The sequence below is a fragment of the Musca autumnalis genome, unplaced genomic scaffold (genome assembly GCF_047663935.1).
Source record: "Musca autumnalis isolate F117 unplaced genomic scaffold, ASM4766393v1 scaffold_3, whole genome shotgun sequence".
NCBI lineage: Eukaryota > Metazoa > Arthropoda > Insecta > Diptera > Muscidae > Musca > Musca autumnalis.
Window position 1 is genome coordinate 152968253 of NW_027411866.1, and position 72089 is coordinate 153040341.

At 34.6% G+C, this 72089-nt stretch overlaps 1 protein-coding gene across 1 annotated transcript; it reads right to left on the minus strand.

Moving 5' to 3' along the window:
• Positions 1-776: 776 nt before the first annotated feature.
• On the minus strand, positions 777-32642 carry LOC141396453 (probable cytochrome P450 313a4). Its single transcript, XM_073971925.1, has 8 exons — positions 32443-32642; positions 16930-17130; positions 16671-16859; positions 16533-16605; positions 9811-9943; positions 1571-1723; positions 1053-1494; positions 777-970 (listed from the first exon to the last, which is right to left on the minus strand). The coding sequence occupies exons 1-8, from the start codon at positions 32597-32599 to the stop codon at positions 810-812; spliced, it is 1509 nt and encodes a 502-aa protein (XP_073828026.1). The 5' UTR covers positions 32600-32642; the 3' UTR covers positions 777-809.
• Between the last annotated feature and the right edge of the window lie 39447 nt (positions 32643-72089).

A 72089-nucleotide genomic window follows, 5' to 3' on the forward strand; every position in this document is an offset into this window, starting at 1 on the left:
GAGGCACATTTTTGGTCGTATCAAAGTGTAAATACCCTCTTTAGCCTAAAGGCTGAGGGTATAAATATAACTGCGACCTCTAGTGCGATTTTGGTTACACTGTACCTGTAACTATGCTATCTGACCACGTACATCAGCATAATTGGCACCAATCGAAAGTTGAAGATTTCCTAAATATAACATATCTTCCAGGAATAAAGATATAGCCATTATACTAAAATTTTTACCAATTTCCACACAATAGTTTTGGTTCATTTCATCCACTAAATATTATCTGTTCGTCATGTTAAATTGCAAACTTCTTCTTTGTCGTAAACCCAAACCTTACTTAAAATTTCGCGCTGATCAGACCATCATTGCAACCTACAGAGCCGCTCCAAATTTGGATAAAAATGTTGTGTTTGGTCCATCCCCTAAATATTTCACGATCACCACCAAAAACTAATCGTTTCTATTCCGTTGAAACTCGACTTCCAAAAATATTTTGTGGTGATTGGTCCACAATTGTGGGCTGGAAATTGATTACAAATTTTAATGGACGGACGGATGGACACATACACACTCATAATCGCTTTATCTCGTCGAGATATGAATTTTGGTATACCACATGGGGGTCTACGACGAATAATTCGCGGTGTTACATTCATTTTCGGAAAAACAAACTTATAATAATACCCTTTCCATATTGTGGTGTAGGGTATAAAAATGACCCTAAACTTGAATGTGGGACTCGACGTTGGCAAACCATTAACAGTGTTAAATGTTGAACAAAAATGTAGTGTACTTATAAAAAAAATTTATTTCGGACCTTATCTCCGCCTTTCAATGGTAAGTGGAGGATGACTAGCCAATTGCAGTGATATGTGATTTTCAATAACTAGGTCTTCTAATTTGGCTGTTGTTGAAAATTTATAACGCTTGATTAGTTTAGCCATTGCCACCCGAACGGACATCTCAGCGTAACGATTTCCTGCAATATAAGACGACAAATTTAAAATAATAATTATTTAATTCTTTAAAAGCTAAAATTATGAGTCAAGCTATAGGTTTACCTATACAAAATCGTATTCCCTTGGCAAATGGTATGTATGCATATGGATGACGTTTTTCCGCGTTACTGGGTAGAAAATTATCAGGATTAAATTTATCAGCATCTGGTCCCCATACATCCTTGTTACGATGCAGATTATAAATATTCAAAACTAGTTCTAGATTTGGAGGTATAACCACTCCATTACTCAGTTTAAGACCATTCCCATCAACAATACAGCGGGAGAAAAGCGGAACTGTAGGAAACAGCCGCAATGTCTCCTTTACAAACATATCGAAATATGTGAGTTGTGTGATGTGTTCATATGTCATTTCAAACTCGCCGTCATCATTCTTGTCGGGAAACATGTCACATATTTCTTCATAGACTTTTGCCTGATATTCGGGATACATGGCCAACATGAGAATTGTGAAATATATTGTGGCTGAAGTGGTTTCAAAGCCCTAGGTAAAAAAAATATTTCATTATTGTTAAAATATAATGTAAATGTGTATGTATGTTTGACATGTAATTACATACCGCAGCAAATAAATTCATCATACTTGTTACGGCAAGATCCTTGTCAAGTACATTCTTGTTTATGGCTTCATTTACATATTTAGCAACATTGCTATCAAAATTCTCCAAATATTGTGGATCATGTGGAAGTTCATTTGAATAGTACCGATACGTCTGAAAGTAATGGAATTTGGGGATTAACAAGTAAAAAAGTATAAGTCAGCTTTGACGACAGAGATATACCCTTAGGCTGTGGCCGGACAAATACAAATAAAACAATAAAAGGATCGGTGAATCTAATTATGCTATGAATAGATCCGTGGTTTTACAAATAAATATTATTTTCAAATAAATATAAAAAATGGTCTGGAAGCTTTCAGCGCACATTTTTATGCGATTATGGTGTATTTACATTGAACAATGCGTCTAATTACACCACTGAAAAACACAATAAACATAGTATACACAGAATTAAAATATAGGACTAAAAACATTAGTTCCAGAGATATATGAAGGAGTGACCCTAAATATTGATAACAGATATGTAGCAGCGCTCCTCACATGGCAAAGCCCGGAGCAGATGTTGGTCCCTCTTTTATCTTAAGTGGACACTGATTTCCCCCTGGTATCCCCTGGGGAGCTGCCTTTAACACTCGTTAAATGTAGTGAGCTAACATGTGCCGCGCGTTCACCCAGAGGAACGATAAAAACTTGATATGGGGGGTTGGGCTAGTAAAAACAAGTATCAGAGATATGGGCCTTATTGTAGAAAATGGGGTGTATGGGATATAGTAACTCGCGAACAATTGTACTATGCCATAAGTTTTGAAAGCATTTCTGTAAAATCAATTGTTTTAGCAGGATTCACCGATAGAGCGGAAGCTGTTGTCGTTTTAATATAAAAAACTAGGAAAAACAGTTGAAAGAAACGAGTTTTTATATTAATTTCCAATTAGAGGCTTTTCAAGACAATGTAGAGCTTAATGCTCCAAGGAGAAGCTAAAGAATACACTTCAAGGACGAAGTTCTTAATGTATGATTTTTAATATATCCACTACATCAGCCTCAAAGGCATGCTGACGTTTTGAAGACTGAAAAATGATTTTTTTTATAATTTTGTCTCTATTTTGGATTTATCTAAAAGTTTAATATGTAATTGTAGTACTCGCGATTACGGAATTTTGCAGGTATAACTCGAGAGTGTATCCTTCATAGGATCAGATCAATATTCTCCCACAGTAGACATTTTTGTGCGTAAATTAAAAAAACTTATTTTTTGGTTCAAATTGTAAATCAGTCATACGATCCTTGTGGAAACCCGCGTGACTTTATTTTTTTGCATTCTGAATCGAATAAGCAATGGCGCGTGCAAATCCTTCAATTATGTCGGCGGATATGATACCCCTCAATTTCCGAACATCTGCAAAAAATGGTTTCCCAAATATCGCGTATTAAAACGCGTTTTGGATGTTTTATTTACACTTAAATAGATCGATACGCCGGTTTAAATTTGCGAAAACAGATTTTTAAAAACTATCGGAAATCCTGAGATATAATAATTTTTTTAAAAATTTTTTTAAATTTTTTTAAACGGCATAGAATAATGTAAATTTACCCAGCAAAAAAAGTCATTACCAAATAATGACTTTATTCAGTAAATTTTGGCAGTTGTAACTACTTACTAAATGACCGTAAAAGTCATTATTTTTACATGGGGATGTCATAGGAGGGAAGTACTTCCTTAAATGTGTACACAAAGTACATATTTAACCACTTACCGGTAGTCGAAAAGGATGCTAAAAGCATATGTTCTATTTTTAGATCAATTGAGGTGAAAATATATTCAAATTCAACACTGCACACTTTCTGTTTTTTTTTTCTTTTTCTTTTATTTCGGTTCCTTCTAGTTTCGAACACACGAACTTCTGATTTGTAGCCAAACACACTACACACTAGGCCACTCGTACGAATAGTAAGGGTTGTTTAAAAACATCCATGTACATCAACATTTCTTCGTAATTTTGTCAACAAAAAACTCCCATGCTGACGGTGAGCTTTGAACACACAAACCTAGGATTTGTAGTCAGACACACTAGCCCTGTGCCACCATACTTATTCCTTTGTAAGTAAGTAGTAAGTAAGGATGTAACTAGTTATATGTTAACTGTTATATATGTACTGTCTGATAATGCGGAGGGTAATGAGTACTCATTACCTGGTAATGCAGAAAGTAATGACATGTGCCTACCAAATTTTTGCTGGGTACTGTTGATTATTGAAATCGGATGCGCATAAAATGTAAATGTACTTTGTGGAAATTATGGTCATTTTACTGTTTTTCGACCCTAATATGCATCTGATGCTACATAGTGGTCGCCAAATAGAATTTCACAAAGTGCATATCAAATTAAAGGGAAATATCGATTAGACATCAGTGAGAACCGTACCTTAAATCTTCTGAGCAACATTTTTGTACATACATGAATGTTGAAAAATCTTATCTTGTATTACTTTTACTACGGTTGAAGAAATAAAGGAGAGAAAGGATATGAAAGGAATTGAGTTAGGAGAGGAAAAGATTCGGCATTCGATTTCATTGAAGACATGTAATCTTAAAATGAAGCTACAATAACGCTAAACAGAGATATAAAGCTATTTTCTCACAAAGTAAGGTGCCAAAATTAAACTATTAATCACGAGATATCTCAGAAACTTGACCTATGGTGAAAATTTCCTCTTGGGTTTTTAGTACACTCACCGAGGGCTTTCATCTCCAAAATGAATTTTCCACCGACTGATTTTAAGTTCCATTTTGTAGCACAGTGTCATTTATCGATATTTTCCGAACCATTTTCACTTTCTCAAGGCCAAAACTGCCAGAAGGAGCATTCCAATGCTTTTAAAATGTACTAGAGAGTTCTTAATTATTGTCTTGGCTACAATGTTTGTCTTTACGCTGGATCGAAAATCTCAATGGTTTGGCTGTTATATGCCAAAATATGCAAAAAAACCTGGATAAAAAATTTCAAGTCAAAATCCGGGAGCTCGATTTTCACTTTAGACATATGGTCTGGTAAACTTTTTTGCTCAGTACAATCTCAAGAATCAGAAATACCAGCGGCCCGAGAGGGTGTTCAAATTGCCCCACCCTACTAAAACAATGTTCTATATTTAGAACAGTTGATATGGATTTATGTTCAATTTCAATACACTCCACATTAGTTTCGCCCTTTGCTGGATTTTAACAAAAGCTGTAGTCCGACTATAGTTTTTATTGCCGTTTATTTATATCTGGCTCCAAAGCAATTATTTTTAGATAATTCGTGACAGACATCATGTTTTGGTGGCCGACGAAATTATTGTTTTACGACACCACCAACTTTTTGTAATTTTCCTACCTAAAATTTGTCTGCCGACTGTGAACGTTAAACACACAAATCTCGGTCTTGCAATCGGACACACACACTCTGTGCCGCTGTACTCATTACTTAGTAAGGAGTAAAGTAAGTAGGTTTGCTTTGTAAAATTTTTAAGATATAACCCATTCCCAGCAAAAAAATCCTCCCAAAATAATGGGATTTTTGGTAGCCGTAACTAATTACAAATCCCCCTACTAACCCATTATTTTAACAACCCATAATTTTGTAGCCGAACACACTACCCAGCTAACATTTTTTTCTGAATTCTTTGCGAATTCGGTACAAAAGTTGTATGGACGTGTCCACGGAATTCGAAAAGAATTTTCTAAGAAAATTCTAACAAAATATTAGCAGTTCGCAACGAATTCGGTGCGAATTCGGAAAAAAATCTGGAAAATTCGGTGAAAAATATAAAATTTGTGAAGAAAATCGGTCCGACTTCGCAGAGGAATTCTAGAAAAATTCGAGGAAAAGTATAGATTTTCTGAAAAAAAAAAATCGGAAAAGATTCTTGGGCGCTGACGCCGGAGAAAAAACTCCACTACTACTTAGAGACAATTTTCTTTTAATGCGCTATTTATTGAAGATTCTAATTTCAAACGTTCTAATGATTTTTCCTGTTCTTATCATTTTGTGATTAATAGTAGAAGAATGTGCACGAATATGTTGAAGCTATCAACACTAGCTTGAATTATTATATGTTGCATTTATATTAAAACAATTCAAAAATTGTATATGCAAATTTTATAAAAAATCAATTTGTTTTTCGACAACAATCGAACAAAAAAATCCCTTAGAAAATAGATTAGAAATCGGAACGAGATTCTTAAGGTTCTTCAGAGAATGTGCAGATATTCTTAAAAAAAAGTTTTAGAAAATCGGTACAATTTCTAGGAAAATATTAGAGAAATTGACAAATATCTAAAAAATATTCAGAAAATCTTGGAAAAAATCGGAAATCAGAGCCCTCGGAAAAAATTGTTAGCTGGGTACACACTAGGCCATGCACACGAACATTAACCCAGCGAAAAAAGTCCTCCCAAAATCATGGGTTTTGTAAGGGATTTTTGGCAGCCGTAACTACTCGCAAACCCCCTTTCTTCCCCACTATTTTTACAAGGGCATGTCGCACTCAGTTTGTAGTTATTTTATGACCACTAGAATAACTAGATATTCTGTGGCCACGACAAGTTGAAAAGTAAGTTGAAAAAAATTATATTTTTAGAACAGTTAATGTAGAGATTTTTTTTTAATTTCATCATACTTCTTACTTTTATTTTACTTTATTTTATTTCGCTCGCTGTGCGAGTTGAACACACGAACCCTCTGATTTCTAGCCAAAGACACTACATACTATGCCACGCACACGAACATTAAGGGTTGCTTAAGAACTCAAATGTGCAGTACACATGTGCACCACGAACTGTTATTTTTTAATTAAAACAAGTAAAAAAACATTAAGTTCGGCCGGGCCGAACTTTTCATACCCTCCACCATAAAATATTCATTCCCGTCCCCAACTTTAAGTGAGTACGTTAAAATGTCAGATAATGTACATAAAATGCTTCATTCGGGAGGCCCTTTTTTATGGTGCCTATATCTAACTGTTGACAATTTTTGGTGGGCTAGAAATTGGGAGGTACCATTATATAGGTGTTATAATAAAACATGGGCCTATGTTGACAGTTTTTGATGGGAGCCCCTAATAACTCCTAATTCGGTTAAAAAATTTAGCTAGAATCCTCAAAATATCGAAAATCGGTACATAACGTGGGAACTTCAAATGTCATTAACAGCTAGTTCGGAGGTATCTGGGCTATATGAGAATATGAACTTAAATGAACAATTTTTGTTGCAGAATTTTTGTTGACTTTTAAATTTCAAATTACAGAAAGTTCGTCCAAAAAATAGAGCTAAGGCACGGAAAATCGGTAGGTTTGTTTTGGGGCTATACAAAAACATGGACCTACGTTCGGTTAAACATTTTAAGTAAAATCCTCAAAGTACCGAAAATCGGTAAGTATCGTTATAATGGGGCTATGTTGAAAATTGTTGATGCAGATGTGTGGTGACCACTACAACCTTCAAATGTCAAATCACAGTCAGTTCTGTTAAAAATTGTAGCTAAAATTGCCAAATTACTGAAAATTGGGAGGTACCGTTACATGGGAGCTATATCTGAACATGGACCTATGTTGACAATTTTTGATGGAGAGGTGTTGTGGCCACTAAGAATTTCAAATGCCAAATTATTGCTAGTTCGGTTTAATATTGTAGCTAAAATCATCAAATTACTGAAAATCGGGAGTTACCGTTATATGGGGGCTTTCTTGACAATTTTTGGTGGAGAGGTGTGGTGACCACTAAGAATTTCAAATGTCAAATGTTCAAATTACAGATAATTCGGTTAAAACTTGTTGGTAAAATTCTCAAAATACCTGAAATCTTACCGCCCGATTTCATGGGGGCTTTTCTAAAACATGGACCTATGTCCACTAGTTATATAAATTTATTGACATTTAAGAACCCTAAATGTCAATTGATAGCTAAATCGGTCTGAAAATGCAGATAAAAACGTCAAAATGCCGTAAATCGGGTTTACCGTTATATGGGGGCTATACCAAAACGTGGACCTAGTTCCACAACTTTTGTTATATAAGTTTAGTTACACTTAAGGACCCTAAATGTCAAATTATAGCTATATCGGTCTGAAAATGTAGCTAAAAACGTAAAAATACCGTAAATCGGGGGGTACCGTTATATGGGGGCTATACCAAAACGTGGACCTATGTCCACAACTTTTGTTATATACGTTTATTAACACTTAAGAACCCTAAATGTCAAATTATAGCTAAATCGGTCTGAAAATGTAGCTAAAAACGTCAAAATACCGTAAATCGGGGGGTACCGTTATATGGGGGCTATACCAAAACGTGGACCTATGTCCACAACTTTTGTTATGTAAGTTTATTGACACTTAAGAACCCTAAATGTCAAATTATAGCTACATCGCTACAAAATACCGTATATCGGGGGGTACCGTTATATGGGGGCTATACCAAAACGTGGACCTATGTCCACAACTTTTGTTATATAAGTTTATTGACATTTAAGAACCCCAAATGTCAAATTATAGCTACATCGGTCTGAAAATGTAGCTAAAAACGTCAAAATACCGCAAATCGGGGGGTACCGTTATATGGGGGCTATACCAAAACGTGGACCGATATAGCCCATCATCGAACTTGACCTGCCTGCAAACAAAAGACGCATTTTCCCAAAATTTCAGCGTCCTATCTCCATTTTTATGGATGCTAGAGTGATTACCACAGACGGACGGACGGACGTGCTCAGATCGACTTAGAATTTTACCCTGATCAAGAATATATATACTTTATAGGGTCGCAAATGAGTATTTCAATGCGTTACAAACGGAAAAACAAACTTAATATACCCTCCATACTATGGTGGAGGGTATAAAAACTCGCGTGCCGACAGTGAGCGTTGAACACACAACCCTAGGATTTATAGTCGGACACACACTCACTGTGCCACCGTCCTCATTACTTAGTGAGGAGCAAAGTAAGTAGGTTTGCCTTGTATTTTTTTTAAGAAGTATCCCATTACTTTTCAGATTACTTGTAATGCGAAAAGAAGCTTGTTCACAGTACTTTGTAATGGGTTACGTAATGACTAATGGATCCAAATTTTTGCTGGGAAGGGTTGTTTCAATGTGTACATGTACACCACCAAGTGTAGTAGTAAGTAGTAAGGAGTAATATAAGTAGTTATTTTTGTTTACATTACTTTGTAATGGGTTACATAATGACTGAATGATTCAGCTTATTGGTGATGTAGAAGGTAGCTGGTTTACAAAAGTTTGTAATTGGTAATTCGGTTCATGTGGCTTTCTTCTGGGTAATATCCAAAGGTCCATACGACTGGCCTCTTACACACAGTTTTCTCTCCCTTTATTTATTTCCCCCCAGTGGAAAAATTGGGAACATATTACATTGAAAATATATTTATTAACGCATTATAAGCAATACGTTCCAAAACGTATCCGTAAGAATCGAGAAAATAATATAATTGGACAAAAAGTTAAATTATTAAATATATTATAGAAGATACGTTATATAATATACCGTAAAGAATCGAACGAGTAATTCCACTTGACAAAAAATGCATATTAATTACCTCTTACATTCCCACTGGATACGACAATGTTTCTTTTTGTAATCCCGTTATCTGCCGACGCCTTTAAGTCGCAGCATAAATTTTGTTTTGTGTAACAATAAAGACGTAATTTTGTAAAAAAAAATGTAATGAACTATTTTAATTGCTGTTTTTAATAATTGAATATTCTTTTTTTGTATTCTATGAATTCTTTTTTAACTACGTAAAATCCTTATATTTCTAAATATAAATAAAAAATTAATTAAAATTAATAGTTTTCTATTTTAATGCAATAAATTACTTAAGGCATACGGGGGAATAAATTATTTATAAAAAGAGAATACATACATAATACGATGCATTCCAGTATATGAATTCCATTATATATTACTAAAGAAAGAACTATAAAAGAATATACCCATTGATTACACGATGCTTTCTATGGATACTATAAAGGAATATATTATTTTCCTAGGACATGCACCGTGTTACGAATAATGTATTCGGTAATCAATAAAACATAGTGGCTCTGTATTACCCGTTCGATTCCCTTCGATTACATTTTCCCACTGGGCCCCTTCCTAAGCGAGCAGTCAGTTATCCGACAATTAAGGGAGTTTTTAAATATCGTAACGATACACAATCTACAGATTGTCGCATACTTACCGCATCAATTTCCTTTTTCAAAAAATCCAATGTTTTTCGTTCCTTCTTAAATACGGTTAAATCGGCTAATTTGAGGACTTCTTTCGATTGGTATAAAACATTAAAGCTGATTTCCGAAATGTATTCAAGGATGCTATAAAAAGAAGTATACGTTTATAATTTTGGAAGCAGTAAAGCAATTAAAATTGTTTCCATCATATTATCTTGCAATATGCGAGAAAAAAGACGTGCGAGAAAAAAGACGTGACTGATTTTGTTAACAACAGCATATAAAAATAAAATCAATTTCAAATAATTTTTAGGCAATAATTATTAAAATATATTGGAAAGCGACTTAAATAAATTCAAAATCTTACTACAAATACAAATCTTACTTTACAAATAAATACAAAATCGTACTACCATTATTTATTTTCATAACAATAAACTCGCGTTTTATCAGATGACAAACTTTCTTTCGTTTTTGAAGACATATTTTTGAAATAGTAGCGCATGTGCACACAAAATATATATAAAAATTTACAACTTCCTGAGAAATAAAATTAGGCTTACAGTGAGTGTCAAAAATATTCGGTTTTCAATTTCACCAATAATAACACCTCAGTATTTTAGAAGCACATGCCCAATGAAACCATGTCCAAAAAAACCAAATACTTTAAAAATGTTTGTGCTGTGGCAATTAAAAAATGTACAGGTCATTATCGAACTTCTTCTGCAATATTAGTATACATTTTAATAATAATAGAATCTTTGTTCCTGTGTGCAAAAGCATTATATTTAATAGGAAATTATTAAAATTTAGCGCTAAGGAAAAACACTATCCTAGAAAAGAGAAAACTGGTCATATTTCATTATAAAAACAGCAGAAATAAAAGGAAATTTTTGCTTATTTTCTAATATTTAGTCGAATATAGTTGAAATGTTCAAAAGTCTCGAAAATATAGAAGTAATCGATTTCGTGAAACACATAAGCCAGCCAAAGCCAAGAACGTGGAGGGAAGGTAGAGGAATCTCCTGAATACCGAGTTGTTTCATTCACCACCGAAAGGAAAAGAATTTTTGGCAAACATTGCTTAACAACCCTATAACCCAGCTAACATTTTTTCCAAGGGCTTTAATTTCCGATTTTTTCCCGAGATTTTCCAAATATTTTTTTTTCAATATTTGCCGATTTCTCTAATATTTTCCTAGAAATTGTACCAATTTCCTTAAAGTTTAAAGTTTTAAGAATATCTGCACATTTTCTGAAGAATCTTAAGAATGTTCGTTCCGAATTCGTTCCGATTTCTAATCGATTTTCTAAGGGATTTTTTTGTTCGGTTGTTGACAAAAAACAAAGTGATTGGTTATTAAATTCGCATATACAATTTTTGAATTGTTTTAATATAAATACAAGTAAGAAAAGTCTATAGTCGGACGGAGCCGACCATGGGATACCCTATACCACTATCTCTGGACAATCGCTCTCCACGGAACTTTTTTTAATGATTGTGAAAATTTAATTATCAAATATCAGATATGTACTCGTAATGTATAATACTTATGACCAAAACCAAAAAGTTATCTATCATGACAAAGACATTTTTGTAGCAGGAAAGGAAAATTTAGTTCACACAAACTAAAATGTCCGTGCGGAGTTGTTTTTCTTCACTTTTTTCTCCTATCGGACGCCTCCCCAGGTGCTGGATAGGGGAATGCTCGTCAGCGATTGCTCACTGAAGGGTACCGCAAAAATAAAATATGCGGGGCGAACCAAAAAAAAAAAAAAAGGTGAAAAGGCAGTGTCTGTTCCCACATTGGGCGACTGCAAACAGCGTCTGTACTCCAGTGGAGCGGCTGAATACGGAGACGGTAAACTCCAAACCCTTTAGAAGGCAACGGGAAACCACTAAAGTAATATCCCATGAAAATCATACAATGAAAATGGAAACACAAAATAACAATCGGCCCTCAGTCTCCGGCCAAACGAGGGTGCTAAGAATCCCCGGAGGTAAAACAAAACTTAACATCGGAACATGGAATGTTCGAAGTCTTTATGAGCTTGGAAAATTGGATAACACCATAAGCGAGATGAAGCGGCTGCAAATAGATATATTGGGTATAAGTGAGACATGGTGGACCGAAAGCTCAGCGTTCTTCTCTGAAAATACAAAGGTTTATCACTCAGGCAATGTTGACGGAATCCACAGAAAGGGCGTTGCTATCTTAGTTAAAAGTAACATTGCACCCAGTGTGACAGGATGCTTCCCGATTTCGGATAGGGTGATGATGATCAAAATATCCGGAAAACCGATTAACTTGAACGTAATACAAGTGTATGCACCCACATGTGATGGCGACAATCTCGAGGTAGAACAATTTTACAGTGATGTGGAAAAAGTGTTGATAATGACGAAACCCAATGATATCACAATTATACAGGGGGATTTTAATGCGAAAGTTGGAAAGGAAGAAACAACTGATGTTACAGGTAAATTTGGGTTGGGCCAACGTAACGAAAGAGGAGACAGGCTAATTCAATTTTGCCAAGAACACAAGTTTAAAATTAGTAACACTATGTTCAATCTCCATCCGAGACGATTATATACTTGGAAGTCGCCACAAGACAGTAATAATAATATAGTCAGAAACCAAATCGACTACATAATTATCAATAAGCGATATTCTTCCTGCGTGAGTAGATGCTCCACATATCCCGGTGCTGACGTTCCATCAGATCACACCCTCCTACTTTGTAAGATTGGTATAAAATTGGCTATCACCCGCAGGAGAAACCCCCGGAAGAAAATAGATTTCGAAAAGCTTAGCGACCCCTTTATGAAACAAACAATGAAAGATCAAATAAACGCCAAACGATCCTTCGTTGGGGACAACAATGAACAGAAATGGAACAGTTTAAAAGAATCCATCAACAACGTGTCGAAAGATGTATTAGGTATAACTACAACTAGACGGAAGAAGAACAACTGGATAACAGAAGAAATATGTGCACTTCGAGAAGAACGGAGCAAATACAGAAATAATAACTATGAAAAATATTGCGAATTGAATCAAGAAATTAAAACCGCAATTCGTGCCGCGTAAAATGCACAAATAAACAGAGAATGCCAGGAAATTGAAAGATTACAACTTCTCCATGACGATTTCAATCTCCACAAAAAAATGAGAGAGGCATCCGGTATATATGCAAAAAGAACGTCCGCGTTTATTTGCGACGATAATAATTTAGCTCACTACGAACATGAGGATAAGAATAAACTATGGGAGAGTTATATCAGAAATTTATTTACTGACGAGAGTCGAACCCAGTTCCTAACCAATACACACCAAATCGGTATTCCAGGAAGACTAATCAATGAGGAAGAATTGGAATCGGCAATAAAATCTATGAAAGACAAAAAGGCACCGGGGCCAGATGATATACCTACCGAAGTACTCAAATTAATAGAAGGAAACAATAAACAACTATTATTGGGGTTGTTTAACCAAATTTATATTACCGGGGAATATCCGCAAGATTGGCTCCAATCAACATTTATACCTATACCCAAGAAAAATAATGCGAATACGTGTGGTGACTTCAGGTTAATTAGTTTAATGAGCCATGCCCTGAAAATATTTCTAAAAATAATACACAGAAGAATATACCCACTATGTGAGGCACACATGGGGCAGACGCAATTTGGATTTAATGAAGGTATGGGAACGCGAGAAGCACTACTTGGACTTAACGTATTAATACAAAAATGTCGAGAAGTTCAAAAAGACGTATATATTTGCTTCGTGGATTATGAGAAAGCATTTGATACGGTGAAACATGATAAACTGATGAATATCTTGACTTTATTGGGCTAGACGAATGGGATATAAGATGCATTAAAAATTTATACTGGAATCAAGTAGCAAATATTAATGTAGATGATGAATTAACAGACAATGTTCAAATTTCAAAGGGTGTAAGACAAGGATGTGTTTTGTCTCCCCTTCTATTCAACATATATTCAGAACAAATATTCGTAGAATCCATTGCTAGAAAGAACATTGGTATTGCTATAAACAATACGCTAATTAATAACATCCGTTACGCCGACGATACTACGTTACTAGCAAGCAGTTTTGCGGGGCTACAAAGATTATTAGATGTACTTGTGAAAACAAGCGAAACATATGGATTACGTATTAACATAAAAAAGAGCAAATATATGATTGTGAGCAGAAAGTCTGTGGAAACAACTGCACCTATGTTAATAAGTAATACCGAAATAGAAAGAGTTAAAACGTTTAAATACCTGGGAGTCCAGATTAATGTCCAGTGGGATATGTCGAAAGAAATCAAGTGCAGAATTGAAATGGCACGAAATTCATTTTTTAAATATAAAAAAACGCTTACAAGTCATGATATAAGCCTAACAACAAAAATGCGCTTTGTTAAATGTTACATATGGCCAGTACTATTATACTCAGCCGAAACCTGGACGGTAAAAGTAACAGATCAGAAAAGATTAAATTCGTTTGAAATGTGGATATATCGCCGTATTTTAAAAATTCGTTGGACTGAACGTATCTCAAATGAAGAAATGCTTAGACGCATGAATACCGAACTTCAAATTACACGTATGATAAAAACCAGAAAAACTGCCTATTTGGGCCATTTAATGAGGAATGAAAAATATAAGCTGCTCCAAGCCATTATACAGACCAATATCGAAGGAAAAAGACCCAGAGGAAGAAAAGAAACAATATGGATAAGTAACATTAAAGAATGGACGGGTGTGCAAAACGAACGAATTCTTTTAAATGCCGCCAGAAACCGAAGCCTTTCGATAATTGAATAGAACATATTTAATTGTACTATAATATTAACAATTAGTTAAGTTAATTTATGTAACACTGCATTATAATTGTATGATCGCTAACATCCGAACACGGATTGGCAAATAAAGAAGAGGAAACTAAAATGTAATGAAACCCACTTATGTAGTACTACTACTTCCGTTTTTAACCGCTACGTTATTGAAATTTTTACCAATTTCACACAAAAGTTTCAGTCCATTTAACCCGCTAAGTATTATCTGATCTTCACGTTGGTTTGTACGCTTCTTCGTCATCAAAAACTCAAACTTTGTTTAGAATTTTGCGGGTTATTATTTTGACCTTCAGAGCCGCTACAAAATTGGTTTTTGGTCCATTTCATCCCCTGAATATTTCACGATCATCACCAAAAACTAATCATTTATATTCTGGCCCGAAACCAACCTCCTTAAAAAATTCGTTACAATCGGTCAATAATTGCGGCCTTAAGATTGTTTACAATTTTGACTGGACGGACACACATCGCTAAATCGCTTTATCTCGTCGAGATATGAATTTTGGCATACCAAATAAGGGGTCTAGGACGAATATTTCGTGGTGTTACATAAACTTTTGGAGAGACAATATGTAGCATGGGATAAAAATGTGGTTCTCTACACAGAACCCATTATATATTGGGCTGTAGGCCCGTTATATAGCAAACACTTTATTGCAATTTACATCAGAGGAAAGGTCAGTAGTTTTTTTCCATATGTAGGCTACTTTGCGAAATATATATGTCCTCAAGGAATTAAAATATCGACCAAAAATAAAATTTTTACATTTTTCATACAAAAGTAATGGTCCATTTCACCCGCTAAAGAATATCAGATCATCATTCAAAATTGTAGGCATCTTTTTCGACCTATACTCTTACCCGGTGCAAAATTTCGTGACTATTGATGTATAATTGCGACTTCTAGCGAGTTTATTATTACACTACAAACAAATAACGGAATATATTAGGCTGTAACTCTGTTATCTGATCATGCACACCAACATAATTGGCATCAATTGAAAGGTCAAGCGTTCCACTTTCAAGTATATCTCACTTGTCCGGAATGTCACTTCCAGGAATTAAGATATAAGCTGTATATGAAAAATTTTCACAATTTTCACACAAAAGTTTTGGTCCATTTAACCCTCTAAATATTATCCGATCGCCATCTCAAATTGCAAGCTTCTCCTTTGCGATATACTCTTACCTTATTTAAAATTACGCGTTGATCGGACTATTATTGAGACCTACAGACCCGCTACAAAATTGGATAAATATTATGTTTTTGGTCCATTTCACCAGCTAAATATTTCACGATCATCACCAATAAGAGTAGGGATCTATTCTGATCTGAACCCGACCTCCATACAAAATTTCGTGACGATCGGTCCATAATTGCGGCCTGGAGCGTGTTTACAATTTATAATGGACAGACGGACGGACGGACGGACGGAGGGACGGACGGACGGACACACATCTCAAAATCGTTTTATCTCGTCGAGATATGAAGATTGGTATACCACATTGGGGGTCTCCGACGAATATTTCGCGGTGTTACATAAGTTTTTACCAAAACAAACTTATAATACCCTTTTCCACATTGTGATATAGGGTATAACAACATATAATAATTCAAGCTAGTGATGATAGCTTCAACATACTCGTGCACATTCTTCTACTATTAATCCCAAAATGATAACAACATGGAAAATCATTAGAACGTTTGAAATTAGAATCTTCCATAAATAGCGCATTAAAAGAAAATTGTCTCTGAGTAGTAGTTGTCTTATAAAATTATCATTTAAAAAATTAATTGGGGGTGTGCTTAAGTTTTGGCTGATACTGTACATAGGGATTTTCTTGTTGATCTTACCTTCCTATAAGTTCAGCATAATGTTTCGAATCAATTTCTTTGTTGTTATCCAAATCTCGTCCCAGCATTGTCTCTGTTGTTGAGAAAACACATCAGTTTATTTATTTTTTTTTAATTTACATACATAGATACTCATACCAGTTGTAAGACTTATTGTAAATTCCCGGCAATATACCAAAATATCATAGGAATCCTCCATAGTATTGCATCTGTCCACTTCGGCAAATAGTCCTTTCATTTTTTTATTAAAGACAGGCATAAATTCCACAAGTTTGGAGAATTTAAAACCGACATCCATTAGTTTTCTATGATGTTTCCATTGATTTGCTATAATCAAGACACATATTCATATGTACATTTCTAAATTCTTAATTTTACCATTTCTTTCGAATCTTACCTGGCATCTTCAATAAGCCATTGCCCAGACCATGATGTAATCCATGATACGTTAATTCGCCTTTATTTAATGCTAATCTTGATTTTAAAATGTCTTCTACGGTCTCAGGATCGCCAGTTATAAATTGTGGATATGGGCCAATAAAGTTTATAAAATTGTGCCCAAATGTTTGACAATTTTCAATGAGATTCTGAGTAATAGCTGGAAATAATGTTGTAAATGTGAAGAAAAATTATATGAAAAAATTGCAAAGATTTGTTGTATAACACTGAAAATGCAAACAACTTATAGTATGCATTTTTTGAAAGTACATATTTAGACTACAAAAACCCTAGTAGGGTTCTGTCCTGCCAGATCCAGTTCGGATTTTATGGCCTCATCTAAACCGGGCTAAATATACACTATTTTGAATTTAGCAGGCCTTTATCTCAGAAACGAATAGGAATTTGGCCTTGCTGTCTTTAGCAATATTGTAGCCCTAAACTAGTAGAACTTATAAGAAAAATTCCATCTAGGGCAGCAAAATCTATAAAATATAGAAAATTTTACATAATTGCTGAAGTTCTGGTCAGTATCGGCTAAACTATTGGGAGTTGAACCAAGTAACCCTTTGCAAAAATCTTCCAAATAAAGTTCTCAACAATTCTTTAGAACATTCGGAAACTCTAAAATGCTTACTTAATGTTGTTTCAGCGGTATTTGGCATCATATCTATTACAACACGTATTTTAAACACAGTTCACACCAACAGTTTATTCTCGCATTTCGGATTTCACTACATTATTGACATTTTTATTAAATCGTCGTTGAAAAATGTACTGAAAACAACGGCATAGAGGCATTTTACAACAATGACATGTTCTGAAGAGTTGTGTATTACATTCCAGGGAATATTTTTCCAAAAGAAAATATTCAGAAAAAATTAACTGTTTTGGAGATACGGTGCGAAATGTATAAAAATTGTGGAATTTTTGCATCTATTTTGAAATTTGAGGCAATAAATGTAGTTTTTCGAGTTCATTATTTCTCCAAATATTTTATTCTTGTCCTTATCTACAAATCTGCTTCAGAGGTCAGAAGAAGATTCGGATTGGTATCAGAGATATAGCCCCGAATTTCTTTAAAAACTCTATATTTATTTATTTTTAAGATGGAGCCATAAAATCCGAGCTGGATCTGACACAACCAAACCCAACTAGGGTTTTTGTCATTTGGGTCTGTACTTTCAAAAAATCCTCAACTCGAATTGTTTGCACAAGATCACCTTAAACATTTTGTACAGTGTAATCGATTAACCCAATCCATGCGGAAGATTTTAGAAAAAAAATAAAATGTTCACGTTATCGTGCTATTAGAGAATTTCCACTTTATTCTAGTGACCGAAACATAAGAAAAAGGCGACAGCAGGATTCAGTAGAAAAATAGAGTTGAAAAAAAATTAATATAAATATGTTCAATTTATGGATTTGTTATTCTATCCCAGCAAAATTTGAGGAAGGGGTTCAATGCGATGACGTGATTTCATGGCATCTTTTGCATTGGTTCAAACGATGTCGTGAAAGATCCGATCTTTTCATTAGCCTTTGAACCAATGCAAAGGAAGTCATGAAAAATCCGATCGTTTCATCAGCATTTGAACCCACGCAAAGTCGTGAAAGTCTTGAAAGATCCGATATTTTCATCAGAGTTTCAACCCATTTCATCGATCCAATAGAGATGAATTTTGTGTTTTTATTCATACATTTTTTTTTCTAAATATATAAGATTACTTATCTACAATAGGCTAATGTTGTCGGAGACTCGAAATCACTACCAACGTTGTTAAAACTCTCTTTGCAATGATAATGTCATTGCAAAGGGTTGGTGAAAATGACGTGCCAAAGCATTGGTGGAAATGACATGCCAAAGCATTGGTTAAAATGACATGTCAAAGCAATGGTGTAAATGACATGCTTTATCAAATCAACCCGACGGGAACTCTTAAACTTCACTTTATCCGAATTTTGTATGGGACATACCCGAAGGACTGGACCGATATAGTCCATATTCGAACCCGATCTATATCTGGAGGGAATAATACGATGTGCAAAGTTTGGACCAAATCTATTGCACCCTTTGAGAGTTATCGATTACACAATTTTACAGATAAATTTTGAACTTTTGTAGGGGAGGTATCCGAAGGAGTGGACCGATGTGGCCCATCTTCGAATTTAAGCTAAGTTTGGACAAAATATTACGATACCCAAAATTTGGTATGAATAGTTATCGTGCGCATCAGCCAGGCAGACGGACGGACGGACATGGCTAAATTTTATTTTTTCTCAATCCGGAAAAAAGTTTCCGCACCAAATGCATTGAAGTTCAGTTATGCATTTGTTAATTTTATTTGTCTAGCCTAAAGGCTGAGGGTGTAAAAAATGTAAAAAGCCAAAGTCAAAATTAGATTTTTTTTTTTTATAAAATTGGCATTTTTCGACCACTAATAGGTCAAAAAGCTTTTTATTTAAAACTTTTCATTTTTAAAGACAAGAGTTTGATGTATTTAACAAGCCCACAAAAAATATGAAGACTGACAGCCAACTTTCAGTCATTTCGGGTGGATATTGAGGCCACAACCTTCAAAATACTCAAAATGGGGATATACGGTTCTATGGGGGATATATGAAAACGAAGACCTACACCAACAGATTTTACGTGGAAAGTTATGTACCCCCAACAAAGACTAAATACCAATTTTCAGCCATTTCGGTGTGATAATGGGGCTAAAACATCCAAAATAACGAAAATCGAGAGGTACCGTCCTATGGAGGCTATATGAAGGCGTGAACCTATTCTGACAAGTTTCAAGGGGAAAGTTTTATAGCCCAACGAAGACTAAATACCAAATTTCAGCAATTTCGGTGTAATAATGAGGCTAAAACCTGCAAAAACCCGAAAATCGAGAGGTACCGTCCTATTGGGGCTATATCAAAACGTGGACTAAAACCTACAATTCTTTGTTGGAATGTTTGATACTTCTGCCGAAGACTAGCCACCAAATGTCAGTCATTTCGGTTGGCCATTGCGACTAAAGCGTTGAAAATATCGAAAATAGGGAGGTACGGTTCTATGGAGGCCCAGTTTTCTGTCCTCGAGATTGTAAGTCAACAATAAGTACTTGTACCAAAATGTAAGCCCCTACGATAACTCCTCCTATGTTTGACCACAGTTAATATGAACTCGCGACATAGTGTGCCATAGGGCAAATACGGCCTTCGACCCTAAACACACAATTTCAACGGTAAAGCACGGAGGGGGGGTATAGTATGTTATGGGGTTGTATAAGTACTTTCGGCGTAGGGAATTTTGTCTTTATCAAAGGATCGAAAATCTCAATGGTTTGGCTGTTATATGCCAAAATGTCTAAAAAACGTGGATAAAAAACTTAAAGTCAAAATCGGGAGGCTCGATTTTTACCGTAGACCTATGCTCTAGTGGACTTTTTTGCTCAGTTCAATCCAAGGAATCCGAAACGCGAAGGGCCCATTAAGGTTTTTTTCCTTCCATACAAATCGCCCCGGCCTAATGTATGCATATATAAATTTTTATAACTAGTTTGTTTATCATATTTCATCATCAAAGAAAAAAAAAAACAAAAAAAAGCGTCTAACAATATTTGACGCTTAAAAATATTCAAAACATACATATTCATAATAAAAAATAACAAGTTTATCATACATCACAATAAATACTTTCGAAATAGACATGGAATATTTCAAAACAGCAGAATGATAATTTCGCATTCATAATGCGTTTTTTAAGAAAGTGATGATGATCGATCACTTGCAAAAAATTTTCGATCATCAAGCTTAACTCTAAACGAGAAAATTAATAAAAATCATTTAAAATTATCTTCGCCCTAACAGGCAAAATTTCAAAAAATAAAAAACTGGCTGAGCCCGCCGTATGGAAAAAAATGTTGTCACGGCGTGTTAGCGTTCAAAGCCAAACTCATAACCTCAAAGGCAGCGCAAAAAGCGTTTGTCATGAAGAAATACAATTCAACGGCCAAATATCCGTGGATGTATAAAAATACATTTGCATTTGAAAAACCAAAAGCTCTAGGACAGAGAAGCCATCCCACAGTCGATACGTCTGAAGAACTGCTCAACTAACTGCGAAACCAGGTCACGTAATTTGGTGACTGTGTGGGTTCCAGTCCTTGGCTTTCCTTTTTCACTTGCAAACAATTTTCGATCATAAAGCTTAACTCTAAACGAGAAAATTAATAAAAGTATCTATTTTTGTTCGACCAACTTATTTGCTATGTTCAAGCAAATTCAAAAATCTTTTGCTCCAAACATAAAAAACAAAAGCAACTTCCGAAATTCCACAATATTGTAAAAATCATTAACAACACCGATGAACTATAGGTAATTTGCCCAGTTTTTGAGGCAAAAAGTCGATTTTGCAACTTTTAATAATAATAATAATAATTATACCCTACACCACACAGTGGTATGGGGTATTATGTCTTCGTGCATTTGTATGTAACATACAAAAGGAAACGAAATAGACCCATAGTTCCTTTTGGGGATATACATATAATCACTTTCTGAGTCGATTTATGCATGTCCGTCCGTCTGTCTGTCTGTCTGTCTGTCTGTCCGTCTGTCCATGTATTTTTGTTCGCAAAGTACAGGTCGCATTTTTTGTCCGATTCAGCTGAAAATTGTAGACTACAACTTTTTTAGCCATAGGAAGAACGCTACTGCTTTTGGTGAAAATCGGTTCAGATTTGGATATAGCTCCCATATATATTTTCGCCCGATTTCACGTATTTGCTGCACCAAACACTCTATATACGTCCAATTTTGATGAAATTTTGAATGTGTGACTGAATTCGGTCTACAAATAAGTGTGCCAAATTATATAGAAATCGGGTCAGATTTGGATATAGCTCCCATATATAATTTCGGCCGATTTCACGTATTTTCTGTACCACACACGCTATATATGTCCGATTTCGATGAAATTTGGAAAGTGTGACTGAATTTGGCCTAAAAATAAATGTGCCAAATTATATCGAAATCGGTTCAGATTTGGATATAGCTCCCATATATATGTTCGTCCGATTTCACGTATGTGCTGCACCAATCACGCTATATACGTCCGATTTTAATGAAATTTTGAATGTTTGACTGAATTTGGTCTAGAAATAAGTGTGCCAAATTATATAGAAATCGGTTAAGATTTGGATATAGCTCCCATATATATTTTCGGCCGATTTCACGTATTTTCTGTACCAAACACGCTATATATTTCCGATTTCGATGAAATGTGGAATGTGTGACTGAATTCAGTCAAGAAATAAATGTGCCAATATATATCGAAATCGGTTCAGATTTGGATATAGCATCCATATATTTTCGGCCGATTTCGCGTATTTGCTGCTCCAAACACGCTATATAAGTCCGATTTCAATGATATTTGGAATGTGTGACTGAATTCTGTCTGGAAATAAATGTGCCAAATTATATCAAATTCGGTTTAGATCTGGATATAGCTCCGATTTATATTTTACATATTCACAGTGGTGTAGGGTATCATATAGTCGGCCCCGCCCGACTTTGATCCTTTCCTTACTGGTTTTTTTAGTTGGCATTGAAAAAAGAACATTTCAAAATTTATTAATTTGAGTGATATTTTTAAAAATAGCGCAATTATGGCGGTATAAATTGCGGTCAAATTATAAGGCCTATTTCAAAACTTCTCTACAAAAGTGGTGTCTTAGACACGCCGTTCGGACTCGGCGATAAACTGTAGGTCCCATATCATTGAGCTAATATGAATCGGGGTGCACTCATTGATATGAGAGAAGTCTCCCTTGTCCCTTATGGGATGTTTGTGGAACAAATATATATATATATATATATATATATATATATATATATATATATATATATATATATATATATATATATATATATTTCAATGTGCTTAAAACCGTGGAAGAATAAACCAGATATAAATATATGTAAAATAGAATAGATTGACAATCGCGAGTGGAATTTGGTTTATATTTGGCGGTTTTAAGGATTTTTAAAGCAAAATACCGCAAAATTTTGTTCCTTTCATCATCTGGAATGCCTCCGCTATAGAAATATGTAAAAATAACGATAATTTTATTACAAAATTTGCATGAATAAAAAGTCGGAAAAACATTTGAAATTCTTACGAAAAATGTGGTAGATATGATTAACTATGACAATTAATTCCCGAATTTTGGACGAATATAGCTAATATGAAAATAAATGTTGCCAGCGCACAGTGCGAAATATGGGCACTTTTGTGGAATTTTACTCATAACTTTTAATAGGTCTGTACGATAACTTCGCAAGTAAAAAGTACTTGCAAGTACTCAGCAAGTTCTCAGTAACATCTCTCCACTTATTTTACTCTCTCGAAACTAAAAATTTGCAGAATGTTATCGAACAACAATTTGCAAAAACTTGCAAGAAGTCAGCTGATTTGACAAACAAGAAGTTTGGCGGATAAGATTTAATTTAACAATCGAAAATTGTTTACGAAAATTGTTTGATTATCCATTGCTACAACAATAATTCTCTTTCCATATCATAAATTAACGGCTGGCCGTTCACATAGTGTTCCTCCCACTCCATGGATTCGCCGCTTTTTGTTGGGTTTTGATACCTTAGAAATAAAACAATCATCACTAACAACAAAATAAGTTATTTAACAAAATAAGTCGTTTTCCATAATTTATTTAGTTATCTCTTCTCTTTTATATCTTGTAATTATTTTAATAACCAAAGGTTTGTTTATGTTTTTACCAAGAATTGCAAAGTCCGCCACAAAACATTCGAATTTAAATCAGCTGATCAAACTTGCAAATTCTTACAAGGAAAATTTTGCTTGCATAAACTTGTAAGTTCTCAGTAACAAAAGTCTCCAAAATTCTCTCACAATTCTCTCCAAATTCGCTCTCTTTTACTTTACAAGTTTGTTATCGAACAGCATTTTGTAAAAGCTTTTACAAATTTGTGCAAACTTTTGGGTTAACGTACAGACCTAATGTAAAGAACGTAGGTTACAAAAACTTTCCAAAAATGTTTCTTATAGTTGAGGGTCGTATGTGGATAAATATAGGCCACATAGACCTGCGATTTCCTATAGCCCCCACATATCAGTGGTGACCGTTTTTACGTATTAGGTTAATTTTTCAACCGATTTTGCTGCAAATTGGTATATTGGGGTTTCAGTGGATGGAGAACATATGTACAAAATATTGTCAATATCTGTTCGCGTGTAGGTATAGCCCCCATTGAGCGGTACCGGCCAATATAACATATTTTAAAGATTCCTAGCACATTTACCAATCTATTTGTTTGTATTTTGGTATTTTATGTTCTTCGTAGGTAGAAAACCGTTTTGCGAAATATTAGCAACGAATTTTCTCGTTTTGCTGTAGGGGGCACCCCATTTGGGATATTTAAATTGTGTTAAGTAATTATTGCCAAACGAGTTTGGTTTACTTTGAAATTTGTCTTCATTGTATAGAAAATTTTCTAAAAAACAATTCCGAGCCCCTCCTTTGACCCCTCCCCCCAAGCATCCACAGACGTTAGTAAATGAAAAAAAAAATTTTTTTGAGATTTTTTATACGGTACCTCCCGATTTGAAGTATTTTCACGTTCTTCGCCATATTTGCAAACCGAATTAGCTATAACTTGGCATTTAGGGTTCCGGGCGGGCAAACAACATATCTACAAAAAATTATGTATATAGGTCCAAGTTTTGGTATAGCCCCCATATAACGGTACCCCCAGATATACGGTATTTTGACGTTTGTAGCTACATTTTCAGACCGATTTAGCTATAAATTGACATTTAGGGTTCTTAAGTGTCAATAAACTTATATAACAAAACTAGTGGACATAGATCCATGTTTTGGAATAACCCCCATATAACGTTACCGCCCGATTTCAGGTATTTTGATGTTTTAAATCACATTTCTAGACCGAAATAGCTATAATTTGGTATTTAGGGTTCGTAGTGACCAAAAAACGTATATTCGAAAAAATTATGAACATAGGTCCGAACTAACTGTAATTTGACATTTGAAGATTGTAGTGGTCACCACACATCTACATCAACAATTTTCAACTTAGCCCCATTATAACGATACCTCCCGATTGTTTTGGTATAGCCCCAAAACAAACCTTCCGATTTTCGTACCTTACCTTTTTTTGGACGAATTTTCTGCAACAAAAATTGTTCCCACGTTATGTTCAGTGTTTTGAGGATTTTAGCTACAATTTTTAACCGAATTAGGAGTTATTTGACATAAAAGGCTCCCATCAAAAACTGTCAACATAGGTCCATGTTTTATTATAACCCCTATATAACGGTATTTCCCAATTTCTAGCCCACTAAAAATTGTCAACATACATAGTTAGATATAGGCACCATAAAAAAGGGCCTCTCGAATGAAGCATTTTATGTACATTATCTGATATTTTAACGCACCCACTTAAAGTTGGGGACAGGAATGAAAACTAATTATTCTATTTTAGTTCAGAATATTTTATGGTGGAGGGTATGAACGCTTTTTTACTTATTATTTTTAGTATAGTGTCATTGATATAACATAAATTCTACAAATTGGACGTTTGGACTGAGGATATGTTTATCTTATTACCCGGTTCTGCAAATGAGTATATCACCTAAAAGCATCTGGTGCAACTATGCTTTGTTTTAGGTACTTAACGATGTCCTGAGAAAACTGCTCAAATTTGACCATTTTTCTTATAAAATGAGAATGAAATTCGCAAGAATAGTCATAAAACTATTAAAAACAACATTTCTTAGTATTGGTGAACCCATTTTGGGGATAAACGAAACCAACATTGACGTCTAATGCCGGTTCTTCAATCAATTTTTTAAAAATATAGATATATGAATATTCCAATGACTTTCTGAAAAAGTCGCATATCTCGTAAACCTGCGCGAACCTGCAGCTAATTTTTGGCTTGTCTATAAAAAAATGTCCTACATCTCAGAAAATGGGCGATTTATTCTGCAATTCGCCAAAATTCATAAAAAAACTCCAAAACTTATAAAAAAAAATTTAATAGCCTTTTAAAAAAGCACATTTTAATTAGATATTACAAATAGATAGATATTACAAATCTATAAACGCCAAATAATCAAAAACTTGTCGAGAATTATAACAGCAACAAAAACTATAGTCAACTAACGTACAGTTTGTTTGTATCACTAAATTACTTAAGCAAAGCTAGAAGCAATATTTTAAGAAAATAAATATTGTAAAACGAAAGTGCAACTTTTAAGTGCATTTCTAGTTGTTTCGCGGGGTAAATCGCAAAACTGAATAGGAGGCATTATTCATGGGATACTTAGCAATAGAATTCTACAAGAATCTCATTAGTTTTATGTACTTTAATTTTTGAGTAATGTTCCACTAAAGTTCCCATATTTCGCACTGTGCAGCGTTTGGAAATGCAAAAAAAAAACGTAATCCGCAATTTAATAAAATGTATTGAAGTTTTAGTATACGGTTTCGAAAATCATTAAAAAAATGGCTATCATCAGCTATTTTAGTTTAATTTCGAACTGAATCCATAATTCTTTGTCATATTTTCTCAAAAAAAGGTTCTGAGCGTTCCAAAGAAATTGACGTGTTTCTAGTGCTAAGAAAAGAATACCAATGTTATGTAGGAAAAAGTTAATAGTAATTGATTTGTAAACATCTAAAGCATGAGTGAGCAAAATCGCGAGAGAGGCAAATTTAATATTGCATTTTTCTTGATGTTTCTTTACTTATTTCAACACATTTTAAACATAAATGTCGTCTATTAATAAATTTTATTAACAACAAATTGCATAAACGTTGATTTGTTGATGTTTCAAAAAACAAAGATAAATTGACACCAACTTTAAAGTTGCCTAATGCTCATGACCTAAAGCGATTTCTTGCCGATTCTCAAATCTTCTCCTGCATCGAAATGAGAAATCAACGTACGAACATCAGTTAGCATCGCTTGAAAAACATAACCACATTTTTAGGTTTTTTAGGTTTTCACGATTTTGCTAGAAAATCACAAGCTCTATCGAAATAGGACTAAAGAAAATATTGTAGCTATGAAAATTTTCTACAACATTGACCTTTATGATAATTTCATAGGTTTTACCGATTCTGATGATTCCCAGGTGTAAGCACCTTCCATTTAAAGTTGCTTCAAGAGCACCGTGAAATATGAGGTATATTTAAGTTAATTAAGTAAACGCCGTTAGTTAAAAATAAATATAAGGTAAACTTATGTAGAATGATCCCGTATTGAAGAAGTACTTACACCTGGAAAGTTTTTGCGGATTATGAAACTGCAGTGTCCATAGATGATAAAAAAATTGCAGGGGCGCTTTTTAAATAAAGCGCTATTCAAGTTGACATTTTTATGTGTTTTTTAGGTTTTCACGATTTTTCTTCGAAATCGCAAGTCCTTTCGAAATGGGACTAAAGAAAATATTGTAGATATGAACATTTTCTACAAGGTTGAACTTTATGATAATTTAGTAGGTTTTACCGATTCTGATGATTCCCAGGTGTAAGCACCTTCCATTTAAAGTTCAGAATTTTGTGCATAAAATCGGCAAAAACTTCTCAGGTGTAAGTACCTTTTATTTAAAGTTGCTACAAGAGCACCGTGAAATATAAGGTATATCTATGTTAACCCCCTGTTTTTGTAAATTTTTTTATTCTTTTCACAAGAATTGTCAAATTTTGTAGCTCGATTTACTCGTTTTAGCACAAATGTAGAGCGCTGATTTTTAAATGAGGAATTCTTAACGACATATGGAACGGGTATACGAAAAATTAGGTATGTCTTCTGGGGGCTGAGCTATGGATGCCTAAATTATTTCGAATATAGACGAACGAACAAAAATTAGTTACAAAAACAGGGGGTTAAAGTAAACACCGTTAGGTAAAAATAAATATAACGTAGACTTATGTAGAATGATCGCATATTGAAGACTACATTAAAATTCTATAAAACAAGTAAAAAAGTGTCAGTCGGCTTTGCCGACAGAGGTATACCCTCAGCCAATGTGAATTGAAACTTTCATCTATGGACAGATAGAATGTAAATAGCGTCTCTTCAGAATTTTGTGGCCCTTTTTCAACATTTGAACTTGCCGACAAAAATGTGGATTAGGAATTAACACAAATGTTGAACTTTTGTGGGGGAGGTACCCTTATGGAGGACCGATATGGGCCATTTTAGAAGTTAACTAAATTTTGACAAAATATTAGGAGATCCAAAGTTTGGAGATCCAACGTTTGGATCAAGTGATATCGTCCTAACATTCTAGTGACATTTTTTAAATATTGGGGAGAAGTACCGGAAGTTGGGGACCGGTATTGCCCCATGAAACTGAGTTTGGATAAAATATGACGAAGACCAAATGTTGCACCAAATCGGTTGAACAGTTCGAGAGCCACATATGGTGTCATAAGGCTTTTTACACCTTTCGGGATGTTTTCCCAATGGAGGTAGCGAATGCAAATCGCTTCAACAAAAATCAAAGTGATTCGAGAGCAGGTCTTAAAGTGAACTTATCCGAAATTTTGTGTGGAAGGTACCCAAAGGAGTGGACAAATATAGTCCATATTCGAACCTGATCTATATCTGGTAGATATATTAGGATGTGCAGAGTATGGATTATATCAGTCACTCCCTTCAAGAGTTATCAGGCGCATATTTTTTCCGAAGATTTTTGAATTTTTGTGAGGGAGGTACATGAAGGAGTGGACCGACATGGTTTATCTTCGAACTTAAACTATGTTTGGACAAAATATTACGAAGGCCAAATTTTGGACCGAATTGGCAGATCCGTTCGAGATTTGTCTTGCGCTCCAACCACTACACACGGTGTCATAGGGGTTTTTTGCACCTTTCAGGCTATTTTCTCAGGAAGTATGGACTTGCCACTTATGAAACTTGTACCGTCGTATGGGGGACAGCGAATACAAGTTGCTACAACAAAAATCAAAGCGATTCGAGAGCAGGTCCTAAACTGAACTTTTCCGAAATTTTGTGTGGGAGGTACCCGAAGGAGTGAACCGATTGAGTCCATATTTAAACCTCATCTAAATCTGGTAGAACTTTCACGATGTACAAAGTGTGGGCCAAATCGGTTACTCCCTTCAAGAGTTATCGTGCGCACAAATTTTCCGAACATTTTCGAACTTTTGTGGGGGAGGTACCGGAAGGAGTGGACCGATATAATCCATCTTCGAACTTAAACTAAGTTTGGGCAAAATATTACGAAAGCCAAATTTTGAACCGAATCGGTTGCTCCGTTCCAGAGTTATCGTGCGCACCAGCCAGCCAGCCAGACAGACGGACAGACAGACAGACGGACGGACATTGCTCAATCGACTCCAAATTGTCTGAAACACATTTCGTCCAAACATACTTGGGGTCTAAAACCATTATTTCGATGAGGCACATTTTGCCCGTATGAAAGTGTATATACCCTCGTTAGCATAAATGCTGAGGGTATAAAAATAGATTATATTAGCTGCAATGGAAAACTTGCATGCAATCGGTGCGGGAACTTTTTTAACGGTAGGGGAAAAGTAACAACACATTTCCTAATATATTTCCATGCACACAATACCAAAACCCTACAAATCTAATTTTTTTTTAAATTACAAAAAGCCCGCACAGATAATGAAAGAGGACCGCAAAAAAGAAGACACGTGTATCGGCGTTTTGAAAGTTTACGTCGGGAAGTAACCTAAATAGGCGTGGCAAGTTCCGCCCATTTAGCACACAATCCTATGATTTATCCTGATGACGTTATTTTAGTTTATAGTACTAAAATACGTAATTTTTCAAAGCCCGATCTGGGTTATCAATATTTTCCCTATATATATTCACCATAGATATTTCAAAAACAGTTTGGATCGAGCACACATAATCTTCTGAAAGAATTTATTGTCAAAAAAACTTCAATAAAGAATATTTTGTGACCGCAGATAACGAAAATGTGAATAAAAACGGTAGAATATCGTCCTAAATCATATATAAAAAGCGAAAGCTTCTGGAGATGTTAAATACTACAGCTACAAATTTTTTTTTTTTTTTGTTCAGAGACTCATAATAAAATTTGATTTGGAACATTTCTTTTTTTGACACAACCCCCAAAAAGTGAGGTATTTTAGGAGATTTTGACTCAGTATGGAATAAATTGTAATTAAGAGTCTAAAAGTTTAAAAAATAATTTCTACCTATAATATCTAATTTGGTAGCGTAATTTTCTTAACAAAATATATTTGACTTAGATATCTAGTTTGTTCTAGGATTTACACTGAAATTTTGTGTAGAATATTTCTTCTCTTAACACCATTCGTCTAGAACTAAATTTCATGTTACTTTCATGCATCAACTCGAAAAAAAAAAACAAAACAAATTTATTCAAAAAATATTTGGGTGTTTTGTTGGCAAATTTGATGTATATATTTTCTTGATATATATTGCAAATACATATTTTATTTATTCGCCGATTTATATTGAAATTTGATGGAGAATATTTTTGTCTTTGACGTCTTCTATCTACAATGAAGTTTTGTGGGACAAAACTTAATAAACTCAGATAAAGTACAACATTAACCCTAAAACGTGATTTTACTTTTGGCAGATTCCTGGCGTTTAGGTACGATTTAGAGTTTTGGTGTATTCAAGGACCTATAGTAAAATTTTATGACAAATAATTTTGTAGAATATTTTGGTCTGATACGATCACATTTTAAAGGAGTTTTTAAACGATTTTGAAAAAAGGGACCAAAAAGACCCCTTTAGTGGCTCACATGGGGGTTAATTTTTTTCATAAAAAGATACCCCGCATTGTTGTCAGCAATATTGCCAAAGACACTTTATACCTAAAATGCAAGGATTCCAAGGAATCTGATGTCGAATATTTCAAAACCTGTAGAAATGGGCGGAACTTGCCACGCCTATTTAGGTTACTTCCCGACGTTGGCAATGGGCTCTGACGGCCTTTATTTTTAATTATAAGTATTTTTTTGTAAAAGTTTTCCACATCTGAAAAAGGATTTGTGTACATTCTTATGGTGGTTCTATCCTGGTGAACCATTAAAACATGTCAATATTTTGGCATTTTTTCATAAAACGAGTAAATAGTACCGTTATAACGCTTCACATATGCGTTAGGTATTGAAAATATCGGCTACTATATACTCTGCATGTCCACAAACATATAGTTTTCAATTCCTCTCCTACCGTTAGATATAACGGTATTTGTAGGCAAAATTGGTTGGTTCTATTCAGATGAACCGGAGGGTATGTATACCCCGGTTACACTTAACCGGATTAACCCAGTGGGTTTGGATTTAAAATGTCAATTTCATATGGCAAACGTCAAATAAATCCTCTCGAAGTGGGTTAACCCGGCAAAAAATTCTAGTGTAACCGTACTATATGTAAATTTGTTGCTAAAAATTAAAACAACAATAAAAGATCCCAAGAAATGTGTGGAGACTATTAATTTTCTTCAAAATTTGTTTTTGCAACTTTTCGCGGATTTGTCGCGATTTTTATACCCTCAGCATTTATGCTAACGAGGGCATGTACACTTTAATACGGGCAAAATGTGCCTCATCGAAATAATAGTCGATTTAGCAATGTCCGTCCGTCTGCCAGTCTGGCTATATCAAAGTGTGGACATTAGGGTTATGGCTTTTTCACATTTAATAAAAGTTAATGAAATTTTGCCTGTTAATGTCTAAAACAAGGTTCATAATTTTTCATGGTTGAGGTTATAAAAATTTCTGCCCGAACGAACTCAACACTTTTTTACTTGTTAAAATTAGGCGCTTAGCACATTTATAATTACAGCTCCAGTTATTTTTTTCTTGTTAAATGATCGATTAACCCAAACCTTGCGAAAGATTTTAGAAAATAAATTAAAATTTTCACGTTATCGTGCTTTTAGGGAATGAAGTGGAACTCTAGTGACCGAAACATAAGAAAAAGTCGACAGCAGGATTCAATTGAAAAATACAGTTAGAAAATACTAATATTAATATAAATATGTTCAATTTATGGAGTAAACGACTACAAGCTTTACAAGTGATATTGGGTTAACTTATTTACCGGCATACGTTCTTACATTAGTAGGCAGCGAGCGGATTTTTCAAAATTCTCATAGAAAAGTTTTGAAAATTTTGGATGATTTTACATTTTGTTGTTGTCATATTTGTACATCATATAACTTGACAAAATATATTCAAAATTATGTAAAGGAATTTTTTAAAAATATACAAAATCCGCTGTCTAATAATAATACACCACTTATCATCATCAGACAGAGGATTTTGAATATTTTTCAAAGATTCATTAGACTCTGCATGTAGTAATTTTGTATACCCATATCCATGGTTTATTCATATGTGCAAATACTTACTTTTTGGTGTCAATATTTTCCCAAAACCCAATATCATTTGCAGTTTGTGTGATGGCACCTTTTTAGCCAATTCAAATATTTGCTTATGATTCCAACGATGATACAACCACAAACGTATTAGAATAAGTACAACAACGAATATTAATACCGCGGCCATGTTTCTCAGATACAAATGCTTTGAAGTGTTATGAATAAATGAAAATGACAAAAAACTACACAAGACAATATGGTGTTTTTATTTAGAATTTGGCAAAAATTTGCTATATCATCATACCTGATTCACCAACAAATATTTTATGTTTTTTTATACCCTCCACCATAAGATGGGGGTATATTAAGTTTGTCACTACGTTTGTAACTACTCGAAATAATCATTGTAGACCCCACAAAGTATATATATTCTTGATCAGCGTGCAATTCTACATCGATATAGCCATGTCCGTCCGTCTGTCCGTCTGTCTGTCTGTCCGTCTGTCCGTCTGTGGAAATCACTCTAGCGTCCGAACGGATTGACGTAGGTTGATGAAATTTTGGGAAAATATGTTATATTTACGTAGGACTTTTGGTATTGAAAGCGGGCTATGTAGGTCCACGCTTTCGTATAGCCCCCATACAAAATGACGCGTGACGCGTCGTCGTTTTAAGGAATTTTTAAGATATTTGGCCCATTTTACCACCGAATTGGTTGTAATTTGGTACTTTGTGTCTCCAGAGGCCAAAAAATATTCCTACCAAAGTTGGGTTATATAGGTCCACGTTTTGGTATAGCCCCCATATAGGGCCCCATATAAAGTACGCGTCATTTTAAAATATTTTGAATGTATTAGACCCATTTGACCACAGAATTGGTTGTAATTTGGTATTTTGTATCTTCAGAGGCCAGAAAATATTCCTACCAAAGTTGGGTTGTATAGGTCCACGTTTTGGTATAGTCCCCACATAAGACCCCTTATAAAGTACGCGTCATTTTAATATATTTTGAATGTATTAGACCCATTTGACCAAAGAATCGGTTGTAACTTTGTATTTTGTGTTTCCAGAGACTAAGAAATATTTCTACCATAAAATGTTTATATAGGTCCACGTGTTGATATAGCCCCCATAATACAATATCTCCCGATTTTCCATATTTTGAACGTTTTAGCCTCATTATCACACCGATATGGCTGAAATTTGGTATTTAGTCTTCTTTAGGCGTATACAACTTTCCCCAGAAATTTGTAGGTATAGGTCCACGCCATCATATAGCCCCCATAGAACGGTACCTTCCGAATTTCGGTACTTTGAAGGTTGTGGCCACATTAATCCACCGAAATGGCTGAAATTTGTGGTGGAGGGTATAAAAAGTTCGGCCCGACCGAACTTAACGCTTTTCTTACTTGTTTATTTTTTTTTATTTATAATTTAATCATAAATAGTAAACTAGCTACTCAAAAAGACTTGTAGAACGTGATTTTTTGTGTGTTCGTTAATAACACTGTACGACAGCAAAAAAATGACAAGGAAAACTAGGTCTTATGCCGGACTATGAACATTTTCACGTGAAAATGAGTTTATAGGCAAGAGGTGTGAAGGTTCGATAATCTGAAATTATTCTTTGTGTTTAAATTCGTAACTCTCAAATCAATGCAAAGCAATGAAAATATCAAAATTTTCATATGGTTTCATTTATGTGTGTGGACGGACGTAAATGAAAATTTAAAGGAGAATAACAAAGAATTTTCTAACGAAAATTTTCATAGTCTGGCATAAGACTAAGCAGATTATGAAAGTGGGGCTAAAAATATGTATCGGCGTTTTTAAAGTTCACATCGGAAAGCAACCTAAGTAGGCAGGGCACAGTGGTTCAGAATCGTTTTTTCTTGTCAAAATTCTGTAACTTTTGAACGGATAAAGATATTTTCGTAATTCTTAAACGGTCAAATTCGGTCTAGTAGTTGCAGTGGAATTCGAAGTGAAAGTTATGAGTTTTTTTTACTATTTTTCATGAAAATATGAGTGTTTTGTGTTTTTTATACCTTCATCTTATATATAAAAGACAATGTTTGTATGTTCTGACTGAACCGATTTTCCTGAAAATTTCAGAGAGCACCCGAGGTGAAAATAGACTATATATCTGTTGAATTTCGGGGGGACGGGGGTAGCTCCCCTATGTGCTATTTTAAAAACGCTATTTTAGCACACCCATTTTTTAAATATGGTATATATGTTTTAAATATGTTATATATCCCAAACTACTGAACCGATTTTCTTGAAAAGGGCGCGGTACCTTCCCTATGCCCTTTTTTAAAAACGCTTTTTTATCAAATCTGACGAACGTATCGGTGGGAAATTTAATTTTCGAGGCAATGGGAAGGTGTGACAAAAATACTTCTAAATAATATATCGAACTGAAATTGTTATCAATGGGTCATAGTGGCCTAAAACACTCTAAGTAAAATATTGGGGTCCTAGGTCCAAAATTTCGCGTAGTTGCCATGTAATGAATCATTCCGAATTGAAGTATTTTACTGTTACCAACACGTTTTTCAACCGAATTTACTTCAATCCGGTACCAAAAATTTTTAATGCATAGTAAACCTCCCTGCGAAAAATTTTCTGTATTGGTCAATTATTTGGTATACTCCCTATATGATTTTTATTTCGATTTATTTTGGCAGATGTCAACCAAATATTCTAAGCGAATATGTTCTTATAATGAACTCAGACTTCAGAACACCATCTTATGAAGAAATGTCATATCGGTCCACTTTTGACCACAGCCTCCATAGAGGTTCCCATCCTTTTCTTGGTACTTTATAAGATTTAACCTCATTTGTCTGCAGAATTACTTGTAATAATGTATTTTGTTTCTCAGTGCATGGAAAATCTCCACTTTTTTGCGTGGTCCAACATTAGGGTGTCCCAAAAATAAAATAAGTTATTTGTTAAAGCGAATACCCTCTAAGTTACCATGACCATAGGAATCGCTAATTGCACAATAACATTATATTGAAACTAAATGTAAGAAAGGATAATAAAATTACTTAAAAATATTCCAAAAAATATAAATACAACAACTAGAAAAAGGGAGTTAAACTTTTGGTCATAACTTCCAAAACCGCAAATTTCCGCAAAAATTCTATACAGTTTAGAAATCTACAGGCGCTAGGCTTCAATTTGGCCATTCTTGCGAATTTTTGCAAAGTATCTTAAACTTTAAGGAAATCCATATAAATCTATATTAAATATTATAACCAAAATATATGGCAACCCTTGAAATTTAGAGGTATTTTCATAACTATAAAAATGAAGCTAAGGCAATTTACTAAATGATTCAACTTAAGTTAAGGCGTTAATGATAGTTCTTTGTTTCATAAATTCGCTTAGAATATAACCAATTTTTCTCATTTTTAAATACAATTTTTTCTTCAAAATTAGTCATGTTTGTGAGGCTTTTTCTCCTCAAGAACCGCGAAAAATGGAAAAAATAAGTTGAGTTTCGAAAAATTTGGAACGTTTTGCAGTTTTAAATTTTTAAAACGATGTCATGAATTTTTTGATTTTTGTCGTTGGGCGCATCCGTTGTGCAATGGTGCTTGTATCTCTGACCCTATGCACTCATTTGGGGCATAAACCCGACGACGCCCATTTTTTAAAAACGCGATTTTAACACGCCCAGTTTTTAAATCTATTATATAAAACTGAATTGACGTTCGTACGTGAATCAAAAACTCAACCAATTTACAACCGATTTGTTTCGCGTTTGTTTAAAAATGTCTGTACTTATCCAAGGAAGGTTCTGACGTACTTTGTTTTTATACCCTCAGCATTTATGCTAGCGAGGGTATATACACTTTCATACGGACAAAATGTGCCTCATCGAAATAATGGTTTTAGACCCCAGGTATGTTTGGACGAATTGTGTTTCAGACAATTTGGAGTCGATTTAGCCATGTTCGTCCCTCTGTCTGTCTAGATGGCTGGTGCGCACGATAACTTTCGAACGGATCAACCGATTCGGTCCAAAATTTGGCTTTCCTAATATTTTGTCCAAATTTAGTTTAAGTTCGAAGATGGGTTATATCGGTCCACTCCTTCCGGTACCTCCCCCACAAAAGTTCGAAAATGTTCGGACAATTTGTGCGCAAAATAACGCTTGAAGGGAGTAACCGATTTGGTCCATACTTTGCAAATCCCGAAATTTCTACTAGACTTAAATGGGGTTCCAATATGGGCTCAAGCGGTCGACTCCTTCCGGTACCTCCCACACACAATTTCGGAAAATTTCGGCTTAGGACCTGCTCGCTTTGATTTTTGTTGTAACATATTGTATTCACTGCCCCCCATACGAAGCTACAAGTTTCATCGGGGGCAAGTCCATACTTCCTGAGAAAATAGCCCGAAAGGTGCAAAAACACTATGACACCGTGTGTAGTGGTTGGCGCAAATAACTCTCGAACGGATTTGCCGATTCGATCCAAAATTTGGCCATCGTAATATTTTGTCCAAAATTGGTAAAAGTTAGAAGATAATCAATATCGGTCCACTCCTACAGGTGCATCCCCCACAAAAGTTCAAAAATGTTCGGAAAAAATGTGCGCACGATAACTCTTGATGGGACTGACCGATTTGGTCCATACTTTATACATCCTAATATATCTACCAGATATAGATCAGGTTCGAATGTAGACTATAGTTGTCTACTCCTTCGGGTACCTCCCAGACATGTTTCGGAAGATGTGAAGTTTAAGAGCTCGTCTTGCATTCGCTGCCTTCATTACGACGGTAAAAGTTTTTTCAAGGGCAAGTCCATACTTCTTTAGAAAACAGCCCGAAATAAACCCTCTGACATGATATGCAGTGGCTGGAGAGCACGATAACTTTCGAACGGATCAACCGATTCGGTCCAAAATTTGGCTTTCGTAATATTTTTTCCAAACTTAGATTCAATTCGAAGATGAGGAATACCGGTCCACAACTTACGGTACTTCCCCCCAAAATTTAAAAAATCACACTAAAATAGTGGACTCGATATCTATCGAAAATATATGACTCCTAAAATAAGATCCACGTCCATAATGGACTATGTAGTTCCACTTCTCCAAGTACATCCTACGTAAAACTTTTAAGTACCTCCTTCGCAAAACTTTTTTAATCTACATTTTTATCTGCAAGTTCAAATGTCAAAAAGACCACAAAATTCTGAAAAGACCCTAAATACATTCGATCTGTCCATAGACAGTTTCAATCCACATAGGCTGAAGGTATACCTCTGTCGGCGAAGCCGACTGATACTGTTTTACTTGTTTATTAAAAAATATTTTTTTTTCTATTTGGACCAATAATAAAGAAGTTATGAGTATTTCCCTGCCTATAGTTTTTACAGAATTTGACTTTTTCACGGCGCGATATCTTTGGAACCGTTAGTCAAAAAAATCTGAAAATATACCGAAGTGTTTTAATAATGAGCAGCATTGCCACTGTAAAAAATAAAGCACAAGAAAAACAATTTTAATATAAATTTTTAATGTAATTTCCATAAAACCTATTACTCCTAGATTTGTTGTTTGTTCCGAGACTTATAATGACGTTTTGTGTAGAATTGTTCTGCCTTTGACACTTTTCATCTAGAACTAAGTTATTTTGATGATGTTATTTTGATGCATTAACTCAAAAAGGAAGGAAAAGGTACTTATATTTTTGTAATATACAATACAATTTTGTTGGTGGCCTATAGTGAGATGACGAAGAATATTTTTGTCTTTGACGTCAACCTCTAAAATTATGTTTGGTGGGACAATTTTGAAGAAACTCAGTGAAGTGCGACTTTAACCCTAAAACGTGTTTGGAAATGATTTACAAATTTGGTGTATTCTGAGACCAATAGTAAAATTTTATGACGAACAATTCTGAATATTTTGATCTGTTAAATGAGTTTTTGAACGATTTTCGAAAAAAGACCAAAAATACCCCATTGATGAACTGCAAGAGGCTTAATATTTTTAAACAAAATATTCCCCCATCCCCCTCAGCGATGTTGCCAAAGACACTATATACCTAAATTGCAAATATTCCAAAATATCTTAACTTGAATATTTCGAAAAAATAGAAATGGGCGGAACTTGCCCCGCAGCCTACTTACTTCCCGATGTAAACTTCAAAAATGCCGATACACGTATCTCATAGTTTTAGCTCTACTTTCATAATCTACCCGGTGGGAAACATTTAAAAAAAATCAATTTTGTTGCACAGTGTAGTCTAATGCTAGTCGAGATTGAGTCAATTTTTCTCTTCATAGATTTAATTAGCTATGTATATATTAATAAATCAAAAAAATGAAAAAAGATTTACGATATATGGTAAATTTCAAATTTCTTTTGCAATTCCATTGGAAGAAATTTAAAAAAAAAAAATTGCGAGCACATCCGCAATTTTTGGAACATACATTAAGAAAAAAAGTCCTGGTTTCAAATCTGTTCGCGTTCACAAAATCGGATGCTGCGCTCCAAAGTTATGGGGGTTTTATTCCCTTATAAAGAACAAATATTTAAAAATTAAATTTTTGCTGTAATAAGAAAATGTATATATAAAGCGTTAACAGCATTTAATATCTATCCGTAGATACCTAAATATTTACTAAATGTATTTCTATTATCGCGGAAAATCAAGAAATACTGAAAAAATCTTGGAGTAAATTTAATTTATTCTAATTTAGAGTCCAAATAAAACTCGAAAAAATAAATTAAAAATACGTACAGATTCTAGAGAACGCGTAGCAAAATATGAGACCAAAATTTTAACGATAGGATTTATAACTGCCATATTACAGTAACAACAAAAGACGAAAGCTTATTGTTCGAAATTATTTCAAAAATTTATTTTTTTGTTTAATACGAAAAATAGAAAAAAAATTTTGGGGAGTTATTCTACTATTTCGCTAAATTTCGATGCAAGGACTGACGGGGTTCGCTGAAACTTCTTCAGGGAAAATGCGATGACAAACCCGAAAGTGTATTTGATTACTTTGATAAACAATAGGATATGAAATAGAAAGTAATATTGAAATTACAACCAAAGAAAAAACATAAAAGTTACAAAACGTATAATTCGCGAATTCGTTAAAATCAGAAAAGGCGCATGCGCTTTTCAGATACAGCGAGTGCATTTCTATCAATATGTAGCGATTTTTCCACTTTTCATTCAGCGGCCAAAGTGTGCCGTCAGCTGCATCTTACTGTTCAAAAAACCTTTATATGGGTAAAAATTGCGCGATGTGCATAAGATTATAAGGCGCATCCGATTTCAGTGACCGCCTATAAAAAATACGTCATTATAACAAATTTTAAACAAATTCGTCAGGAACCGCGGATGTGCTACCAAATTCTGTTTTATACGAAATACGAATATTACTCCAGAATCTAGGTAATTTATGTCACACGGTTTTGGAAAATAATATAATCGCGTATAAAGGATTCCATTTATGTAAAAATGACCAAAGAAAATCGCGGTTCAATGCGCGGAATCATCAAAATATAATTTTGCAGAATTTCCTACTTTCAAGGTATCTATAACCGCCGTTTTAGTGGATGGATTTGAAAGCGGAAGGGTTCATTAGATCCGGCGCGTAAAAAAACTAAAATCACGCGGGGTTCAAGGGTACCTGAGTCACAGTTGTAAATTTTGAAGCCAAAAAATAGGTTTTTAAAGAAAATTTAAGCACCAAAATTTCGATTTTGGGCTCCTATTACTAGGGAGCTGTATGAAGCACACTCATGAGATATACATCAAACGACGTGGAATCCCGAGTTCTACAATCCAATAAATAGTTTGTGTAATTATCTGGTTGCGCCCTCCAATTATAAGAAAAATTCAAAAAAACCCAGATTTCAAAACTTCAAAATGTCAGCATCGATTTTAGGGGGATGCAGTGTATATATCGAAAAGTCATACATTAGAACCATGTTGTCCAAGGGGTATTCTTCAATTCTTTCTTTGAGCTCAGGTCTACATTTTCCGTGGTTTGACCAGAAATTAAGAAAGAACACAAAAAAACTTGTAAACTTCAACACATTTTTACCCATTTTTTAATATTACCACCAACACAGCTTCCACATACGTTATTTGTTATGGTTAATTTTATGCGACCCCGGCTAAAACACTTCAATTAATATAAATATATTCATATTGTATAAAATATATTGACAGTTCGCGACTTATTAAATGGTGAACCTCAACTTCAACGATTGTAAAACATTTTTGAATATTACCATATACTTCTTTCATATCCAAATACCATCACACATTCCAAATTTCATTGAAATTGGATATACATAGCATGTTTGGTGCATCAAATACATGAAATCGTCCGAAAATATTTATGGGAGCTATGTATATGCAAATCTGAATCGATTTCAATATAATTTAGCATACTTACGTCTAAATCATTTTCCGCTACACATCCACATTTTAGAGACTAAATCTATTACCGTTCTATAGATATCCGCATACAACTTTTACATTTTTTTTGGAGATACCTCCGATCCCGATGCTATATCTCCTGATCAACGTGGAATTTCAATGATTTATATATCCAATGTTACTTTCAGGCGATGCAGCATTATTCTCTGAAAATCCTTCTTCAAAATATATTTTTGCAAATTTTCGCGATATCTCAAAAATAAAATACGTAAGATCCTTCCTTGGATAAATACGACCATTTTGAGACAATTTTGTCTGACAATCTTTCTTCAAAATATATTTTTGCAAATTCTCGAGAATTTTTCGCGATATCTCAAAAATAAAATACATCAGATCTTTCCTTGGATAAATACGAATATTTTGAGACAATATTCTCTGACAATCTTTCTTCAAAATATATTTTTGCAAATTTTCGCGGATTCTTCGCGATATCTCAAAAATAAAATACGTCAGATCCTTCCTTGGATAAATACGAACATTTTAAGACAAACGCGAAACAAATCGGTTGTAAATTGGTCGAGTTTTTGATTCACGTACGAACGTCATTTGAGTTTTATATAATGGATTCGGAAAATTTTTGGATGTTTGAAGCGAACTTCTCAATAATTAGTTTCTTTATTTGTTGTTCCTCTTAAATTGTATTTTATACTATTAATTATAAAACACAGCCTTTCCTAACATGGTAGAACAAGAAAAGGTAGCAGCAATACCCAGCTGACTGAACTGGGCTGTAGTGTTAGTGTCAAATTCCATACGACATTTTATATATTTATTTCTATGTTCGATGTATATTAGGGACATATATTTTTTGAAGAAAAAAATTATTCATCTGAAATAAAAACAATTTCCCATAAAGGCTCCTTCATATCATTGACATGTAACCTGCTCCAGGTCCGAACGACATGTCGCACACTAAAACACCACTTATAGAGGCGGTACAATATTTGTCAATATGTGTGGTATTTTGTTAAACTTGAAAATAATAAAGCCCTAATAAACATGTGCTTCTTGTTTTCAAAAACAAAAGATTGAAACAGCTTCTCTTTTTTCAATGAATTACGAGCGACCCCAAACATTTTTGCAAGAATTCTACTTCCTGCGTGATATTGTGCATTTAGTGGAATGATATGGAAACATTCAAACTGAAAATCTAACGAGTTTTCATTTATGTTTTTCAAAATATTCAATCAAATGTGAAAAATTATTAGTTTTTTAAATTCCAATAATTTATAGACATTTCATTATTTTGTTTACATTTATATTTGACACTAACGTTCCAAACAAAAACAAATTCCTTTGTGGTTGTTGTTCGAGTTGTATTTGTTGTAGTATTAACTTTACCTTGTATTTGTTCTACCATGCTTTCCTAATAAGGTTTCCATATGCCATCAGGCTGATGTTCTTTATTTGGCGTATCTAAAATAGAATCACAATATTTATTATTTCTGTCTAATATTTTTGACCAATGTAATTTTTTATTTTCTTTATTATGTATTTTGTTGAACACAAAAGAGGACAAAGATAAAACCAATCTTCAGTATTCCATTGCAATAACATTTTCAATAAAAAGGTCATGAAAAAGCTGGAAAAAAGCCAGCGAAATGTCGAGCAGAAAATGAAATAAAACTCGTTTTTATTGTCATAAAGCAAACTGACCACGAAAAGCCCAACAAAATACATAATAAAGAAAATATTTATTATTATAAATAACTTTTTACAAACTTCCCATTTTCATTTGTTCCGCTCACTTAACTACTGCGAAATAACTAAAAAACAAGCTACAACATTCAAACAAAACAAAGAAATTACCCTTGCCGTTTATTGTACACAGAAAAAAATAATTACTGCATTTCAGGAATAGTGTTCATAAAGTCTTGCCAAGGTTGAAATTTCTGCATTTCATGAACGCCTTTCATAAAGCAAGAAAAAATACTGTTTTTTTCTGAGAGATTAAAAAAAACAATTTTGACGAGTTGTTGCTTTTGTAATTATTGGACTAACACCATTGATGCTCAAAATAAAAAAGAGAGTAAAGTAGTGAGAGAATCACAAGAAATTTTGTATCTGCATTCAGTGGTTGCTAGACCTGTGACCAGTAAACATGTGGCGGGTGTGTGCGGTTTTGTTCATTGTCCCCACTAAAATTATGCGTATATCCGTGCACATGTTTACTTGTCGGCTGCTTAACGACGACTGATTGTTATTCTCACATACGTTAACGTATAAGACGGTGGCACAGTGGAAAAAAGAACCAATTTAGCGCGCCAAAAGTACAAATCTATGTTTTATTGCATGTTTGTCCATAAATTCGATATGAACAGATGTAAATTGACAATTTTACTTCATTTATTAATATATTTGGTAAATTTGAATTTTTACCGTAGAATGGTACCTATCGATTTTCGGTATTTTAAAGATTTCTACCACATTATCCAACCGAAACGGCTAGGATTTGGTAATTAGTCTCCGTGGGGTTTATGCATACACTCCTATAAACATTTTCGGTATAGGTCCACGTTTTCATATAGCCCCCACAGACCGTACCACCGATTTCGGTAATTTTTGATGTTTTTGCCACATTGTCCAACCGAAATAGCTGAAAGTTGACATTTAGTCTTCGTTGGTGGTATAAAATATTCCGACGGAGAATTTTCGGCACAGGTACACGAATTGATATGGCCCCCATAGAAAGGTACCGCCCTAATTTCATCATTTTTACATAAAAAATACTATTAATAAAAATAGTAATAAAATAAAATGTTGCAGTTTGTTGCAGCTAAAATTTTACAAATTGGTTAAGAACTATGTGTACTAAAAATAAAATAAAAAATCGAAGCGCCATCTCTCGACACTCCTTAGTAATAGCTTTAACAAAGTCCACAATTTGGAAAAAAATCGGATGTCACATGTTTTAAGTGTAAAATCCGAGTTGCAATAAATAACATCTTATATTCAACATTTTTTAAATCACCTGCTTCACGAAATGTTAGATTCAGTAAAGCTTTAAAATTACTTTGTAGGAAGAGTGCATGCGACGATCATAAATTTACTACTAAACTATATTATGAAAACTAGTTCAAAAAATGTCAACCAAAAATGGGCCGTTATTCCGCTTAGACTGATGCAAAATAAATTATTTTAATAGCCGCTGCATTCTGTGGACACCTTAGATTAATACTGCAATAATAATTTTTAAATTGGCGTATGTGACTTTTTTGACTTTTGGCGCGCTAGATCGGTATTTTTTTCCACTGTGGGTGGTGCTCAAAATTTTTTGCGCAGTAGTCTCTCTGAGCGAGTCTTTCCTTTGCTAAACCACGACAGATGAAAATAAAGAGAAAATATGTTGTTGTTGCAGTCACGTTAACGTATATGGGTGATCTTGGCTGGTATAAGATCATCCATATACGTTAACGTATGTGAGAATAACAATCAGTCGTCGTTGAGCAGCCGACAAGTAAACATGTGCATGGATATACGCATAATTTTAGTGGGGACTAACACACCACCAACCAAAGACAAAATTTTGCTACTTTTATTATAATTCTTTTATTTTTAATTATTGTAACTTAATGATTTTCACTGTAGTTCATTGATGCTCAAAATATTTTGTTCATTAGTCTCTCTGAGAGTGTCTTTCCGTTGCTAAACCACAGCAGATGAGAAAAAAAGAGAACGTGTGTTGTTTTTGTAGTCACGTTAACGTATATGGATGATCTTGGCTGCTGTAGTTGTTATCGTATTATGAACATAGCAGAACAATACGAACCGTATGTACATATGTACATGTTGAGCCTACCAGCACTAGGTTGAGATGTTAGATGTTGCCTTTATATTAAAGAAATTACAAATATGTAGTTGCGAACTATACAGCCAAACACTTTGCTTTTTTCGACACCAAACGCACTGTAGTTGTTTGGTTTGTCAGTTAACTAACAACAAAATTGTTGCTACTTAGTTTAGGTATGTTGTTGTGGTGTGCATGTGTGTGGTTTGGTTTGTTGATATAGTCCAGTGTTCACCAGCAACAACAAATTCAACCGCTGCGTTTGTGTTGGGCACACACACGAGAAACATCGTGTGCGTTTATGCAATGCTAAAACAAAGAAGATGATCGGTGGTGAGAGCAACGTTCAAACTCACCACAATTGAGATTGTGTGTGTTCACACAGACATGGCTCGCGAGCCCAGTGGTGATTAACACTGATATAGTCTCAAAGTGATAGTGAGACGATGGTGGGGGCAGGGATGCCAGATAAGTTTGGTCGAAAATCGGCACTTTTCGGGTGCCAAAATCGGCAAAACATTTTCAAAATCGGCAAAAAATCGGCAAATTAAAAAACATTTATTTCAGTTCAAATTATCGCTTTATTTAATAAGCATAAGTTTAAAAAATAACGTTTTAAGTACAACAAAACAATTAACAATTCATAAAACAAGGCAATAATTCAAAATTCATAAACCAAGGCAATAATTCAAAATATGTATGAAAATAAATGGTTTTACCATATGCATATGTAGTATATATGTATTTATAAGTACGTGTATATATGAGATCAATATATTTTCAATTCAGTCAAGCTAAACAAAACGTATACAAGTATTGTCTTAAGAGGTTAATTAATAAGGTGATTGTTTTTATACCCTCAGCATTTATGCTAACGAGGGTATATAAACTTCTATACGGGCAAAATGTGCCTCATCGAAATAATGGTTTTAGACCCCAAGTATGTTTGGACGAAATGTGTTTCAGACAATTTGGAGTCGCCCGTATGTCTGTCTGGATGACTGAGCCGATTTTTTCCAAAGTTTGGCTTTCAATCGGTCCACTCCTTCGGGAACCTTCCACACAAAATTTCGGATAAGTTCAGTTTAGGGCCTGCTCTCGAATCGCTTTGGTTTTTGTTGCAACAATTTGTATACGCTGCCTCCATTATGACGGTTAAAGCTTTTTCCATACTTCTTGAGAATATAGCCCGAGAGGTGTAACAACCAATATGGCACCAAATGTAGTGGCTGTAGAGCACGATAATTCTCGAACTGATCAACCGATTCCAAAAGTTATACGATGACCCACTGAAATGACTAGTGGGCGCGATATCTATCGAAAAGATATAACTCTCATGTCGGTCCATTCCTTTAAGTACCACCTCCACAACACTTTTGAATTTAAATTTTAATCCACATTTTTCGGCAAGTTCTAATGTCTAAAAATGACTGGAAAATTCTGAAAAGACCTTAAAAACATTCGATCTGTCCGTAGAAGAAAGTTTCAATTCACATAGGCTGAGGGTATACCTCTGTCAGCAAAGCCGACTGACACTTTCTTACTAGTTGTTTTGGAATTTTGAAATGTTGGTTTACAATTAAATTCAATTTCTGTAATAAATATTTGTAACAAATCATTTTTAATGACAACATTATAACAGTTACCCCCATTATTACAATTCTTCTGTTGTTATATTTTGGATTTACCGAAGAGATTTAGAGCGTTCCGATTAACTTAAAGTTAAAAGTGAAGATTGAATTTTAAGATGGAGCTTCTTGCCATTAACTTTCAATGAAAAATTATATTTTTAATGCCTCAATATTAGTGTATTTTCCGTTTTCAAATCCATCAGATAGTAAAATAACACATATAATAATTTTAAGTAGTCTTTAGTAAAGAGAATTACATCCATCGAGTCCCTAACTAATCGATTTCGGCACTTGTTTTTATTTAAATTTACTTGGCTAGAAACTCTTTCCACATTTGCTGAAGAATGTGGCAAGACTAAAATATGTTTAATAAATTTGGACAAAATAGGAAATAATGGTTCACAATTTGCACATATTAATTCACACACTGTTTTCCAAAATTCTAGCAACTCTACGTTTTTATCTTTAAACAAATTTCTGACATTTAAACGTGAAAGTTCTCGTGATTCTTGCTGTTTGTTTATGTTTATAAAGCATTCGTATTCCTTTATAATGTCGAAAAATGAATCCTCTGTGCCATTTATTATAAAACTTTGATTTATTGAAGCTAGGCACTTAAATTTATTTTCTAATTTAAACCGCTTCAAAATCTGACAAAAAAGTTCAATGTAAAAGTTTGTGCAGTTTTTAATTATTTCCACTAACCCACTTTTCAACAATTTCGTTTTTTGAACAATTTCCTTGGCTTATATACTGAAGTACATGTTTTGGTATCAAGAAAAAATGTTATTATTATTAATCAAACTACTCTTGACGATATAGTTGTCTTTGTTATTGTACCAAATTAGTTCTAGCAACCACAATTTTCATACAAAACGGAAATTTTATGTGAACAAGTTGCCTTAACTAAAAATCGGCGTTTTAGGGCTAAAAATCGGCAAATCGGCATTTCTATTTTTTTGGACTAAAAATCGGCAAAATGCCGATAAATAGGCAAATCTGGCATCACTGGGTGGGGGTTGTGTTTTGGTTTGTTGATGGTGAGACAACGAGAGCATTCAAAAGAAAACGAGAACAAAGCTGATAGCATTTACCAACCAAGAGAGGGAATATGAGAGTAAATAGTTGAATATCGGGAAAAATAGGAACGTGATTTTGTATCTCATGCATTGATGATCAAAATAAAAGAGAGAGTAAAGTAGTGAGAGAATCACAACAAAGTTTGTATAAGCCACTGATGGGCAAATTGCGAGAGACTCATGTATTTTTTACACTTTTGTGTGTGAGGCAGAGCATTTCTGCCCATCAGTGGTATAAGCATTCAGTGGTTCTTAGAACTTCGACCAGTAAACATTTGGCGGGTGTGTGCGGTTTTGTTCAGTGTCCCCACTAAAATTATGCGTACATCCATGCACATGTTTACTTGTCGGCTTCTCAACTACGACTGATTGTTATTCTCATATACGTTAACGTATATGGATGATCTTGGCTGATCTCATGAAAATCTTACATAAAAATAGTGGCTTTCGGATGGAAATAAGAAACTGCACATGTATCTTATGTGCGGTACCTGTACCTTATGAAAAAACTACATCACGATCGAAAATATGTACAAATTCTTGAAATATTTTTTTCTGTGTAGACAATCAACTCTCAACCTAAGTTCGGGAATTTTGTTCGTGAGAAAAAGAAACGAATTCAAATTTCTTTTTAGATTATGTGCAGAGTACTCGGACGTTCACCCATAAGAACGTTAAAAACTTGGGTTTGGGCGTCGGGTTAGTAACCCTCCCCTAGAAAAAACAGCCTACTATGAAAAAACGAAAGAAAAGAAAAACAAACCCCTCTAAAGTTGACGAACCCCGCAAACGTTTTAAGGACCATGATCTGCGAATCTGCACCTGGAATGTTCGCACTCTTTATAGAGAAGGTGCAGTCTTCGCATTGGCAGACGTACTTGAAAAGTACAAGACCGATATTACTGCCATACAGGAAATACGATGGATTGGGAAAGGCGTCACAACAACACCTAAAGGTGACGCACTGTATTATAGCTGCCATGACGTAAAGCATGAGTTTGGTTGTGGATTCGTAGTTAGTCGGAGACTAAAACATCTTGTATCCAGCTTCACTCCAGTGAATGAAAGACTTGCTGCAATTCGAATAAAAGCTAAATTCTTCAACATCAGCTTTATTTGCGCTCATGCTCCCACTGAAGAAAAGGACGAACAGACCAAAGATATATTTTACGAGTGCTTAGAAGAAACATATGACCGTTGCCCTGCCCATGACATTAAAATCATTCTAGGCGATTTTAATGCCAAAATTGGAAAGGAGAATATCTTTGGCCCAACAGTCGGGAAATTCAGTCTCCACAGTGAAACATCTGACAATGGTATGAGACTGATAGACTTTGCAGCTGCAAAAAACATGGTAGTTAGCAGTACCAGATTTAATCATCTCGATATTCATAAGGGCACCTGGCTGTCTCCAGATCAGAAAACAAGAAACCAAATTGATCATGTTGTGATAGATGGAAGACATTCATCGAGCGTGTTGGATGTACGATCGTTCCGAGGCGCAAACATTGATTCGAACCACTACCTTGTTGCAGCAAAGGTACGCACCCGCTTAAACGTAGCAAACAAAGTACGAGCAGACACAACACGAAAGTTAGACATCGGTAAGCTGCAATCACAACAGATAGCCACAGCATATTCCACTCAACTAGCCCAATTGCTTAATCAAAGCCCTCCTCATCCCGATAACATATCAGCGCAATGGCAAAGCATTGCCCACTCCATGCAAACAGCCGCAAAATCCATACTTGGATACCAGAGACCTCCACCAAGGAATCCATGGTATGATGAGGAGTGTCGTGCTGCCACCGAAGAGAAAAATGCGGCATATAAGGCTACTTTACAATCCGTAGCAACGCGTAGCGCACGAGAGAGATACAGGGAGAAAAGGAGAGAGGAGAAACGTCTTTTCCGCAGGAAAAAGAGAGAGATGGAAAAGCGGGAGTGTGAAAAAATCGAGATGTACAGGAGCCAGAATGAAGTCCGAAAATTCTACCAAAGAGTCAAGCATCAAACTGATGGCTTTGGTACAGGCACATCCTCCTGTAGAGACCAGCAAGGTAATTTGGTAACTGATACAGATAGTGTACTCAGGATATGGAAAGAACATTTTTCAAAACTGTTGGTATCCAATAGCAGCGAAGACGACGAAGATACCACAGTCCCAATCCCAGAAGATGGTATTGAATGTATACTGCCCAGCCAAGATGAGGTAAAGACAGCAATAAATCGGCTGAAGAATAATAAGGCAGCAGGGGCCGATGGCTTACCAGCCGAGCTGTTCAAAACCGGAGGCGACACGCTGATAAGGTGTATTCATCAGCTAGTTAGCACCATCTGGCAGGAAGAACGAGTACCCGACGATTGGAACCTGAGTATCCTGTGCCCCGTCCACAAGAAGGGAGATAAGACTGTATGCTCTAACTATAGGGGCATAAGTCTACTCCCTATTGCCTACAAGATCGTGTCAGGGATATTGTGCGAACGACTAAAGCCAATGGTCAACGAGATTATTGGACCATACCAATGCGGCTTTAGACCTGGCAAGTCCACCATTGACCAGATATTTACCCTGCGGCAAATCCTGGAGAAGACCCAAGAGATGCAGATCGACACCTACCACCTTTTTGTCGATTATAAAGCAGCCTTCGACAGTCCGCTGCGCTCAAAGGTATTCCAAGCCATGTCTGAATTTGGTATTCCCGCAAAGCTCATCCGGCTTTGTAAAATGACTTTAACTGACACGAGGTCCTCAGTTAAAATAGGAAAGAACCTCTCCGAAGAGTTTGGTACCAAAAGAGGTTTCAGACAAGGAGACAGCCTTTCGTGTGACCTCTTCAACATCCTGCTAGAAAAGGTTATACGAGAGGCAAACGTCAAAAGAAGTGGCACAATCTACACCAATAGTCACATGTTACTTGCTTATGCTGATGATATAGACATCATGGGTCGATCAGTAAAAGAAGTAACTGATACCTTTATAAAGGTCGAAGGAGAATCTGCTAAAGTGGGTCTGGCGGTAAACGGTGAGAAGACCAAGTTGATGGTGTCGACGCGCAATGCGTCCATTGAGCTCGGACCGACTGTGGAAGTTGGTTCCTATAATATTGAGGTAGTAAAAGACTTCGTCTACCTCGGCACCTCCGTCAACACAACAAACGACATCAGTTGTGAAATAAAAAGAAGAATTGTATTGGCCAACAGATGCTACTTTGGATTAAGTAAGCAGTTTAAAAACAAAGCCACATCTCGTCAAACAAAAATAACGCTCTACAAAACACTGATACTACCCGTGCTGATGTATGGCTCCGAAGCCTGGGTACTTGCGCAAGCAGACATGGCAGTGCTTGGTGTGTTTGAGAGAAAAATTCTTCGAAAGATCTACGGACCAATCTGCGTTGACGGTGAATATCGACGTCGCATGAACCACGAGCTGTATCTGCTATACAACGACATCAATATTGTTAAACGTATCGAGATGCAGCGATTGCGTTGGCTAGGCCATATCATAAGAATGAGCGATGATGAACCCGCTAAAAAGGCGTATGAATACATGCCACATGGCGGTGCACGCAGAATTGGCAGGCCAAGGAATAGATGGCGCAAACAAGTGGATATTGAGATGAAAAGGCGCGGTATTCCAGAGTGCAAAGCAACAAATAGAGAGGAATGGAGATCTCTTCTTAGTTCGGCCTATAGAACAAATGTTCTGTAATGGGCCAGCTAAGTAAGTAAGTAAGCAGAGTACTCGGAAACTAATCGGGGAAAAATCGAATTAAAATTTCCCTTCAGAGATTGTGCAGAGCACTCGGAAAATAATCAGAAAAAAGGTTACGAAATCTGATATCAGAGCCATCGGCAAAAATTGTTGGCTGTGTTATTTTTATACCCGAGGGTATAAACACTTTCATACGGACAAAATGTGCCTCATCGAAATAATGGTTTTAGACTCCAGGTATGTTTGGACGAAATGTGTTTCAGACAATTTGAAGTCGATTTAGCCATGTCCGTCCGTCTGTCTGGCTGGCTAGTGCGCACGATAACTTTCGAACGGATCAACCGATTCGGTCCAAAATTTGGCTTTCGTAATATTTTTTCCAAACTTAGATTCAGTTCGAAGATGAGGAATACCGGTCCATAACTTCCGGTACGTCCCCCCAAAATTTAAAAAATGGGCTCGATATCTATCGAAAAGATATGACTCCTAAAATAAGATCCTCGTCCATAATGGACTATGTAGTTCCATTTCTTCAAATACCTCATCCGCAACACTTTTAAACTTTAACCCTAATCTACATTTGTATCGGCAAGTTCAAATGTCGAAAAAGGTCACAAAATTTTGAAAAGAACCTAAATACATTAGATCTGTCCAAAGATGAAAGTTTCATTTCACATAGGCTGAGGGTATACCAAAGCCGACTGATACTGTTTTACTTGTTTGTTATATGGCAGATAAAAAATATCATTTTTTTCTATTTGGACCAATATTAAAGAAGTTATAAATATTTCCTTGCCTATAGTTTTGACACAAATCGACTTTTCAGCGCGATATCTTTGGAACCGTTAGTCAAAAAATCTGAAAATATATTGAAGTGTTTTACCACAGCATTATCACTGTAAAAAATAAAGCACATGAAAAACCATTTTTAATGTAATTTTTATAAAAACTATTATTCCTAGAAGGAAGGAATAAAATTTCATCAAAAAAAAAAATTAAAGATATTTTCGTGTTTTTTTTTTTGCAATATTGGTACTTATTTTTTTTGTAATATACAATACAATTTGTTGGTGACCTATAGTGAAATGACGAAGAATATTTTTGTGTTTGACGTCATCCTCTAAAATTATGTTTGGTGGGACAATTTTGAAGAAACTCAGATGAAGTGCGACTCTAACCCTAACGCCGATACACGTATCTCATAGTTTTAGCTCTACTTTCATAATCTACCCAGTGGGAAACATTTAAAAATAATTCAATTTTGTTGCACAGTGTAGTCTAATGCTAGTCGATATTGAGTCAATTTTTCTTTTCATAGATTTAATTAACTATTTATATATTAATAAATCAAAAAAATATGATGTAGTACTACCATAAACGATAAAAGATTTACGATGTATGTATGTATTTGCATTTAATGCGTATTGCCTATACTAAAGGCCTCGTCACATAAGAGGATTTCTGGCTTAATTCATTAGAGTTGCCGCATCTCTACGCGGCTGAATGTGTGCTGGAACACGATTTTCGTATGCTTTGACTTTTCATTTCATTTATTTATTAATTAATCGATAAGCCCATCAGGGCCGAAATTGATTAAGATAGTTCTAACAAATATGACACATTTTATGAAAACTTAAAATGCAATTACAAATTCAAACATAATTACTAAAACACGACTACGGATGAAACTGGGTTAACAATAATATATACACCAGTAAATTAGATTGGTTTAATTAAAGAGGGATAGAGAAACCATTAACGCGAAAAATAAACAAAGTCTTACACTAAATACTCAGCAATGCTAGTCTTTTGAAATTATCAAAAGAAATTGAGAAATTCCTGTTCTCATAGGAAATAGTGTTATTCCACAAACGAATAGAACGTACTATAAAAACCCTTTGCATCACTAAGTTGTCAAGCCGAGGTAATAACAGTGAATGGGTCCTAATAGAATGACCAAAAACAAATTTTGATGCTAGGTGTGGTGGGTTCCCACACATCAATATTTTGAACAAAAGTAAAATTATTCTCAAGCTAATAAAATTATCAAAAGTACACCCCAAGAACTGAATAGCATAAGAAATGACGTGATCGTGTACGTTTAAACGGTATACGTATCGTAAAATACGATTGAAACACATTCGCAGTCGATCAATACATACATACATAATATGAGGCATTATCAGAGTCATTGCTAACCGCTTCCGTATTTCCAATGGGAGGTCTGAGCCTGTGTTATACAGTTTTCTCAAGGTAAATGTTAAATTTGAAATTACATTACGTATATGATTCTGAGAGGATAATTCATCGTCCAAATGGAACCCCAGAATTCTACAGTAGTTTACTTTAGATATAACAGCATCATTCAAAATAAAGCAATCATTTGAGTTTAAAGCTTCATTAAACACCATCACTTTAGATTTAGAAGCATTAATGATTATGAAGTTGTCTTCGCACCATTCATTACTAAATCATGAAACGAAATTTATGTATAAATCATGCGCGACTAGTTGGAGATCATTTGCATATAGATATCCTTTCATATACCGTAATTGTTTCAATATATCATTTATGTAGATAGAATATAACTGAGATCCCAGAATTGACCCTTGAGGAACTCCTCGAAAAATTGATGACAACCAAGATTTTTCACAAGTTTTTTCAACATATTGCGTTCTGTCCAGTGTTGCCGTTCAATTTTTTTGGCCCAAAATTTTCGTAAAAACGGCCCAAAACGGACAAAAACGGCCCAAAATTAAAACAAAAATACATATATATTTCTCATAAATATCTTTTATTAGTATTAAAAAAATAACAGAACATAACAAAGGACTTCAAGTCCGTATTTAAAACAAAAATACTTAAGTAATTCAGGTGTATATTAAACATTAATATTATTAATAAAAGATATATAATAACTTATATAAATACATACATTCTGTAATAGACTGAATCCATTTAATGTATTGTTGAGATCGAGTTTTATTTAAAAGTAAAATTTTCATTGAGTAATAAAGGCGTGTTAATACACTACAGTACACTATTAATAAAAACATATAATTATATAATCAGTCTTTTTATATATATAAACAAAAAACATATAAAAACAAAATTATTTTAGATTTTTAAATCTTTTTTGGCGGACCACACATAGTGGGGGCTATAAACATTAATAAGTTCTTTACATATTTCAGAGTTTAGTTTTTATTAAGGATAGGGTGGAAATTTTTCGTTCAGCAGCGGCGGAACTATGTGGCAGTGACAACAAATTAAAAATAAAAGTTGCAAGATTTGCAACACACTTTTCATTCAAGCAATTTTTAATTGATGCAATTTTTCCCCAGAAAACGTTAATATTAGTATCGTTAACGTTAATATTTGAAAGTACAGTTTCACTGAGTCTTAGCAAATTACACTCTGATACTATTAAATCGGGGTCACATTCTGCAAGTCTGGGAAAATGTAATACAAAGTTCATAATAGGCATATCTTCATTTGAAGTTACCTTATATGGAGTTATGATATTTAGCAGTATAATTGGGTCATTTTTTCTTTTATTCTTTTCGTTTTCTGTAAGGTGAGCGTGTATATAATTTTCTGCTTTTGTGCCTACAAATATTTTTGAAGTTTCGAGCTGGTACGATTTATTATTGTAGTCAATGTCAATATTTTGATGCTCTTTTTTTATAAAATTGCTCAATATTAAAAGACAATCTGATTTGATACTCGGATATAAATAGGGTAAATGTGAACTTTCTGCTTGAAATTCCTTGTTAAGGTTGTTTATTATAGGTAAAATATATGCCAAAAAAAGAAAGAAAAAAACATCTAGCTTGGCATGTCATTTCCTCTGCAATGGTTCGTGCAGAAATACCTTGAACTTCATAGGCACATGAAATAATGCAATTTTAAGCTGTCCCATTGCTCAACAATTCTTCCGATTACACCCTCAAGGGAAAGCCAACGTGTATAGCTAATACATAATATTTTGTGAGGAGGCACTTCAGTACTCTTGAAACACCTTTAATTCGTTTACACGTTTGGGACTACGTGCAAAAAAACGTGCAGATATTTCGACATAACATTTCAATGGACATAGGTAATTTCTTTGTAGCATTACTAGAACAGTGTTGTAGGGCATGACAGGAACATTTTATATAAAACCATTTAACTTCTTTGTCAAACCACACCTTAAGTCCTCTATTATCAACAGACATAGCATGTTCACCATCGGTTCCTAATCCAATCAAATTGTCCAACGGAATTGTACATGACTTGAAGTAGTCCTTAATTCGCTCAAATATCGACTGGGCATCTGAATTGCTGATTTCCAAAAAGGAAGGAACTTGTCTATTATTTCAAAAGCATCGTCTACATACCGAGCAATTAAAACAAACCATTTCTTTGTAGAAACGTCCGTAGTTCCATCCACAATTAAAGAAAATTTCCTTTTTTGTAAAGTGGATATAATTTCTTGTCCTGCAAGCTTCCTATGTTGGAACATATTTCTGTCGCAATGGCTGAGACCGGGCAGCATTCCACTAATAACGCAGGTGGGAAATCCATTAAAAAGAACGGCAAATTGTGCGTTATACAAAACATGACAAGCGTAAATTCTGCATGTAGGACTTGTTTTGCTGCTCGCTTTTAAAAAATGTCTCACAAAACAAATTCTTTTTCTTCGTGGCATAATTTTGTCGATGGGACGAAGTCTTCTCATGTTCCTTTAAATGTGAAAGATGTGTATTAAGTGACTTTGAGCTATGCAATACAAAACAGAGTCCCATCCTTCTCTTGTATCCAATCAAATGTTGATAGCCATTCTGCACGAATTTTCCTTTTTTACATTTTGCGAACATTTAGCGGTATCATTGGCATCGCTTAGAGTAAACAAACAACACATTTCACAATATTGCACCATTAATTTATGTCAACATACATAATTACCTGCAATCTGTCTCGCTATTGTTGTTCGTTATAGTTGTTTTTGTCTTCTTTGTTATAAATCTAAAATATGTTTGTAGTCAATACTATTTTTTATAGAAAAAGTCTTTCTACTTACTTGTCCATTGTTTTTATCTACTGAACAGTTTATAAACAAACATTTAAAACAACAAGGAAGAAGCAGCATGTAATTCTGTGCCACTAAATTATTTAGAACGCCGCTAATAATGAAATGCCGACTGCGTAATGTATCTTAAGATACCGTTGCCACCAAATCATTATGAACTTCTATGGTAGGTTTTAAACGGTGGCCACAATGCATGAATCTTTACCAAATACTTCAGTATCATGAAAAATATATTTTAAAGACTAATTTTGATATTTTAGAAAATATTATTTAAAATTAGATTGAAAACGGCCCAAAATGGATTTGGGCCGCCCATTGGCCCAAAATTAAAATTATTTTTTTTTTCGCCCCAAATTTGGACCGAAATGCCCAAAACGTTGACACTGGTTCTGTCTCATAAGAATGATTTGATTAATCGACATGCTGTTTGTGAAAAATAATAATTGGTGTAAAGTTTGTTTTGCAGAACTTCGTGACTAATAGCGTCAAACGCCCGACTAAAGTCAAGACTTATTAACGCAGATTGTGTACCTTTATCCATATTTTTTCGTATGTCATCAACAAGGTCTATCATAAGGGTTGTTGTACTATTGCCTTTTTCTAATCCGATTGTAAATTTGAGATCAACGAATTCATCCTCATATGAGACATAATTCGGTCGTTTATGAGGACCTCTAAAATTTTCGACAGCGACCGTACGATGCTAATTGGGCGATAATCGGATATACAATGAGGATTCCTTATCTTTGGTATCGGCAATACCCTTGCACAAGTCCACTCTCTGGGAAATACTGAAGTTGTAATGATGGTATTGAAAATATGCAGAATATGATGAGATATAACCTGCCATACTATTTTTATAAACTTAAAAGGTAATTTATCATTTCCCACTGCATTGGATTTTACATGATTCAAAGCTGAGTACAGTTCACCTGCATCAATATTTCTAAAAGAAAACCCCTGGAAATTAATTTCATCACATTCAAAATGAACCGATGGGGTTTATTGATTCGAGGCAAAATAAAATGATCATTGCAATCGCCTGGATCAATATCTATTTCATTGCTGTTAGCAGGTATATTACCTAGTTTTCTTAGTTCATGCCAAGTTTCCTTCGTGGACATGGAATTAAAAATTCCACGAAAGTGTCGCTTTCTTTCTTTTCTTGTACGACTTTTTAGGCGATTCCTGTATTTGCAGGAAACTGCGATTTTCGACTTTTGACTTAAAGTCGGAAGAACATGCAACTTAATGAATTAAGCCAGAAATCCTCTTATGTGACGAGGCCTTAAGAATTCAAAACGGAAATTGTATTAAAAACTTCGAAAATAAATGTCACAGAATGATTGCTTTTATTATGCGGTGGCGACAGGGATGGAAAATTAAAATTCCAAAAAGTACTGAAATGGTACGTTTTTCATTGAAAAGGTACTTTTTTAAATTAAAAATTGTTACTCATGAAATCTGAAAAATTGTTGCTAAATCGTATATATTTTTATACCTTCCTGGAGGGTATAAGTAAATTTGTCCCTGTTTGTAACACATCAAAATATTCGTCGTAGACTCTACCGCTTCCTGAAATTTTTCGATATTTTGAAGGTTTGACCCATATTATCATACTGTACAATTATAAATTCGATGGGATGCTCGGTGCATTAATAAGATGAAGCAGTCGGTCTGCTTTAGTTGAGTGTTTGTAAGGCACTCCTTTATTCAAAATATTTACAACTTACTTGCTAGTTTACAAAATATTTCTTAACCTAAGTACAATCTAGCGACTCTTGTCTTCTATTCAATAAGTAATAGAAACTGGTGCTAGATTGCTGCGACCTTTCATAAGTGCAACAAATAATGCACACACCATGACCAGCGATAACAGCTACCGCTGCCTGTGGAATCTTTACCGCTCATCATAACATAATTTACCACTTACGATAACAATGGTAATAAAATATTTATTTACTTAGGCTGCCGAAAATTCGGGTGGAAGATTTATTTTTACTTATCAAATTTTCCAGCGCCTCGACATGAGCCGAAAGTATGTACAAAAGTTATTTGTACCCATACCAAAATTTTTGAAATTTGGTATTTAGTCTTCGTTGGGGCTACAAAACTCCCAGAAATTTGACAGTACAGGTGCCCGTTCTGATATAGCCACCACAAAACGGTACCATTCGATTTTCGGCATTTTAAAGGTATAGCCTCATTATCCCATCGAAATAACTGATATTAGGTATTTTGCATTCGACATGGGTATAAAACATTCCTATAGGCAATTGTGGGTATAGATGCATGTTTTAATATAGCCTAGTGCAGGCAAACTATCGATAGTCCGAAGGTTTTTGGCTCACTGGAAAAAAATAGAGTGTTATTACCAATGAACGGAAACAAACAAAACGATTCCCGTACCAATCACACAAAGCCACAAACTTTTCAGTTTCTCTGAATCGTTTCATTCTCACAACCAAAACAAAACCACAAACTTTTCAATGTAAAAAGATGAAAACTGTACGATTGCTGAAATGTACTTCGGCTATGCTTTGCCGAGTTGTTTCATTCACTACCCAAACAAAAAGAATTTTTGGCAAACGTTTGCTGTGCGTTATGGTCAATAACACACTCAGGCACACACACATGTGATTGTTTAACAACTCTATAAGTTAGCATCAGTGAATTTTATCAACCACCAAACGTTTTTGATTTATTCACATGTGTTTATTACTATTCCGTTTTCTATCTGCTCTTGTGGAGTTGAGTACTTTTCGCTTTTCGTTTTGTTCGCCCTCACGGATGTAAACAAAACGAAACTAAACAGTGAGCTCGGCCAACGAGGGTTATGTTCCTATGGAAAATACGAAACGAAACGATTGAAAATGTTATTTAAACTATTTTTACGTACGCTGATTATTACTGACTTCCAATATACGCGATTTGCCACTTATACATTGTACAGTTTTCAATATTGCACTTAATAATTTTTAAGAAAAAAAAAAAAAAAAATTCGAATCGATCGCGCTGTTTAGGTTTTAGAAAATTAATATTCTTTAAAAATACTGTTAACAGCAAGGAAATAGCTCCAAAAAAGTGAAATGAAAGGTTTTGTGGTGAGAATATTTCAGAACGTACTTATTCATTGACGTAACCAAATAAAAAGAAAGAATTATGTGCGGTTATAGAGACTTCGAAATCCAGAAAAATACTAACTATCGAGGGGACTAACATGTATGTATATATGTACTTTTTACGAATTATCCTGATTTTTACAAGGGACCCGCTATTTGTTACGAATTATCGTGAATTACGAATTATCAGGGTCCGAATTATCGCTATTTCAATGTATTTCTAAAACTAAATAACTATAAAGCAAATAATATATGACTTATGTATATATGAAAACACAAATACCCGGATTTTTTTTTTAAACCCCGGGAAATCCCATCCAAAAATTTTCGGGAATTCCCGGCCCAAACATCTAAAGAAGACATATATGCATACGGTATATTATACCTACTAAGTTAAAGGACAATTCACAGGATATTTACTATCCTCTGAATCCCTATTTTGTTGATCGAATCAATTGGACATTGGACATTTTTGCAAACAAAAGTAAAGTTCTATTATAATAGAATTAAGATTGGACCTTTAACCTCTTTCGTCAGAAGTCTTACTGGTCTTCTCACAAAGCTTTGTGACCTAGGTCTATTGGTATTCTCATCATGTTTTTTTGAGAAGTCGTCCTTGTCTTCTATTAAAGACTTTGTGGTCTCTATGGGAAATCTTACTGAATACCCTGTGACACAAAATGGAAGTCAAGATCTGGGGGTTGAAAAATTCCTTTTTGGAATTAAAGCCCCAATTGAGAACCCCAAACGATCTCATAGCTGAAATTTCTTAGTTATGACATAATGAATTTTTTGATTGACCCCCATCAATCATTGAGAAGATAGCTTTATATCTCTGTTTGGAGATATTGTTTCATCATTTTTAGATGACATGTTTTCAGTTAAATAGAATGAGGAACCTTTCTCTCGAATATGATGTCCTTCCACCTCAGTGCCTTCCGCGTCCTTTTTGTTCTTGAACTCAACAATGAAACAAAATTAAATTTTCTACAATAACGTTCCACCGAAAATTATATGTAGGTTTCCCATATCCAAGAAATCGATATTGTCACGTTTTCATTGCTCTTTATAAGTTTTACTCGTTACTTTCTCAATAAAAAACGTATGCTTATGTATTTCGGTAAATTTCGCACAATCTATTAACTATGTATATATAAAATTCGGATGGTTATGCTTTTGAATTAGGGCATCATAAATTCGTTGTTGGTCAACAACAGATTTATCTCGCAGAATTTGATTTATGTACTAAACCTTTGTCTATCGTTCCTTTGAGGTATCGCATAACTCGCTTCATCGCTTCTCAATGAGCTCTCCCTGGATTAGTACTACATCGAAATTTCATGAAATTTCAGGACGTGACACCTGGGCTGCAAATAACAAGCACCCAATCGCTTGCATGTACGCAACCTTCGACATTTCCTGTCTTTCCTTTTCATTCTTAGGGCTCATTGAGATTGATATCTTCTGATTTGTATCAACCGGTGTTGAAACTGGATTGCAGTCGTTCAAGTAGAAGTCTAGAAGTTTACATTTGATGCAGTCCCCATCAAATGGTACTCTCACTTTTCGTTATTTTAAAAGCTTCAGCCACATTCAACCTGAATAACTTTGTATTGAGTGTTGTCAGATGATACAAAAGTTCAATTCGGACATTTGTAAATATTTGTTTATTTTTTTGGAAAGAACATTCATGAGAGTTTAACTACATTCAACTTCAACTTACTCGAATGCGAGAAGAGTTCCACTAGCTAGTGGAATTCGAGCGAGTATTTGGAACTACAGTTAAGAAACTAAAGGAAATTAATTGTTCCTATTTACTTCAATGCAGTCCGTGATGGAGGGTATAAAAAAGGGGAATACAATTACATATATTGGGACTATCCACCGAAAGAAAAATGCTTCGTTGTATCAATGAATGGCTTTCATTGATTATTTTTCATTGATGCTATGAAATGTTACATTAATACAATGAAATGTTTCGTTGATGCTGTGAAACTTTACATTACAACACGAAAATTATTATATATACCATATTCTGACACCGCAGCGTGATAGAATAGCAAAAAAGAGAGGACACGTGTCTCGCCGTTTTTTCGTATCTCATCAACTTTCGCGGTTATAGGCCTCCAAAGGTTTGAGGCTTTGGTGTAAAAAGGGTAATTTAGTCAGGACTATATCTTCCAAACCGTTAGGAAATTTGAATTCATCTCAGAGGCAAAGTTGTAGCTCTTGTCTTAAAGAACAAAAATTGTGAACACATATAATCCATCAAACTTCAAATTCGCCATGGTCAAAGTGTTACCTAAAACTTAATGATTTTTGGTTTCATTGTATAAATAAAACGGATTTCATTGATGTAATTAAACTTTTTATTTCTTTAAATTATGGGATTAAAAAAACTAGTACGCAAACATCTTTTAAGAAAATGGCGGAAAATTTTATATATTTGATGTTTTTGGTTGGCTCCAAAAATTAATGATATAGTTTCATTAAACAAATGAAATAGTTTCATTAAATAAATGAAACAGTTTCATTAAATAAATGAAACAGTTTCATTAAATAAATGAAACAGTTTCATTAAATAAATGCAACAGTTTCATTAAATAAATGCAACAGTTTCATTAAATAAATGCAACAGTTTCATTAAATAAATGAAACATTTCTGATGTTAGTTATAATGAAGTTTTATCTATATAATCTATCACCCTTATATTATTTTTTTTGATTATTTTCCTTTATTAAAAAAATGTTTTAAATTTTCCACAATCATAAACATTACACATTTATAATTTTGTCACATACATATGTGTGTATGGAACAGGTATCGGCACTAATACAAACACATTGTTTGCGGTCTCACTCATACGACTCTCTCCACAAACAGCGTGTGCGTTAATGCATTGCTTAAATTAAAAATCATTGAAACAAGCGACAACAGAACTTTCTTCATTGACTTCTGAACGAAGACTGAGTGGTGTTTGTTCTGTTGTTATTCTCATCAAGGGCACGTGTGCCCCTTTTTGGCGGATGCTCTTGAATCAAATTTAAATGGAAAAATCTAAAAACTAAAAAAATCGCCGGAGCGCTTTTTATACCCTACACCACACAGTGGTAAGGGGTATTATGTCTTTGTGCATTTGTATGTAACATACAAAAGGAAACGAAACAGACCCATAGTTCCTTTTGGGGATATACATATAATCACTTTCTGAGTCGATTTATGCATGTCCGTCCGTCTGTACGTCTGTCCATGTATTTTTGTTCGCAACGTACAGGTCGCATTTTTTGTCCGATTCAGCTAAAACTTGGAAACTATAATTTTTTTTAGCCATAGGAAGGACCCTATTGCTTTTGGTGAAAATCGGTTCAGATTTGGATATAGCTCCTATATATATTTTCGGCCGATTTGACGTATTTGCTGCACCAAACACGCCATATACGTCCGATTTTGATAAAACTTTGAATGTTTGACTGAATTCGGTCTAAAAATAAGTGTGCCAAATTATATCGAAATCGGTTCAGATTTGGATATAGCTCCCATATATATTTTCGCCCGATTTCACGTATTCGCTGCACCAAACATGCTATATACGTCCGATTTTGATAAAATTTGGAATGTGTGATTGAATTCGGTCTAACAATAAATGTGCCAAATTATATCGAAATCGATTCAGATTTGGATATAGCTCCCATATATATTTTAGGCCGATTTCACGTATTTTCTGTACCAAACACGCTATATATGTCGGATTTCGATGAAATTTGGAATGTTTGACTGAATTCGGTCTAGAAATAACTGTGCCAAATTATGTCGAAATCGGTTCAGATTAGGATATAGCTCCCATATATTTTTTAGGCCTATTTCGCGTATTTGCTGCACCAAACACGCTATATACTCGTAAGTCCGATTTCAATGAAATTTTGAATGTGTGACTGAACTCTGGAAATAAATGTGCCAAATTATATCGAAATCGGTTAAGATTGGGATATAGCTCCCATATATATTTTACATATTCACAGTGGTGTAGGGTATCATATAGTCGGCCCCGCCCGACTTTGATCCTTTCCTTACTGGTTAAATAAATGGCGATTCAAGTTGACATTTTTAGGCGTTGTTTAGGTTTTTGCGATTTTGCTTGGAAACCGCAAATCCTATCAAAATGCGTATAAAGATAATGTTGTAGCTATTAAAATTCTCTACAAGATTGACCTCAATGATGTGTTCGTAGGTTTTACAACTTTTGAGATGTAGAAGTTGAAATTGGCACAATTCAAATTCAATTCAATTCTGTATCGTCTTCTTATAAAACAATGTCATGTCTGCAATTTCCCAACTTAAACTTGTATATCTACAAAAATGGTACAACCTAGCAAAAAATACACAAGCCAGTCTTGAAGAGAATTTTCACAGCTATAAGATTTTCTCAGGTCGCATGCCTATAAGACTTGCTGTATTCAAGTAAAATCGCGAAACCCTAACAAAAAACGCTAAAAATGCAAACTGAGCTTCTTTATATCAAAAATGGTACAGCCTGAGAACAAATCATAAACGTCAATCCTGTAGAGAATTTTCACAGCTACAACATTTTCTTTAGCTCCATTTCCATTCGACTTGCGATTTCCAAGCAAAATCGTGAAAACCTAAAAAACACATAAAAATGTGAATTTTGACCGCGATTTATTTAAAAATCCCTACAGCGATTTTTTTCTTGTTTTTAGATTTTTATCATCTATGAACATTGCTGTTTCAGAATTCACAAAAACTTGAACTGTGTAAGCGGTTTGCATTAAAAGTTAGTTAAGGCGCACCCTTCATCACATTGTTTTATAAGTGGGCGATACAGTCAGTGCTTTGTCCCAATTTGAACTTCAATATCTCAAAAATGGTAAAACCTACGAAAATACCGTACAGGACAATCTTGTAGATAATTTTGATAGCTACAACATTTTCTTCAGTCTCATTTTGATAGGACTTGCGGTTTCTAAGCAAAATGGTGAAAACCTAAACAACCTCTAAAAATGTCAACTTGAATCGCGATTTATTTAAAAGCGCTCCGGCGATTTTTTTAGTTTTTTGATTTTTCTCATCTATGAACATTGTAGTTTCAGAATTCGCAAAAACTTCCCAGGTGTAAGCACCTTCCATTTAATTTTGATTCAAGAGCACCGTGATCAGCATCAGGCAAAGGGTGCACGTACGCTCTTTGGGAGCGTACATTTATTCACGTATACAACATGTGGAGAGACAATGAAGAAGGTTGTGTGTCACTTCTTTTGTTTTTTTGTATATGCGTCCCCTTAGCGAAATGACTATTAAGCACCCTGTAGGGACTGTGGCCGATTTAAAGCTCACATAAAGCTAGCTTTTTTTTAAACATAAGTGGCATTTTATCGATTATTTTGCCTTATGCCAACTGACTAATTTTACAAGGCGATGAGCGCCCGAGTAGTCAGTATTGTCCAACGCCAGATAACTTTTCGACTGATAATAAACTTTTTTTGCCTATTTTTAGTCAGTTTAAAACATAATGTGAAAAAAACAATTATTGTTTCAGTGTGTTTTTTTTTGACTTTTCATACTCTCTCTCCCTCTCTTTGTCTCTCTCCCTCTTTTGTTAGAGAGAAGAAGGCGCAAATTTGTATATTTCCTTTGTGTTCCTTTTTAATTCCAGAATAATATGAGTAATATGTACGAATATGTTCAGTCCATCAACACTGTATTCTATAACTGGATGCTGCATTTATACGAAGAATATTAAGAAAAAGCAAGTGCGAATTATTTATACATTTGTGCCTTATTTCTTCGACAAACGCAAATACTTTGCAGACGGTACATGTTTCTGTTTTCAGAGTGGTTAATCTCTAGATAACTTTTCGATTAACTTTATATTGGTCGAAAAGTTATCTAGACATGGACAATTGCCGAAAATTTTTTCTGTTCAAAGTGGTTCATCTCTATAAAGGATCGCTATTTTCTAGAATAGAAGTTCAGAATGCGATTACTTCTGATAGAGGAAGTGAGAAACTCACTTCCAAATGCTGGCAGGGTATGCAGGAATATTTGCAAAACACAGCAGAAGCGTCACTAACAGCGTAACTGTACAAAAATTCTTTACTGTCAGCTATTGGCTTTGATATACATATACACATATTCATGCGGATGAATACAAATTTTCCCTGCCAGCATTTGGAAGTGAGTTTCTCACTTCCTCTATCAGAAGTAATCACATTCTGAACTTCTATTCTAGAAAATAGCGATCCTTTATCATTTTACAATAACAATTGCATTGCTGTCCCTTTTTGAACTTCTTGAATAACTACCTAGTATCAGAAAAGGAGATCGAAATTCTATTATTGCTTTTTTACACTAACAATGCTACTACTTACGACTATCGCGTGGGCAGACACATTTTCTGGTCAATGCAGACACTTCGATTGTTTACGTTCATTTGAGGCGTGTACAACCTTGAACTAATATAAGAAATTAGTCTATCCGATGTTTATATGGTGCGGTGGTGCAGTGGTTAGCATGTTTGCTTTGCATTTTTAACGTCATGGGTTTGATTCCCAGGTCAGGCAATATCACATTTTTAAAATTACAACATTAATGTAGACGACAATTTTAACTAAGAATAGTTCTTTAAAATCTTTGGGTACTTTGGAAAAATAATTCGAATAATAACAAGTAAAAAGTCGTTAAGTTCGGCCGGGCCGAACCTTTTATACCCTCCACCATAAAATAGTCTTAATTAAAATGGAATAATTAGGGTCCTTTCAAAATTTTAGGTGGAACTAATTTTCGACAATGGATAGACTCCTACTGCCGCCCACTATTGCACGATGGGGCCAGTAGCAGGTTTTCGAGGCAAAAAGTCAATTTTTGAAGTGAACAATTTATAAAAAATGATAACGGATTTCGATTGCCAACACTCTGAATCACTAAAAATAAAAAAATAAATCAATCTGGTAACATCACATAGCGACATACTGATCTGGCAATGGTGACATATTTTCTTATGCATCATTTTCCGACATTCATCATAAATAAGAAGTGAAATCATTTTAGGCGCCAAAAAGAACATTTCAACATTTTTATATTTCTTAAACATGGAAAGCTCTTCTAAGGGTATGTAAAATAAGATAGTGTTAACAAATAATAAAAATGTTATGGGTGGTAAATGTATTCTTGAGTTATGTTGTTATGTCTTTTTTGGAGTATTTTGCTTTGTTATCCATGTGTTCTCTGGAGTATAACTTTTGAGATCTAGGTAGATCTAGGATATTATATATATGTGGTGAAAGGTATTAATATGAACTATCATTTTGTGAAAAAATTAGCTGCGCCCATCTGCGCCTTTTCATAAAAATCTGATTTCAGACGTAGTAATTCTTAAAAATATGGACATTTTTATGTTTTGTTTGGCGAATAATCGGAAACCCATTAATGTTATCAATTGGATTTCGGAAAAATTTAATAGACGTATAAAATAATAATATATAATTTCAAAGATATTGCAGACAAACTTTGGCTTTTGTGGCGGAATCTTAGCGGATTTTTACTAAATTTGTAACCTTTTTTATTAACTTGTAACAAACCACAGACAAAACCATGAAATTTGAACATATTTATATAGGGGAGCTATTTCTATATCTGAACCGATTTCAATATAACTTGACATACTTATTTGTAGTCCGAATTCCGTAACATTTTCCAAATTTTATTGTAATTTGATGGAATTTGCATGCTTGGTCAATCATATAGCAGAAATCGGGCGAACATATATATGGGAGCTATATCCAATTCTGAACCGATTTCAATATGATTTGCCAAAAATGTTTCTAGACCAAAATGCGTCACACATTTCAAATTTCATCAAGATTGGACATACATAGCGGGATTGGTGCATCAAATACCTAAAATCGGGCGAAAATATATATTGGAGCTATATCAAAATCTGAACCGACTTCAATATAACTTGGCAAACTTATTTTTAGTCCTAAGTCCGTGCTATTTTCCAAATCGCATAAAAATTGGGCAGAATTTGCGTGTTTGGTCCATCAATTGCTTGAAATCGGGCGAACATATATACGGGAGCTATATGTATATATGAACCGATATGAACCAAATTCGGCATATTAGTTTCTAATCCCATTATAAACATCTGTACAAAATTTGGAAGGTCTAGCTTGCCCCAGTGATTTGTTGCCTCAAAAACCTGTCATTGGCCCCATCGTGTATTGCTTAAATTACACTGTGAAAACAAATGTTGGGGCAGAGATAATTCCTTTTGGAGATGAAAGCCCTTGGTGTGTGTATATTAAAAACCCCGAAGGACAGATGCGCCGTGAGTCGAACTTCCGAGTTATGGCGTGATGAAGTTTTTGCAAGAGACCCTGTAAGCCATCATGAATTAGCATTATATCTTTGTTTGTTGTTTTTGTAGAGCACTTAAGCAACAGTGAACAAAGATATAACGCTAATTCCTGATGGCCCACAGGGTCTCTAACAAAAATTTCATCACGCCATAACGCGGAAGTTCGACTCACGGCGGATCTGTCCTTCGGGGTTCATAATATACTCACCAAGGCCTTTCTTCCCCAAGAGGAATTTTCCGAGCCCCAGACTTTCACCTCCATTTTGTTGCACAGTGTTATCTAACCTAATCTAAAAAAATGTGTTCAGCTAGGTGAAAGGTACCACGTACGCAAGAGTCAACATATCTTTAATTTGTTTGGCGGAAAAGTTTTATAGCTGCAGGGAACTTCAATAGTCAAATTGAGGGTAGTTTCATCAAAACAATGTAGATCCTCAAAAATGGACCCATGTTGACGAATTTTAGTGAAGAAATTTCGTGACCACTGAAAATTCCCGAAAATCGGAAGGTGGACCTATATTGACGATTATTTTTGAATAGACAAAATTGTAGATAAAATTCTCAAAATACCGATCATTACAGCTAGTTCGGTTAAAAATTGCAGCTAAAATTCTCAAAATACCGAAAATCGGGAGATACCGTTATATGGGGGCTACACCAAAACATTGACCTATGTTGACGATGTTTCGTTGGAGATGTTTTATGACCACTGAGAACTTCAAATGTCAAATTACAGCTATTTCGGTTAAAAACTGTAGCTTAAATTCTCAAAATACCGAAAATCGGGAGGTACCGTTATATGGGGGCTATACCAAAACATGGACCTATGTTGACGATGTTTGGTGGAGATGTTTCATGACCACTGAGAACCTCAAATGGCAAATTACAGCTAGTTCGGTTAAAAATTGTAGCTAAAATTCTCAAAATACCGAAAATCGGGAGGTACCGTTATATGGGGACTATACCAAAACATGGACCCATGCCCATATCCTCTGGGATATAAGTTTGTTGATCACTAGGAACCCTAAGTGCCAAATTATAGCTAATTCGGTCTCCAAATGTGGCGAAGAACGTCAAAATACCTCAAATCCGGAGGTACCGTTATATGGGGGCTATACCTAAGAGTGGACCGATATAGCCCATCTTCGAACTTGACCTGCCTATGGAAAAAATACCCTCGGGTGCAAAATTTCAACACTCTATCTCTATTATGGCGGACGCTAGAGTGATTACAACAGACGGACAGACGGACATGGCTAGATCGTCTTAGAATTTTATCCTGATCAATAATATATATACTTTATAGGGTCGCAAATGATTAGTTCGATGTGTTACAAACGGAATGACAAACTTAATATACCCTCCATACTATGGTGGAGGGTATAAAAAAGTAAAAAGAAAAAAAAAACAAAATAAATAAATTTTTTTCCGTCACAACCAATTTTATCGCTAAAAGTACTTCTAGGAAGTCTCGAAAACGGTAGTGTCGCGGATGTGCATTTCTATCGCCTGGGAGTGACTCTTTCGGGTAATGGGCGATAAAAAATGCTTGCTGGGTTACGATTCGTGTTTTTAACTTAGAAAAGTAAGTACATACAATATAATTTCGATAATCCGAACACCACATGTTTCGACGATGTCCGGATTATCGAATTGTCCGGATTACCGAGTAGTGACAAAAACACATAATTTTGTAAGTTTAAATCATTAATATCGAACGTGAATTCATATTAAGCAAATATCACAGGTTGCGATCATTTTAAGCAGCTTTTCTGGCTACCAAATTTACTTCTTAATTTTACTCCTCCAGCGTAATTTAGCTGATATTTCCAATACACAGGTAGTTTAAAACTTATCTATTATTGGTGTATATTTTTCCATAGTATAGGGGTTCATAGGGCTATTAGACAATGGAATTTATAGCTATTGGTGGTATAATTACAGGAATACAATACAACAATCCGTAGTTGCCGGTGTTTTGTAAAGATTGAAAACAAAGGGAGTCCATACATTGTTTAAATAATAATTTACCGAAAAAGATCGGTAAAATTAAATTGCTTATAATTTCTGTAATTAATGATATTTTTCAGTAAGTTTGCGACCAACCAAGTGGTCGTTAAGTATTGCCTATAGCAAGAGTGCTGTCAAATTTTATATAAACTATTCATATATCATTTTGATTTTAATTTTACCGATTTTAATTTTGTCGTTAACTCAAAAAATTATTTAAAGAATATAAAAAATTTAAATCTTAAAACTAATCGATTAATCCCAACATTTTTTTTAAACATTTCTAGGAAAAATATCATTGGAATACTTTACACAGTTCCAAAGGACTTTCTCACTAATCGGAGGCCTAATAACCTAATTCCTTTACAGGAAAGGAACACCCGACATCGATTTTAAAGGGAACTAGGCCACTTAACGCTAGGTTTAAAATACTGTTGCTTATCATAGTCATCCGTAGAAAACCATTCGACAGATTCAAATAGTTAATCCCATATTGACTGTATAACTGAGTCAACAGTGGCTAGCCAGAAAGACGAGTTGTGGACCGAAAAAACTTAATTTTTATTATTTATACACCAATTGCTATTGCTTAGAACGAAACCGTCAATGAAATAAATAAAAATATAATGCTCAAGATAGGAAAAAATATTGATGTCCGGATTATCGAGGCACGAAAAATATGAGATGTCCGGATTACCGAGTCTACAATGTAAAAAATTCTAGTGTCCGGATTACCGCGTTGTCCGGATTACCGCGTTGTCGGGATTATCGAGACTATACCGTATGTAAATATTGGGCATTTCTGGTAAATTTTATGTGTTCATTTGTTTATTTAATGAATTTTCATTTATTTTGTTTTTTTCTTTGTAATAGATGCAAGCAATAGAAAATCTAAAGAAGAGTGGAATGACGGAGAAAATGCCACAGTTTGGTTTCCAGCGACAAAAGACAAATAAAACATTAACATTTTTTTATGATTTTCAATTCTACTTACTGGTGACAACGTCCAATAAGATCATAAACTTTGTTGAAAGTAGGTATGAGTGTTTAATGTGAAAAAAATACAAATATTAAATTAAAACACTTTCACGTAGTTTTAATGTGTACAGTTGTTTTATGCGAATTTTCTATGTTGTATCTCAACATCATGGACGTACACAGGGGATGACTCAGCGGCAAAATATGAAGGTAAGTTATTGTGTAGAAAACCAGTTATTTTGTTAACAAAGTGCTTATTCTTTCAATTTTACTTACAGATGACAACGACCAATGGTATCATTACTGTATGTAGTTAATACCTGAGGAATTAAAAATGACGTGTTGTATCCATGGTCAAAACTAACTGCAATAAAATGAATTAAACATATTTAGCATTGACTTAATTTTTATTCATTACATGAGTATGAAACGAATTCATAACATAAATGAAATCGTACGTTACATCAATGAAATGTATCATTGATTTTGAACCAACGTAAGGCTTTATTTCATTACACTAATGAAAATATGTCATTGCATTAACGAAAGTATTTCATTGTATTAATGACAGTATTTCATTATATTAATGAAAGTATTTCATTATATTAATGAACGTATTTCATTATATATATGAAAGTATTTCATTATGTTAATGAAAGTATTTCATTGCATTAATGAAGAAGTTTCATTGCATTAATGAAGAGGTTTCATTGCATTGCAGTTTCATTGCATTAATGAAAACGTTTCATGGCATCAATGAAGAAGATTCATTGCATTAATGAACAAATTCTTTAATTTTACTTCAATAAAACTTTTTTGTTTATTCAATGAAGCTCTACGTTGGTCAACATCAAAGACAAATTTCATTGATGAAGCTTTTACTTTCAGTGTACCTGAATGTGGTATTGTCCCCCCTTAAATTGATTGAATGAAAGAAGTAAAAAAGTATTAGTCGGCTTTGCCGACAGAGATATACCCTCAGCCTGTGCAAATTGAAACACTTTTTTCACAAAAAACGTATGTATTTAGGGGGTTTCAAAATTTTGGTCTAGTATGAACCGACAAAAATGTTGATTAGGATTAAAGTTCAAAAATTTTGCTGAAAGGGTACCTTAAGGAATGGACCGACATAGACCATGAGGTGCCATAGGGGGTTTTTACAGCCTTCGGGCTGTTTTCTCAAGAAGTATGGACTTGCCCCTGAAACAACTTTTACCATCGTAATTGAGGCAGCGAATGTAAGTTGCTTCAACAAAGTGAACTTATCCAAAATTGTGTGTGGGAGGTACGGGATGGAGTGGACAAATTTAGTCCATATTCGAACCTGATCTATATCTGGTAGATATTATGAGAATGTCTAAAGTATGGACTAAATCGGTCACTCCCATCAAGAGTTATCGTGCCCACAATTTTTCC

What these genes read in the sequence shown, in the direction of transcription:
- LOC141396453 (XM_073971925.1), bottom strand. Translation starts at nt 32,599, where the DNA reads ATGGCCGCGGTATTAATATTCGTTGTTGTACTTATTCTAATACGTTTG. An exon ending in TGGCTTATTGAAGATGCCAG is followed by an intron (nt 16,860 to 16,929) that starts GTAAGATTCGAA and finishes TCTTGATTATAG; the next exon opens with CAAATCAATGGAAACATCAT. An exon ending in TGAAAAAGGAAATTGATGCG is followed by an intron (nt 1,724 to 9,810) that starts GTAAGTATGCGA and finishes CATTACTTTCAG; the next exon opens with ACGTATCGGTACTATTCAAA.